Source organism: Lemur catta, chromosome 1, assembly GCF_020740605.2.
Source record: "Lemur catta isolate mLemCat1 chromosome 1, mLemCat1.pri, whole genome shotgun sequence".
NCBI lineage: Eukaryota > Metazoa > Chordata > Mammalia > Primates > Lemuridae > Lemur > Lemur catta.
Genome location: NC_059128.1, coordinates 119,652,160 through 119,723,569, shown reverse-complemented (window position 1 = coordinate 119,723,569; position 71,410 = coordinate 119,652,160). Strand labels below are relative to the sequence as shown.

General features: G+C 47.6%; 2 protein-coding genes and 1 pseudogene across 5 annotated transcripts; 1 reads left to right on the top strand and 2 right to left on the bottom strand.

Annotated features, from left to right (window-relative positions):
* Positions 1 to 4,048: 4,048 nt before the first annotated feature.
* Positions 4,049 to 5,002, bottom strand: LOC123639053 (olfactory receptor 10H2-like). The gene has a single exon (XM_045552748.1). The coding sequence runs from the start codon at positions 4,997 to 4,999 to the stop codon at positions 4,049 to 4,051; it is 951 nt and encodes a 316-aa protein (XP_045408704.1). The 5' UTR covers positions 5,000 to 5,002.
* A 17,877-nt stretch (positions 5,003 to 22,879) lies between these two features.
* LOC123639069 lies at positions 22,880 to 41,208 on the top strand (annotated as a pseudogene).
* Positions 39,927 to 71,181, bottom strand: LOC123638873 (paired amphipathic helix protein Sin3b-like). 4 transcript variants are annotated; one of them, XM_045552687.1, is made up of 8 exons: positions 71,060 to 71,181; positions 70,698 to 70,804; positions 69,281 to 69,434; positions 62,554 to 62,754; positions 57,498 to 57,641; positions 50,239 to 50,398; positions 49,391 to 49,443; positions 39,927 to 48,477 (listed from the first exon to the last, which is right to left on the bottom strand). In XM_045552687.1, exons 1-8 carry the CDS (start codon positions 71,159 to 71,161, stop codon positions 48,421 to 48,423), a joined length of 978 nt encoding a protein of 325 aa, XP_045408643.1. In that variant the 5' UTR covers positions 71,162 to 71,181; the 3' UTR covers positions 39,927 to 48,420. The 4 variants fall into 4 exon arrangements, with proteins under 4 accessions (XP_045408643.1, XP_045408638.1, XP_045408658.1 ...); XM_045552682.1 differs by having other exon boundaries at positions 39,927 to 46,441; XM_045552702.1 differs by lacking the exons at positions 49,391 to 49,443; positions 50,239 to 50,398 and having other exon boundaries at positions 39,927 to 46,441.
* Between the last annotated feature and the right edge of the window lie 229 nt (positions 71,182 to 71,410).

The following is a 71,410-nucleotide window of genomic DNA, read 5'->3' as shown; positions in this document are numbered from 1 at the left end:
GTTGTTTTAAATGTATGTGACTAATACTAAATAGTAAAGGAGTAAACGTGAAGTTTATTTCAATGTCAGAATGCATTGATGTCGGTCAACCAAACTAGAGCAAGTTAATATTTTTCCTCTGGTGACCATAGAGAACCACAATGATGTTTCTTAGATAGAACCCAGAAGTCACTGTCACTGCAACTGTTTCAAAATCACACAGTCTGATTCTTACCTGTTTCTCAGCCTATTCCAAGTTGTCTCTGGAACTTGGATTAGCTATGGAGCACTAGCTGTACCCTAGGACTTGTGCTGCTCACTTTGACATTTCCTCATTTATGACAACTCCAGGGCATGGGGGGTGCAGGAAGAGTTTACCATATAGGTCCCCTTCCTGTTTATAGAGCAGGCAAAGGATGCCCTCAGATATTTCCAGTTAACTACCTTGGAACTGCTAATATAACTCAGGAACCTGGGGTCATGAATTTTTTAGGGCAAACAATTTGTTTTTAAAAATGACACTCTTTTCTGTTTTAATATGTCTACTAAAAAGAAAACCAAACTCAGAAACAACACAGCCAATTTGGCCAAACTCACAAGGAGTCTCCCCAGTTCTCTCAACTGCGCGTTTCTTTCTAACCTCATGAGAACAGCATATCATTGGTGCTGGCCTCATATCACTAGTCCTGGCCTCATATCATTGGTGCTAGTTAGAATTTGTCTCTTGTTTCCAATCCAGGTCTTCCTCCCTTTCTGGAACAGACTAGCCTGCCCTCCTCATAATCCCTGAGAAATGGGCACTTCTGATCCCCAGCTTCAACTTGAAAAATAGGTTCAGTTCTAGCTTTTCCACTTCATGTGCAAGGCCGTTAGCTAACTGACTTATTCTCTTTGTAGTTCAGTTTCCTCATCTTCAAAAATGGAACTAAAAATCCTATCTTCCCTGCGAGTAAAAGAACTCATGTGTATGTTAAGCACTTAAAACCTATCTTTTAGTCATCAAGAAAATGCAAATCTAAGCTACAACAAGGTACCACCAGGATGTCTATAATCAAAAAGTCAGATTTTAACAAAGCACTGGCCAGGATGTGGAGAAATGAGAACACTTGTACACTTCTAGTGCGATTATAAAATGGGGCAGTAATTTTGGAAAAGGCTCTGGCAGCTCCTCAAACAATTAAACATAAAGTTACCATATGACGCATGAATTCCACTCCTAGGACCAAAGAAATGAAGACATATGTCCACACAAAATCTTATTTGTTTGTTTATAGCAGCCAGAAGGTGGCGACAACTCAAATGTTCCTCAGCTGATGAATGGATAAACAAAATGTGGCATATCCAAACAATGGAATATTATTCCGTCTATATTAAATGTCCAGAATAGGCAAATCCATAGTGACAAAAAATAGATTAGTGGTTTCCAGGGGCTGAGGGGAAAGGGGAACAATAGCTAAATGGTACCGAGTTTCTTTCGGAGATGATTAAAATGTTTTATTAATAAATTGTGGTGATAACTGCATATATCCTTAAACAGGTAAATTATATGATATGTGAATTATATCTCAATAAAGCTTTCAAAAAAGACCATACCTAGCTCATGACAAATGCTCAAAAAACTGGGAACTATGACAGGTTCAGTATCCTTTATCTGAAGTGCTTGGGAACAGAAGTGTTTCAGATTTTGGACTTCTTAGGATTTTGGAATATATATACACATGATATTAATAAAATGTCTTGGGGATGGGACATTAGTTTAAACATGAAATTTATTTTTCGTAGACAATTTACACACATTCTGCAGGTAATATTATACAATATTTTAAAATAAGTTTGTTCATGAAACAAAGTTTGTGTACATTACACCATTACAAAGCAAAAGTGGTAAAGGACCTCTATAGGGAGAACTATGAAACACTGAAGAAGGAAATTGCAGAACATGTAAATAGGTGGAAAACCATACCATGCTCGTGGATTGGAAAAATCAACATTGTTAAAATGTCTATACTACCCAAAGTGATCTACAGATTCAATGCAATCCCTATTAAATTACCAACATCATTTTTCACAGATTTAGAAAAAATAATTATACACTTTGTATGGAATCAGAGAAGACCCCGTATAGCAAAAGCAATTTTAAGCAATAAAAACAAAATGGGAGATATTAATTTGCCAGACTTCAAACTATACTACAAGGCTGTAGTTCTTAAAACTGCCTGGTATTGGCACAAGTGCAGGGACACAGACCAGTAGAACAGAACAGAAAATCCAAATATAAAACCATCCTCATATAGCCATCTAATCTTTGACAAAGAAGACAAAAACATACTCTGGGGACAAGAATCCTTATTCAATAAATGGTGCTGGGGAAACTGGAGGCCACATGCAGAAGACTAAAACAGGACCCACAGCTTTCACCTCTCACAAAAATCAAATCACAGTGGATAACAGATTTAAACCTTAAATGGGAAACGATTAGAATTCTAGAAGAAAATGTAGGAAAGACTCTTACAGACATTGGCCTAGGCAAAGAATTCATGAAGAAAACCCCTAAGGCAATCGCAGCAACAACAAAAATAAATGAATGGGACCTGATCAAATTGAAAAGCTTCTGCACAGCCAAACAAACAGTCACGAGAATAAACAGACAACCTACAGAATGGGAAAAAAATTTCACATACTACACATCAGATAAACGACTGATAACAAGAATCTATTTAGAACTCAGGAAAATCAGCAAGAAAAAAATCAAACAACCCTATCAAAAAGTGGGCAAACAACATGAATAGAAATTTTTCAAAAGAAGATATAAGAATGGCTAACAAACATATGAAAAAATGTTCAACATCCCTAATCATCAGGGAAATGCAAATCAAAACCACAATGAGATATCACTTAACTCCGGTAAGAATGGCCTTTATCAAAAAATCCCAAAACAACACATGTTGGCGTGGATGCGGAGAGACAGGAACACTCATACACGGCTGGTGGGAATGCAAACTAGTGCAACCCCTGTGGAAAGCATTATGGAGATACCTTAAACAGATTCAAGTAGACCTACCATTTGATCCAGCAATCCCATTATTGGGCATCTACCCAAAGGAACAAAAGTCATTCTATGACAAAGACACCTGTACCCGAATGTTTATAGCAGCACAATTCACAATTGCAAAGATGTGGAAACAACCCAAATGCCCATCAATTCACGAATGGATTAGTAAATTGTGGTATATGTATACCATGAAGTATTACTCAGCTATAAGAAATAACGGTGATACGACATCTCTTTGGTTCTCCTGGAGAGAATTGGAACCCATTATATTAAGTGAAGTATCCCAAGAATGGAAAACCAAGCATCACATGTATTCACCAGAAAATTGGTTTCCCTGATCACCACCTAAATGCACATCGGGGAAGGATACCAATTGGATATCAGACTGAGACGGGGGTGTGGGGAGGGAATGGGTGTATGCCTACATGATGAGTGTTGCGCACCGTCTGGGGAATGGTCATGTTTGAAGGTGCTGACTCGGGGAAGTGAGGAGTGGGGGGAGGGCATAGAGGTATGACTACATGGTGAGTGCCAGGCGCACTGTCTGGGGAATGGACATGCTTGAAGCCCTGACTCGGGGGGATGGGCGGGACATGGGCAATATGTATAACCTGAACTTTTGTACCCCCATAATAAGCTGAAATAAAAAAAGAAAGCGATAGTGTCACTATCTCAGCTACCCATGTAGACAATCTGTGGTATCACATTGGCACTTAAAAAGTTTCAGATTTTTGAGCAGTTTGGATTTCAGATTTTCTAATTAGAGACCCTCAACTGTACCAACATAACTATTAAGAAGGAAGAAAGAAATGGTGGGCAGGGGGAGAGAGAGAAAGAAACAAAGAGGAAGGAAGGAAGGAAGGAAGGAAGGAAGGAAGGAAGGAAGGAAGGAAGGAAGGAAGGAAGGAAGGAAGGAAGGAAGGAAGGAAGGAAAAGGGGAAGAAGGGAAGGAGAGAAGGAAGGAAGAAGGCTGGAGTGTCCCCATCCACTACATCCCCTGCCAGAAAGCCAGCCACATCAGGAGTTCTGCGAGAAGAACTTGCTGAGGAAGGTCTTCTTCATGGTGACCTTCAGCTCCTTGTTCCTGAGGCTGAAGATGATGGGGCTGAGGAAGGGTGTGAGCACCGTGTAGGCGGTGGCCATTAGGGTGTCTCCTTCCACAGACTGGGGACCTGTGGGCTTGAGGTAGATGACAGAGGCAAAGCCATAGTGCACGACCACCACAGTGAGGTGGGACGCACAGGTGGAGAAGGCCTTGTGCCGACCTTCAGCAGATGGGATCTTCAAGATGGTGGCCACGATGAAGGCGTAGGAGAGGAGGATGAGGAGGAAGCAGCCCACCAGAGCTGTGATGCACACCAAGCTCACATCCTTGGCCACCCAGGGTACGTCATCTCCACGGGCCAACTTCAACAGTGGTGGCACGTGGCAGAAGAAATGCTGGATCTCATTGGGTCCACAGAAGGAGAGTTGGAAAATGGCCGTGGTCACCACCATCCCCATGACTGAGCCACCAGCCCAGGACCAGCCCACCAGGCAGGCACAGCCACGGGGGCTCATGAGCACGTGGTAGCGCAGGGGGTGGCAGATGGCCACGTAGCGGTCGTAGCCCATGACGGTGAGCAGGAAGGAGTGGGTGAAGCCGAACGTGAAGGAGGAGAACATCTGGCCGGCACAGGCCGGGAGGGTGATGGAGCGGTGGGCGGACAGCAGGTCGGCCAGCACGCGCGGGATGACGGCCACGGTGTACAGGACCTCGGAGACGGACAGGGCGCACAGGAAGAGGTACATGGGCGTGTGGAGACTGCGCTCGCTCCAGACGGTGGCCATGATGAGCAGGTTGCCCAGCAGCGTGAACAGGTACATCAGCAAGAACAGCAGGAAGAAGACGGGCAGGAGCTGCTGCGGGAAGGTGGAGAAGCCGACGAGGATGAATTCAGACGTGGAGGTGCGGTTTGGCCCCAGCATGGCAGCCACACCTAGCGCGGAGAGAGGGAGGAAGACCTGCTGGTTAGGGGCACAGATTGCCCAGTGAGTCCACCTGGGAGCACACCTGAGCGTCTCCCTCACCTGTGCTATCCAAGACACGTCCATCTGCAAAAAGGCATTAATAACGTATTGAAGTTTAAATATAGTCATACATTTCACGTGCTTCATACAGCCCCCGGGACATAGTAAGAGCTCCATAAACAGTAATACCAATTATAATAAATTATTACTACTCTTTTAAAATCCCACTGGTAGGAACATGGAGTCTCTATTCAGCCACACCTGGGTGAAGTCCTCACTTCAGAGCTATGTGACATTGAGTTGGTCCCTGAATCTTTGTGACCTTAGTTTTCTCATCCCTAAAAGGAAGTTGATAATAGTAATTCCAAACTGACAGGACTGTTGTGAGAATTAAATAAGATTATGCTGACAATGTGCCTACCACAGGGCCTGAAAGAGAGTAAACACTTAAAATGTAAGATTGAGGATGGGCGTGGATGGCCACAGTCAGATTTTTTTAAATTGTGGCAACTTATGGTTGTGTCTCTTTTTTTATTACAAGATAGACTCATTGGATTTTTTCATAATTACTATTGTTTTGGTACTTAATTCTGGCACTTTTAATATTTGAGCTATTATGTATAAATATATTTATAGCTAATATATATGTATTATAGTAATACATATATTATTAATACACAAGTAAATGGGCACACAGTCCTTTTCAGCACACACACAAAAAACAAACATTACTTAAGGCACAGAATTGTCACCAAAAAGCACCTTGTGTTAGGCAATAAAGGAAGTCTAGAAATTGGAATTTAATCAGCAGAGGGTACCTAACAGTTCCTATATATTTGGAACATAAATATCAGGTTGACTCAGGTGACATTGCCATAGCAACGTATTACTGAGTAATCTTTGTGGTAAAAGGAAAATTAATAAATACTAAGAGCAAAATAATAGCAAAAAGTTGAAATAACAACAAAATGAAAAGGATTCTATTCCAGAACATGAAAAGGATATTAGACAAAAACTTGCAAAAGTCCAGTATGGTCTGTAGTTTGCTTAAAAGTATTGTACCAACTTTAATTTCCTGATAATTGTACTGGGGTTATGTAAGATGCTGACAAAAAGGAGAGAACAAGAATTTTCTGTATTTGTTCGCAGTTTTTTTGTAAGTTTAAAGTTAGTTAAAAATAAAAAGTTAAATACAACAAGGCATTATACAATTCGAAGTAGCAGCGAAATCTATCAAGTATCTAGGCTTTAGTTTAATCAAGAGCACACAAGAGCTCCTTGGAATACTTCACTTAGTACTCACCATCACATTGGTTTTAACTGATCAACACCTAAGTGCACATATAGGAATAACATTCATCAGGTGATGGGGGTGGAGAAGGGGGTGGGTGTGTACATACATAATGAGTGCGATGTGCACCATCTGGGGGATGGACACACTTGAAGCTCTGACTTGGGTTGGGGAGGGCAAGGGCAATATACGTAACCTAAACATTTGTACCCTCATAATATGCTGAAATAAAAAAATGTAAAAAAAAAAAAAAAGACCTCCTTGGAGATCAATTAAATCTCTCATTATCAGAAAACATGGCAGATGATTTAAATAAATGGTTGCAATGGAATGACGATATTAGAAAAATGTTAGTTCTCCCCCAAATATAATATATACATTCAATGGAGACCTCTCAGAAAACAATTCAGTTGGATTTTTTTGGAGAAGGATGATATACTTGTTATAAAACTTCTGTGAAAGAATAAATGTCCGTGAATAACTAAGTCGACCTGAAAATGAAGAATGAAAAGAGGGAAAATTTTCCTTTCCTTAGCTGGGCATGGTGGCGGGTGCCCGTAGTCCCAGTTACTTGGAGGCTGAGGCAGAAGGATTGCTTGAACCTAGATGTTTGGATTTTGTCTGGGCAACAGACAGACCTCATCTGGGAAAAAAATTCCCAAATATAGAGAAAATCTATAAAGCCTTGGAATTAACACGTTGTGGGATCAGACAGACAAACAGACCAGTGGTTCAGAATGAAGACCTCAGAAATGGAGTCACATTTATGGTTATGGTCACCCCACAAGTCAACAGACAAAGGATTAATTGTTTAGGGGGAGCTATTGAGGAAAGTGTCTCTCTATGGAGATAAAACTAAAACTGAACTCCCCATCAACGGCCCATTCAAAGAGAGAAGCAAGATATACTAAGGCTCTAACTGGGGAAGATAAAACATGGTTAATAAAAGAAAGTGTAGTATGATCATTGTGGTCTAAGGACAGGAAATGACTTCTTTAAAAGCGAAACAAAAGCACAAATCATAAAAGAAATGATCGATTCCATTGCACCAAAATCCCAGATCACATCAATAAAGAGCATCATGGATGAAGTTAACAGATGACAGACAGCAAGAAGAGATTCATAATATTAGAAATGGACACGAGATACTATCTAGGATCTACAAGGACTGTCCACAGACCGGTAAGGAAAGAAGACAGGAATCACAGTAGGAAGTGAGAAAAGGGTAGATATGGGTGATTTGCAGAACAGGAAACCCAACAGGCTAATGGCAAATTAAGACACATTGAAATTCATTAGGAATTAGAGGAATGCAATTTAAATTGATAAAGTGGTATCACCTTACCCCTGTTAGAGTAGCAAAATGTAGAGAGCCGGATGCTGCCATGTGTTGGCCCAGATGTGAGGATGGAGGGCTGCGGACATTCTAGCAGGTACCTGGAGGTTCACAGCCACATGAAGGGAAGGAACACTTACCCTAAGTCCCAGAAATGCCACTCCTGGGTCTCCACCTTAATAAACTTCTCACGCGGGGTGGTAAGGACATTCATTGCAGCATTGTCCAGGATGGCAGAGAGTCAGGGGCAGCCTGGGTGACCTCCACTAACTAGGGTAGTGGAGAGGTAAAATGGAGTAGACGTACCCCAGAAGGTGGCAGACAACATTTAGGAGAAACGAACATGATATGGACATAGCAACATGGATGACTCTCAAAAACACAGGGCTGGGTGGAAAACCAGAAGAAAATATGAGACCTCCAGCACAGAACAATGTCCCCCAGTGAAAGCATGTATATGCAACTGTACACATTTTATAAGAATTCGTGCAAGCACAAGGATACACTTTGAACATATTAGGATGGCTGCCCGTGGTGGGTAGGGGAACAGAAATGAGGCATAATGATAAATGGGCATAAATAGAACAGGACCGCCCCTGTTGTGCAGCTCAGTGACGATAAAATGTCATCAACTGAGGAGCGCAATGAACTCAAATGTCTGCAGTTTATGTCCAACAAAGATTTTCATATCTATATATTTGTGCATATATATGTATCTTTGACTAACTCAAGCTACTGTTTTGATAACAGGTTTTCAAATGTTCCGAGACAGGGTTCATGCCAATATTACCTCTCCTCCCAGCACTCACTACCTGGAGAATTGTTGCTAAGTGTTCTCTTCTGAGCCACATCAGTCCAATGCTTGGAGGGCTGAGAATACCACCTGGAGAATGGACAGTTTGGCTCAAGATGAGAAGGGTATGTCCTCACAGGAAAGTAGTGTTTGTGGGTTAGAGGGGACCCAGATGGCTGAGCCAATAACTGGAGCACCAGACTTAACTCTCCCCTCTTCTTCAGCCCTCCTGTCCTTCAGCCGCCACCCTGGACCTCACTCCCTGCCCCTCCATCGCATGGACACAGACCCAGCTCTGGCCTCTTGCCCTCTCTCCTGGACCACTGTGCCTGCTCATCTCCCCTCCTCTCTTCCACCCCCCTCCAACTGCCAGAGCCAATTCTCTAAGACAGGAGTCCCCAATCTATGGTGAGTTGTATAATTATTTCATTATATATTACAATGTAATAATAATGGAAATAAAGTGCACAATAAGTGGAATGTGCTTGAATCATCCCCAAATCATCCATCCCCCCTCCTCCCTGGTCCATGGAAAAATTGTCTTCCATGAAAACGATCCCTGGTGCCAAAAAGGCTGGGGACCACTGCCATACACAGCTTGTGGACTCTTGCAGACCCGCCGCTCAAATCCCAGGTTCTTATTGTGTGCTGGGAGAACCAGACGCTTGCCCTTGTGGATCCTGTTGGGTTGTGATGCGAAGTGCTCAGCACAAAGTTTTCAAGCCTCCCAGCTGGCAGTGTTGGGAACATCTCTGTCACTGTTGCTTGCTATTGTTGCTATTTGCCGTCTACTGAGCTGGTTGTCACTCAGCCTTCCCCACCAGGTGCCCCATATAGGCACTGTGACAGCCCAGGGTTTCAACCCCACTCCAGACTACTCCTCCCTCTGACACTATGAACACCTCCACCCCATGTCCAGCTCCGCTCCCTCAGGCTGCCCACCTCTTCTCCTCCAGGGATCTGCTCCTAAGTACACAAGTAGAGATTTCACAAACTGCTCTACCAGCTCCCTGTCTCCCTCTGCCACTTGCTCTGTCCAACCCTTTCCCAGAACAACGCCCTCGGCAGGATTCTCCAAGGGGGCTCTCCAAGTCCCCTGCATGAGGAGCATACTCAGGCTGGCTCCCGCGTGCTGCCCAGTGCCCTCCTTCCTCCAGGCGGACACTCTTCAACTCATCCCGCCCTCTGTGCTTATGCAGCTGTCATAGACCTGAGACTGTGCACACAAGTGTAAACACAGACAGAACTGAGCAATGACACACAATCATACTGGTTCTGAAATGCACAGCAGGGACACCCAGGGAACAGCCAGAAACAGAGACATCATCGCTGATTCTGCACACACCTCCAGAGCACAGGTGCCGGTGGTCATCTGGGATTGGGATAGACGAGGGACACACAGTGGCGACGTGTGCAATGACACCGCTTTGGGTTGAATAGTGTCCACCCAGAATTCATGTCCACCTCAAACCTCAGAATGTGACCTTGTGTGGAAACAGGGCTTTGCAGACGTGATTCAGTTAAGGGTCTCAAAGTGAGACCACTCTGAACAAGAGTGAGTCCTAAACCCTGTGAACGGTGTCCCTGTGAGAAGAGGAGAAAACACACACAGAGCAAAGGTCATGTGAAGGTGGGAGCAGAGATCGGAGTGATGCAGCACAAGCCACTCAATCCCTGGAGACACCAGAAGCTAAAAGAAGCAAAGAAGGATGCTCCCCTGGAGTCCTCCAAAGCAGTGTGGCCCTGTAGGCACCTCGATTTCAGACTTCAAGCCTCCAGAACTGTGATAGAATACATTTCTCTTGTTTCAAAGCCAATGGGTTTGTGGTATTCTGCAATGGCAGCTATGTGAAGCGAATGCAGGCACACGCAACTCCACGTACACGCACACACAGCGCAGGCGGAAGCAGGCAAAGGGGTGCACAAGCACATGCATGTGCACGGCGCACACCATGCAGCCCTCCTGGCAACCTGCTGCAGAAACCACTCCTGGCCCTGGAAGGGACCCCGGTGACCATAACTGCTGTGGAAAGGGGGCAACTATGGGGACTAGATGGACTCCGTAGGGGGCCAGGAGGCAGGACAGCCCTACCCAGCCTGGAGCGGGATTGCTGGGGCTGCAGACTCCCTCCCTACTCCACATCATCCCATGCTCCGCACTCGCTCCCCTGCCAGGGCCGCCCTCTGCTCCAGTTTTCCCTGGTCCTCACGCCTTCTCCCTTGCAGCCCCTGGGGCTCTTGCCACTTCATCCTGGAAAATGGCTCTGGAAACAGTGGGCTCCACTTACCCTCCTTGGAGAGTTTTGATGATGCCCTGCAGCCAGGCCTGGGGTGGCCCAGCACCCAGTAAGCCTGGGCCATGGTGGGTGGGGCAGATTTATCTCTGCAGGCATCTTCCCCAGAGGCAGGTTCCCAGAGACCTCTCCAGGGGCCTGCCTGGGGATGCGGGATGTGTTATGCATTGCCCTTGAAGTCCAAGAAGGGCGGCTGTGATCCTGGAAATGCCTGCTCTCCCTCCATACCTCCTTCCTTCCTTCCTTCCTTCCTTCCTTCCTTCCTTCCTTCCTTCCTTCCTTCCTTCCTTCCTTCCTTCCTCCCTCCCTCCCTCCTTCTCTCCCTCCCTTCTCTCTCCTTCCCTCCCTTTTTCCTTCTTTCCTCCCTCTCTCCCTCCCTCCCTTCTTCTGCCTGGGAGCCCCTTCCACCACTCACTCTCACCTATCTCAGTCCTCTTCTTCTTTGAGGTCTCAGTTTAAACATTACCTACTCCCAGATCTCATCAGTAATTCCTCACCCCTGCATTGGGTAATCAGGCTGGGCTGGGCTGCCCCCGAGTCTAAGCATTTTGGGAAAATGGGAGTGGACTCAGGGATGATGTTTTCCAGGATAGTTTCTTCTCTCAGCAGATATCAGGAAAGGAACCTCGAGAGGTGTAGAGGTCTGGTCCTCAGAAGAAACATCCTCTGTTGTTGCCTCTGGAAACACAAAATCCAGAGAGGGCAGGGAACAAGGCCAAGGACACAGAGCAGGCTCCTGTCTCAAACCCAGGGATAGAGCTGAGGGAGCTGAGATCTCTGGCTCTGCCTCTTCCTCCCCATAAAATTGGCAGGATACGTTATGACACAGTCATGAGCACCTTCAGAATCATCCAGTTCCCCGTGGTTCCAGAAACAGTCCGACAGAGACTTCAGATACTGGAATTATCAGGCAAGGACTATGAAACAACATTGCTTTCCAGGCTTAAAGAACGAAATGTAGTTTTAGAAATATCTTCAGAGAATGAGGGATTGTCAAGGGTGATAGAGCTGACTTTTAAAAGAAACAAAACGTATTTTTTAGAACCAAAAATGTAATCCAAATAGTGCGGAAGTTTAATGTAGGTCAGACACGATTGAAGAGAGAATTAGTGAATTGGAGCAAGAGTCAGAAGAAATAATAAAAAAACCAGAAGCACAGAAAGGCAATAAAGAATGGAGACTACAGAAGCCAGGGAAGGAAATGCAGGGATTAGAATGACAATGTATAAATTTTGTTTAATCAGAATCTCAGAAATCAGAGACATATGATATGGTATATGCATTATTTGAAGAAATCATGACCAAGATTTTTCTAAAACCGATAAAAAACATCTATCCGTAGATTCCAGAACCCCAATGAACCCCAAGCAAAATAAATAAGAGGAATCCATACCTTGACATGTTATAGTAAAACTTCAAAAAAGCTAGAGAAAAGAGAACAAAATTCAAAGCAGCCACAAGTGGAGGAGTAAAGAGAGAGATTATATCCAAAGGGAAGGCAAGTGGGCTGACAGCTGATTTCTCAACACCAAAAGTCAAGGTCAGAAGACTACAGATGTTATTTCCCATGGGCCTCAAGAAAGTAACTCTAACCTAACTTTTTATATCCAACTAACACATCCTTCAAAAATGAAGGCAAAATAAAGACATTTTTCTGATAAACAAAAGTAGAGAATTTTTACCACCCAAAGAGCTGAACTGAAAGAATTACTAAAATGTATTCTTCAGACACTTTTGGTGGTCAAAATGCCAAAGCAAATGACCAATAGAGGCAGGATAAGAGACATAGTAGTCAGGCAGAATAACCTCCAGGGCTGTTCCTGGGGCCTCTGTTTCCATCATTGTGGGGAGGAAGGTAGACACAAATACTCCTTGAACTTTCTTGTGGATTCATCTCTGTGCTCAGAAGATGTTCATTATATTGTATCCAGTATCTCAAGGTGTTTCTAGGTATCCAATAGCAGGAGTATGTTCATATAGTTTGGTCTTCCATATTCCAGACTTTGAAAATCTCCATGAGTCTTGCTGTATATTACCTAATTTCTATCTGGAAAAAGTTGCATCAACTTGCAGTGTGTGAGACTCTCAATTTCAATGCCATCACGCCAGGAATGGAAGTGATCATTTTTATTTATAAATAACTTCACAGGTTTTTTTTAAAGTCCTTCATTGTGTTAATTTGCATGTCTTTGGTTGCCAGAATAAGTAGTTTTCAAAGATTGGATGACCATATTATATGGATGAGAAAGCAAAATCTCAATAAAAACAGTGAATAGGCCAAAACATAGTGAAATAATAGCTAAAGGATATTGATAGAAAGAAACAGTCTAACTCAATTGTACTTAAGAACAAACATAAAATGAAAACATTTGCAGAAAAATAAAGATTGAGGAAGTTACCACCAATGGAAGTTCTAAAAGATGAACTTCGAGAAGGAAAATGTTCCCGAACGATATTCTGAAATTCAAGCAAAACATTTAAAAATGGTAAAATTGCAGGCAAATTCAGGCAATGATCGTAGATAAAGAAACAAATAATGGTTTCTACTTGTATGTATAAAACACAGAATGGAAATATTGGGTAGCAATATAGAAGGAGAAGTGGTGAACACCAAAGCTAAAGCACTGTAAAGTTTACATATATATTTTTAGGACGGGAGTCAAAATATTGTTTATTCACAGATATCACAATTGTCGTCGTGGAAAATCTGAAAGAATCAACACACAACTAATTGAAATCATGAACAAATTTGGCATAGTCAGAGGTGCAAGGCCGTTATACAAAAATCAGTCCAATTGTTTGTTGGTTATACTAGCAATGAACAATTTGAAAATGAAAATGTAAAGTTGGTAACATTGATAATGGCATCATAAAAAACAAAACAGCATGGAATAAATTTAATGAAACCGGTGCATAACTTGACACTGAAAACTGTAAAACATTGTTCAGAAAACATGGTAAACTCTAAACAAATGGAAAGATAATCATGTTCATTGATTGTCACATTCCATATTGTTCAAATGTCCTTTATCCCCAAACCAATCTTTAGATTCAACACAATTCCAAATTACAGAATGATTTATTTATAGAAATCAATGAGCCAATTCTAAAACAACTGTAACATTTAGATACAGATGGAAACAGCCTAGAAAAGCCAAAGCTATTTTTATAAAGGAGAACAAAGTTGGAGAACGTATATTGTCTGACCTCAAGACTCCTACAAGGGTGATATCAGCAAGATGGTGGCATAGGGTTCCACCGTCAGCTCAGATTGCCCCGCGACAGCAATAATCTCGCAGCCAGCCACGGACCCAAGTGCCTCTGTGGGAGCCTTGGGATCAGGTAGGAGGTTGTAAAACTCAAAGGTGCCCAAGACCTAGAAGGGCTGTTTTGAGATGGCAGACCCACACCCATGGGGCAGATGTGCTGACCTCGGTCCCGGCTCAAGATCTGGAAAAGGCCCTATTTCATGAAACACTTAGCTATAGCCCCAACTGGCCTTGATCCTTCTTCCAAAATCATCCACCAAGGGGTCTAGGAGGAATCACAGGTGACTAGTGCCTCAGCAGACAGGCTCACTGACATTGACCTCAGCAGTGGACCTGAAAATTACCCAGTGACTTAGCTCTATCTCCAGTCAGCTGTGGTCCCAAATTAGTCCTGATCACACAGGGACCCAGAAGGCCACTCAGCCATCTGTGTCACCTACGGGTTTGCAGGCCTCCGTCCCACAGCAGATTCTGAAGGGGCCCTGAACCCCAGCTTCAGCCTCTGCTGACTGTGGTCTCGGCGCAATCCCGTCTGCACAGAGAATTGCCGGAAGTCTCAAGCACTAGTGCCACTGAGTTGAGCTTCCCAGCCTTAGTCTCACAGCAAATCCTAAAACATCCCTAAAGTTTGGATCCTGCCCCTCCCACCTGTAGTCCTGGAGCAGTTCTTCCTGGCTAGAGTTTTACCAGGAGATAAGCCCCGCCGGCAGGATTGCCAACCTCTGACCCACAGGAGATCCTCAAATGCCCCTGAATCTCAGTTCTGGCCTCTCTCGGCTACAAATTGAGAGACATTTTTCCCACCCAGGAACCCTCGGGAGGCATGTCTGGCAGCGCCACTGCAGGCTGACTCACTGACCTCAGTCTGATCATGGATCTCAAAACATTGGCTCCGGTCAGCCCCTCTCAAGTGTGGTCTGAGAGCAGGCATGCCCACCCTGGCACCTGCCTGGAGACAACACCTGTCTGTAGCTCCAGAGAGAGGCCTGAAGATCTTGGTGTCAGCTGTAGACCCTAAACCACATCCCTGACTCCATTCCAGCCACACTCAGCTCTGGAACATGGCAGTGTGGCCTGCACCAGGACCCCCCCTAACCCAGTGATTCAACAGCCCTCCCAACGGCCTGCAGGAAGCCACACCCATAGTGCACCTGGCAATAGATAACTATCTAAAGACACTGAAGCATATCCTCATCCTGGCACCAGCTCCACAGACAAAGTTCCTGGAAACAGTCTGGTCCACCCAGGCCCTAGGTAAGATCCACTAGAGCCCCTCATACCAGGCCTGCCAACTGTGATCTCCAATACAGACCCAGTGGCACTACATGTAGCTCTTTGAGGTAGCTCCATATTACCTTCCATACAGGTTGCACTAGTTTGCAGTCCCACCAGCAGTGTATGAGTGTTCCTATCTCTCTGCATCCACGCCAACATTTATTGTTTTGGGATTTTTTTATAAAGGTCATTCTCATTGGAGTTAAGTGATAGCTCATTGTGGTTTTGAGTTGCATTTCCGTGATGATTAGAGATGTTGAGCATTTTTTCATGTTTCTTGGCCATGAGTGTTGGTCTTTATACGTGAGTACCAGCAAGAAGCACAGGTGAGGGTTCTGTGAGTGTCATTACAAGAAAGGTCCCATCACTGTGAAAAGAACATCTTGTTCCTCATCTGGGGGAGCCAAAAGCTGAAGCAAAAAACAGCAATTCCTCACATCCATTGGAGGCAAGAGAGTACATGTCCTAAAAGGATCCACTGAAACTGCATAGAAATGGTGTCAAAAACACTTGGAGGAGAGAGATGTGGCCACCTTTGGAGGGTGGGATGATAAATGGTACAGAGCCAGGAGTTGTCCTGTGGGTGATCACACTGGAGGCCAACAGGTGAAACAATTCCTGTCGTCAACCTTGCCGTCATTGGACACTGCAGACCACAGCAGATCACAGATGACACCTGAACAATACGAATACACAAAGTCAAACAGGCTCACATGGATTCATACCAAGGTGGTTGTTGGTCCATGTGTATGCCAGAGCCCTGAACTCAACATGGGGCCACATGGAATGACCCCAAATCGGTGCATCAGCGCCACCAGGCTGCCACATCCCCAAATGAAGGAAATGCTGTGCCCACGGGGAACGGGTGCAAACCTCAGAGCTATTTGGGGCTTCTGGTCAAGCTCTTGTTTGGACTCAGGTGTAAAAAGTTCCCTAAAAGGGAGACACAGGCTGTAGAATTGGCCCTGGCAGATGCCAGGCACCAGAGGAGACACCAAAATTTTTGCAGTGGGTGCTTTCTACCTTTGCTGAGCAGTAAAAGTGAGTGTGAATGGGGGAATCAGTGGACACCTCCCCAAAGCCCCTAAAGCACCCGCTCTGGGCCCTGATAGCATCCCCAGGTGTCTGGAGGACCACACAGGTAGTGAGGGGACAGCAGAGGGAACGGAAGAGGCTCTGCCTCCATCAGCACCAGGGACAGCGACCACCCCAGGATTCCTTGGCCTCTATGCCTACAGGGGCGCCAGCCAGCTCAGATGCATCCCATGCGCTCCTGGTGCTCAGAGTCCAAGTCCTCAGTGTCATGCAGGGTCCCACAGAGTAGAGACCTGCAGGGATTACTTTTTAAAAAGGGGAAATATCACCAGTGAAATATGTAAACATGTAAATACTTATATGAATATTAATAGCTATAGTCTAAGCTGAAATATTATTCATGCTAGGGAATACTGACACAAATATAACAACTAATTCACTTTCCACCCACTTGTGAGAAAATGTCTCAGACTATACATGAGGTTCTGCATCTCACAGTCTCCATTGGTATCATATCTCGCCCCTCTTGACATGCGAACATACAGCAAGGAAGGTGCATTTTAAACAAACTCCTGCCTCATCAGTGTTACCACTGGTTACGTTTGAGGTCACCACCATGGAGCATCTACCTTCTCATGTTTTTTAAAGGAATAGACCATGAATGTGTGTGCGTGGTGAGCTCTCCATCCTGGGGTGCATACAAGCAGAGACTGTCAGGGATGCAGTAGCTTGGTGGTCCATGGCTCATCTCTTCATTGGGTAGGAGGTAGAATCCATGCACTGACCAGACGCCAGCTGCCAAAACAGCAGAAGTCCTCCCCAGGAATCCAGCTGTGAGCAGTGCTCAACACCTGGCAGCTGTTCAAGGGTTCCCGTTGCTACTTCTCCACGGAAAACTCTTCTGGATTCAGGCCAAAGCTCCCCATGCCCAGGAGGGTGCTCCCCGAGTCATTATCGATGGCCAAAGGGACCAGATGGTGAGAACAGGCTGGACCTGTAGGGCCCTTCTTCAAGACAGTGCAAGGTCGACACCTCTGACCCCTGCAGGGTCCAGTCCGAGCCCCATATCCAGCTTACACAGCAACAGTAGCAACATCAATAACAACGAGTAGCATTTACTAGGCCCTTGCTCTACCTTATGCATTTTACATACTTTGTCTGTTTTAATCATCACCACAGTCCTGAGCGGTGAGTTCTGCTGAAATGGCCGTTTACAGACACAAATGAGCTCAGCCCAGTGGTGGAGGGTGCCAAGGTGAGGCCGGGTGGTCTGGGGCACAGCCTGGCTCCACCAGCTTTGTGACTGTCGGTAGTCATATAAATATCTTCCAGACTCTATTCCTCATTCGTAAAATGGAAAAAACAATGGTGAGTATAATTAAAGGGCTTAAAACAGGCTCAGTGACTTGTGTTGGCAAAGGGTGGCAGCTGCCATTCCTGCTGCAGGCTGCCTGCCCAGCCCAGGCACACAGTAGGTCTTGCAGTGAGCTGAGCCCCTCTGGCCACTCGGGGCTCTTTTTTTAATTTCAGCTTATTATGGGGGTACAAAAGTTCAGGTTATATATATTGCCCATGCCCCGCCCATCCCCCCGAGTCAGAGCTTCAAGCATGTCCATTTCTTCTGTATCTCCAGGACTGCCTGGTTTGTCATACTCCGGATTTGCCCCCAGACCCTGAAGTGCACAAAACTGCCAGCAGGTGAGGTCTCCCAGCTGCAGCAGGAGGAGATTCAGGAGGGGGCACACCCCACCACCCGAGTAGGGGGCTCAGGGACCAGCTGCCCGAATCCTCTGGCTGATTGAGCTGGACAGGGACAGAGGGAGGTTGGAGTCTCCCTAACATGCTGCCAGCCTCAGGACTGTCTTTTCCTGCCCTCCTGCTCGGCAATTCTGCTAGGAGCCCCCCCTTCAGGCCCTCCCTCACCTGAGACCACCCATGGAGCAATTCTGATCAGAATTCAGGGAGAGCCAAGGGTGGGGATTGCACTAGGTCTGTTGGGTGGAGCATCCTCGGTGTGGGAGGAGGAGGCAGGTGGTGGTACAAGGGGCTCAAGACATTTCCCCTCTGGGGCTCCGCATTGACTGATGTTCCACTATTATAGATGTCCCTGGATTCATATGGCATTGTACCCAATGAATGGGAGCAGAGTAGCTTGGCAGAGGGAAAGGTTGTAGGCTTGAGGGTCTGACAGATCTCAGTTCCTATGACCTCTGCAACTTGGGCTAGAGACTCGCCCTCTCTGAGCCTCAGTTTGCTCTTCTGTTAAATGGGCATGTTCCCCCCTCTGGAAGCCATTGGTTGGGTCTCTCCATCAATGTCCAGAGCTCTGCCAGAGAGTTGCGGGGAGCGGGGTGGAAATGCACTGTGCATTGTGATGCAGGTGAGCATCTGACACAAAGAAGGCACACTCTGTAGAGTGCCTGGCACACAGTGGGCTTACTTTATGTAGAGCAGCCAGCACACATAGTAGGCATGTTTTATGTAAAGCACCTGACACAGCAGAGAGGATTTATGTAGAGTCTTTGGCACACAGTGGGTGCACTTTATGTGGGTCACACAAGACACAGAGTAGACATGCTCTGTGTACAGCATCTGGCACACAGTAGGCATGCTTTACATAGAACATCCGGCACAGAGTAGGTACATGTTATATAAAGCACTGTGCTCAGAGTAAATTTGCTTTCTGTAGAGTACCCGGCATACAGTGGATGCACTTTATGTAGAGCACACAGTGGGTGCCCTTTATGTAGAGCACATAGTGGGTACATTTTATGTAGAGCACACAGTAGGACTTTACAGTCTCTTGCACAGAGCACAGCCCTGGTCCACAGTGGCTCAAGGGCCACTTGCCAGCATTCCCTTCACTTTCTCTTTTTGGGGCTCCCAACTCTGTAGACCCATCCTTTGTCTCCCAACTAGGACCTCATCTGATATCCCATTTCCCAGATGGGAAGACTGAGCCCCGGATGGCTGCCACTGTCCAAACTCAGAGCAAGGGCAGGGCAGCACGAGGACTCCACTTATGGTCTCCTGGCTCTACCCTCCCTGCCTGGACCCCGTGTACTGACGGCCCCACTCAGCCTCACCCCCAGTGCTTTCCCTCTGTCCTTGGACACTGAGCCCAGCCTCTAGGTTTGCCCTTGCTGGTGGGCTCTTTTTTTTTTTTAAAGACAGGGTTTCTCCCTGTAGTGCAGGCTAGAGTGCAGTGGCATCAGTCTAGCTCACTGCAACTTCAAACTCCTGGGTTCAAACAATCCTCCTGCCACAGTGTCCCAAGTAGCTGGGACTACAGGGGTCAGCTACAGTGCTCAGCTAATGTTTTCTATTTTTAGTAGAGGAGAATCTCACTCTTGCTCAGGCTGGTCTCCAACTCCTGACCTCAAATGATCCTCCTGCCTCGGCTTCCCAAAGTGCTACAATTACAGGCATGAGCCACCATGACCGGCCAGCAGCTGAGCTCTTAATCCCTTCTCTCAGGAGCAGCTTGTCCACACAACCTCCCCGTCCCCCTGCTGGGTGGTGTTTGCCCCTTGGCCCTGATAATGGCGGCTGCAGCAGGGCTGGGCTGGTCCACGCCAGGGTAGGCGTCCAAACCATGGCGCGGGGAAGCAGCTGTGTGCAGAGGAAGATGGACTCTGACAGCTCAGCGAGAACTAAGTTTCTGCTGGGGCAGGCAGGAAGGCTTCCTGTAGGAGGAGTTGCTGGAGCTGAGTGTGGATTGATGAGGAGGAATTTTTTAAGTAGAGGAAGGGTGATGCCGTGGGCACCATTAGTATTGCAGGCTCCCTGCCAGGCCTGGTGCCAGCCTTGCATGTGCCCAAGCCCAGGACAATGAGGAGAGCTGGCCGCTGGTGGAGGACCTGGGCTGTTTGCATGAGTGCCACCCCTGTGGGGCAGCTCCTTCTACCCCACCCGGTGCCTCGTCTGCCCTAGGTTCACTGCTCTTCTGCTGCAGGCCCCAGGAATCTCCAAGGAGACCCCACTGCAGCCCGGTGCCCTTCCCTCGCTCTCTGCCCTCCCTTCCTCGGGCAGGCGAGCCTGAGCAGGGAAACCGGCAGCATCCCACAGGGACTATGGCTCTGACGCTAAAATGCTGAGAGACCCTGGGCAGGTCCCTGGGTCTCTCTGGCTTCTGACATCTCTTCCAGTTGAGAGTGATGGAAACTCAACGCTTCTTTGCTGGTGTCTGCAAAGGAAAATCTATTGACCATAAAGTCCGGAGAGGGTGGCTTTCAGGCATGGCTGGATCCAGGTCTGAAACAGTGTCTTCAGCAATCTGTCTCCCTCTGGGTTTTCCTTTTACTGTATCACTTTTCCTTGCAAAGCAGCCCTTTCCTCATGGTGTCCATGAAGGGTTCCAGAGGCTTCGGAAAGCTCATCTTTTCCCCAGACATTCCATAAGTAGTTTGTGATTCACTGTAATTGTCCTGGCCTGGGTCACAGGACCAGTTCCTCACCTGGTCACTGTGGCTCTGATTGCCCAGTCTTGGCAGGTGTGGGGCTTCCAGAGCTACTGTTTCTGGGCACAAAGGAGTCTGATGATTAAGAACTGAGGCCCTGGATTCAGACAGACCCAGGCTCAGGTCTCAGGCGTGCCCCTGACTACGTCGGAGGTCGTGGGTGAGGGACTTCATCATTCAGAGTGTTAGTTTCTTTATCTGGAGAATGGGATGAAAGACAGCCCGGGTGAATGTGGCATTTAGGATCTCTCTTAGTTCATTCTGTTGCTGTAACTGAAGAGCTGAGACTAGGTAATTTATTTAAAAAAGAAATTTATACTTACAGTTCTGGAGGCTGGGAAGTTCAAGGTTGAGCTGTTCTATCTGCTCAGCTTCTAGGGAGGGCCTTGTGCTCTGTCATAGCATCGCAGAAGGCATCGCAGGGCAAGAGGATTGAGTGTGCTAGCTCAGGTCTGCCTTCCTCTTGTTATAAAGCCACGAATCCCACTCCCGTGACAACCCATTAATCCATTAATGGATTAGTCTGTTCAAGAGGGCAGACCCCTCATGGTCCAATTGCCTCTTAACAGCCCCATCTCTCAGTCCCGCCACTTGGGGATCAACCTTCAACATGAGTTTCCGAGGGGCAGACCTTGAAACCACAACAGGATCCAAACGGGGAACGACTTTTTCTGTGCTGTGACTGAGGCACCTGGTTGCTGTGTTTGAGGATGGCAGGCGGATGCCCAGGGGAGGCTCAGAGCAGAGGCTGATGGGACGTGGGACGGACTCCCCAGGGCTCGGGTCGGAGTCTCTACCTGGCAGGTCCTTCTCTCTGGCAGCCCGGAAGACTGTGAATTGGGTTCTGTTTGTTCTTCTCCAGACTCTGGGCTTGGAGGATGGTCTCCTGTAGACACAGGGCCTGGCTGGCACCTGTGGGGATGTGGGCTGCTGGTGGGTGAGGCCGTAGTACGTGGTCGTCCGCATCTTCCACCCCCCTGCATCAAGCCCGTGCTCTTTGCTCAGACAGACCTTGCACTGGCCACAGCTCGCCCACTGCTGGGGTCTCTGTGCTGCCTCCAGCTGGCCCTGGGACCCGACTGCAGACAGCAGGGGCTGTGGCGGAGATGCCACTGCCTCTGTCTCCCCTGGACTGACCTGTCTGACCTCTGACCTCTGGTCCTGTCTGCCATAGTCTGGGCATGTCTGTGTGACGTCTGCTGTATGGACACCTCTTGTCACCTCTTGTATATTTACACCTGGGGCCAGGTGGCACCTGGCACATGTTACACCTGCTTACACCTGGTTTACACCTGAAATCCTGGAGATCACCCTGTCTGGGGCTCAGCTGTAGCCAAGGTCACTTGGACCATGTTGGGGCCTATCTGGTTCTTGTCTGAAATGTTATTTGAGACTGTCCTTTTCTCCTGTTTGTCACATCAGGGCCATATTTGGGGCTTGTCTGAGGGCTGGGACCCACGGTCCCTGTGTGGACTGAGACAGGCCTTAAGTACATTCAGATCATCACACCTGGGGCACAGTCTGGGTCACACCTGGTCCACATCTGGGATATTACAAAGATTCTATTAATATTTAAATCCTATCTGGGGTCCAACCGTGGGGCATGCTGAGCTCATGTCAGACCATTTCAGGTCAAACTCAGACCATGTTGTGTCATTTAGGGTTTGTCATGTGTGCTGTGGCTGTGTCGGGACCTGTTAACATATCGGGGTCAGGTCACATGTCTGAGATCCCTGTCAGGAGGCGTCAGAGAGTTCTAGGGCAGACAGGGTGTCCTAGGTTCTTATGAAGGTGTTTTGTAGGGTGTTGAGCTATGTTCAGGTGCTGCAGACATGTTGAATCATGTAGGAGCCATGTCAAGGCATGGTGGGGTGCGCTGCGCCGTGTTAGGGTGTGTGTTGCTCTAGTGTCTGCTGCAGCCTGGTCTGGGGATCCCTCCCTTCCCCCGTCCCCTCTGCTCTGTCCGCCCTTGGCCCCCTTCCTGCTATGCTGGGCTTGGAGGGGGAAGTGCAAACCCCTCCACTCCCACCCCAAGCCCCTCCCCTCCCCCTCCCTGTCCCTGATTGTCCTCATTCTTGTCAGCCGCCGTTGTACGGAAGGACGATATCTTCTTCAGCTTCCTGAAGCCATGGCTGGGTGAGTAACTGCAGGTGAATGGGGCTGGGGACAGCCTTGTGGGGCCAGGAGAAGGTGCTGCCTTTGTTCACTGCCCTTGGCTGCCCTACTAGGGGATGGGCTTCTGCTAAGTGCTGGTGACAAGTGGAGCCGCCACCGTCGCTTGCTGACACCAGCCTTCCATTTCAACATCCTGAAGCCCTATGTGAAGATTTTCAATGACAGTGTGAGCATAATGCACGTAAGTCCCTCGACACTGGGGTCTTAGCTGGAGCCTTGGGGTAGAGGGACCACAGACAGGTCTGATCTGGAGTTTTGGCTCTGCTGGGAGGCCTAGGGTCATTGCTCTTCCTCTCTGAGCCTTGGCTTCCTCATCTGTAAAATGGGAATAATAATTTCTACTTAAAAGGAGGTCAAGATGATGTAATGCAGTCCTGTCCCTGGCACATAGTAGGTATTCAGACAGTGTCGGTTTCTATGTTTCTCTCATAAAAATCCTGTAAGCTAAAGAGAGAAATGAGGAAGATTACATAGCAGCTACTGCTGCACACAAACCACTTCCAAACTCATTGGTTTAATCAACATGCTTATGATTGCTAACAAGTCTACAGGATAGTGGGCTAGTTCTTGTGGATGTGGAAGGGGTCACTCGGGGTGTGTGATCAGCTGCGGGTCAGGTGGCAGCTTTGCTGATCCTGGCTCAGTCTCTCACCTGTGTGGGGCTCGGCCAGCATGAGGCTGATCTAGGATGGCCTCAGCTGGGACAGCTGGACTTTCCTCCACGCAAGTCTCTCCCTCCAGAAGGGATCCCAGGGCTGTTCACATGGCAGGGACAGGGCTCCAAGGACTGAGAGGAGGCTGCAATGCCTCTTGGAGTTTATGCTTATTAGAGTTATTATGTCATCATTTTCCACATCGTATTGGCCAAAAGAAAAGTCAAAAATCCAGCACAGAATCAAAGGGTGGTGGGTAAAATAGGCTTCATCTCTTAAGGGAAGTTGCTGAAAAATCACACTGCAAAGGGTGTAGGCAGAGGGAGAAGTGGAGAATTGGGGTTACGGATTTTTGTATGTATTTTGTATTTTTATTTCAGATTACTACGGGGGTACAAACATTTTGGTTAGAAAAATTGCTTTAGTACCATTTGAGTCAAAGTTGTAAGTGTGTCGCTCACCCAGATAGTGTGCATTGTACCCGCTGGGTGTGGATTTACCGATCACCCACTGCCCCCTTCCACCCGCTGGATTTCTGATGAATATTATTTCCATACGTGCACGTAAGTGTGGATCGATTAGTTCCAATTTAATGGTGAGTACATGTGGTGTTTCCTTGTCCATTCTTGTGATAATTCACTTAGAAGAATGGTTTCCAGGTGGGATACGGATTTTTTGAACTGCCTAGGATTTTTTTTTCCTTGCTTGCAAGGTTATAAGTTAGCGTGTTACTGTTCCATGGATTTTGCCACAAGACATGAGACTCCAGGGTCAGAGACAAAGGGAAGTTGACTACTCACGGCACAACAGCACGTGCTTCCTCTTGGTTTGCCTCCTTTTTCCAAGCCACCCAAATCCCTTGTGGGGGACACAGGTGGGATTCTATCGATGCCTGTTCCTGGAGTCTACTGCATTACAGGGGAGGGGCACTAGGTTTAGGGAACCTGATTTTATAGCAAATAGAAGTAAGCCTAATATGTGTCCACGGGGAATCATTACCTTATCCCTCAAGGTTCTTGTCTGCAATCACAAGGTTGAGAAATGACCCAGGTTAAGAACATCAGGGCCTTGCATTCTTGGTGTGCCCAGCAAGGATGCTCAGGGCCCATGGAAGACTGCTTCTATCAACATAGGGATATTTTTGCAGTCAATTTATAATAATAAAGATGACGAAAACCAATATTTTTGAGCACTCACTATGTGGCAGAAATGATTCCTTGTGCTGATTTGCCAATTCCATGATATAAATTGTCCGATTTAATTTTAATGCTCCTGTGAGTTAGAGTTTCTTTTCACCCCATTACAGATGAGGAAACTGATGGCCAGAAAGATTGGAGGGGTTGCCCAAGTCTACCCATGTAGTAAGTCCTGGGGTGGTGGAGCAGGGATTCTAACCTGGTTTACCTGGCACCAAATCAGGTCAACTTAAATTTTCCTGAAGATTTGACAGGTGGGACCTAAGGGACACCAATGAGTTGCCCAAGGGCACACAGAGCACAGGATGCAGAGCTGAAACGTGAACTTGGGTCTCTTGTTCCCAGCCATGGGGTCTTCATCTGCTAATAGTAAAAGCTTCTGCTTTCACCCAAGCCAGGTCCTCCCTGGAGATGGGTACCTGGGGCAGAGGACCAAGAGGCTGGTTCTGAATGTGTCCATCCTGATGTGTGGGGTTGGGGAGGGGCTCCAAAGAGCCAAGGCCCAGCTCCCCCAGCTCTGTGACCTTCTCTGCAGGCCAAGTGGCAGCGCCTGGCCTCAGAGGGCAGTGCCCATCTGGACATGTTTGAGCACATCAGCCTCATGACCTTGGACTGTCTGCAGAAATGCATCTTCAGCTTCGACAGCAATTGTCAGGGGTGAGTCCTTTCCCAGGGTGTGGGATCTTGAGCCGTGGACCCAAGGGGGTAAGGAGGGGAGGGAGAACTGAGGAGAACAACCACAATAGCTGTTCTGGAACAGGTACGTCATCGTTGTGCTTTGAAGCACAGGAAGCGTAGGTAGAAATGTTCGAATGAAGGCAGGGAGGCTGGGATGAGTAGAGTATGTGCAGCAGACAGTAGAGGTGACTTTGTATGCAGGAGGCTGGGGTGGGGGCTGGGCCAAGTACCAGGTAGAATCTGATAACATCGGAGCTGTGTGCACAGTTTTGGAAAGGAGAAGGTGTGGGCCTGGATACTGGGCAGGAGACAGAGGGGAAGAGGGGCGTGATGTCCAAGCTATGCTCTGGCTGCCTAGTGGCACCTGGGCAGGTGACAGAGGTGGATGCAGGCAGGCAAAGAACAGAGTTTGGAGAGTCAAGTCTCATGGCCGATGCCATCTGTGTATCTGTGGGTCCATCTGTTTCTGGAGACTCCATTTTCTGATGGGAGGTAGATCCTGGCTGCTGGTGAGAAATGCTCCTGGGTTTCAGGTGTGTTAAGTTGTTTCCTCCCCATTCCCTCATCCTGCAGGAAGCCCAGTGAATATGTTCCCACCATCCTGTAGCTCAGTGCCCTCATAGAAAAAAGGAGCCAGAACATCCTCTTGCACGAGGACTTCCTGTATTATCTCACCTGTGATGGGCAGCGCTTCCACAAGGCCTGCCGCCTGGTGCATGACTTCAAAGATGCCATCATCCAGGAGCGACGCCGCACCCTTCCCAATCAGGGTGTTGATGACTTCCTCAAGGCCAAAGCCAAGACCAAGACTTTGGACTTCATCGATGTTCTCCTACTGAGCAAGGTGGGCTTCCTGGGATCTGAACTCCAGAGATAGAATGGGGAGCTTCATGTCAAATGTCAAATCCAAGAACTTGGACTTGATCCAGCGGGCACTGGGGAGCATGGAAATTATTTGAGTCAAGAAGGGATCCATTTCCTAATTCCTCCTAGGGCAATGAAAAGTTTTCACCTGTAAGTGCACCAGAATTTGCACCACAGTAGAGAGACCCACACATTATGAACCTTGGAGCTCATAGAGAACAGCTGGCACATCTGTGCCTTCATCCTTCCAGAGATGGAGAGAGACCTTTGTTCTGGAGTATAAACTACTCCCCAGTGAGAAGGCAATGAGTATGGGTTTATAAGCCAAATGCCTTCAAGGGAGATAGCATTCTCTATGTTTACCACCCTTGAATGTGAGCAAATATCTTTGGAGCAACACTTAATTTCTAAGCTCCAACGCAAATTGTCCTTTAAACATCCTGAAACCCAGGTTGCCGGCAACTTTTCCCCCAAAAGTCCTCATTATACAGAAACATGAAAATATTCATGGATCACTGATTCCTTCCACCAGGGATAAAAGAGGAGGCCAGGCAGTGACGGAGGAAGCCCATCAGGTTAGGGCTCTGGCAATGGTGTCCAGGGAGTTCTAGGAGTGCAGGGTGGGTTTGGGTTCCTGGAAGGAGGATGCATCTTCAGAGATTGTCTCAGGTTAGACCCAGGAGCCTCAGAGCTAGTGTGATTTGGGTGGTTTTGTTTTCTCTCCAGGATGAAGATGGAAAGCAGTTGTCAGATGAGGACATAAGAGCGGAGGCTGATACCTTCATGTTTGGGGGTGAGGGTCCCAGTGTGAGGACAGGGGTCTCTCCATCCCAGGGATGCAGTGGGTGGACCCTGATCACTCCATCCCTCCCATACTCTGGTGCTGAAGCAGCTCAGAGACCCAGGTCAACCTTCTTGCCACTCAGGCCATGACACCACGGCCAGTGGTCTCTCCTGGGTCCTGCACAACCTTGCAAGGCACCCAGAATACCAGGAGCGCTGCCGGCAGGAGGTGCGAGAGCTGCTGAGGGATCGCGTGCCTACAGAGATTGAATGGTGAGTGCAGGTCCTCATGGCCTGTTCCTGAGCCCCTCTCATTGGCTCTGCTGCCAGGTGGGGAGGAGAGAAGTTGTATTTATTGATTCTACCAGTATTTCTTATTGGTAATAGGAGCAGATCCAGAGACAGGACTTGGGACCCAGTTGGCTATCAGGGGAAAGACTGCAGGTTTTGGGGAGAGAAAGACTGGGGTTGCTGAGAGAATTAGTAACGATGTGTGAGGGCTTATGATGCCACTTAGCACGTTTTCCTTAATGAACTTCGTCTCCACTCCCATTCTTTTCTCCATGAAACACCATTCCTTTAAACAGCTTCACTCACTGAGTGTTTGCTCCTCTGTGCCCTAATTCCTACCCGACTGTCCAGGCCAGGGATTCCCAAAGGAGACCCAGAGGTAAAAGTCATCCATCTCCTGTCCAGAACACCTGTGTCACTCGTCCACTCAGCCTCCATGTAGCAAACACTCCCGTGCTGCCTTCCCACCCCCAGTTCTGTGCCCAGCACTTTTTTGTGCTCTGGAAACCTGGGAAGGACCCAGCCCAGGGATCTGCCTTTGAGGTTCTCCCAGTCTGCTGGGGGAACAGTCCCACGTGAGGACATTCCCAGCCCACAAGAGCGTGAATAGAGTTGAGAGTAAGAGAAGCAGGACTGGGGGTTAAAAAAGTGTCTCAGCTGAGTCCCTGAATGATGGTCAGTAGATATTTGGGTGCAATTGGGAAACAGTGCTCAAGGTCAAGGAGATGGGCTGGGCAAAGGTGTGGGGAGAGACAAGACAAAGACAGAGGGAGAGAGGAGTTTTAGTGGTCAACTTTACCCCAAGGGTAATGGGGAGCCAGGGGTGGTGTTTGAGCAGGGGAGGGAGAGGTCAGATCTGGGTACCAGAAAGCTCTTTCTAGGGCTAGTGTGGACAGGATATTGGAGGGGACACGCTGTGGAATGAGGGTTCAGAGGGGAAGTTCTGAGGTCTGAACCAGGCCAAGGATGGGGGGATGCAATGGAAGCACTGGACTAGACAGGTGTTTGGAGGTGGTGTCCTCCCCTCCAAGCCTTTGCTCAGCACAGCATTTTCTGTGAGGCAAAGAAACATTTTCGTGCATTTAAAGCCAGGATTTCATGAAAAATTATGCACTTGGTAAAAAATGTGTCCAGAAGAGTTTAGGATAAAAATAAACCTACTTCTTAAGCCGCACCCTAGTAGTGACTATGGCCAGTGGTTTCCTGTGTGTCCTTCCAGAAAACGGCTAACCCGATGCCCACATTTATGTGAACACACACTCTCTTCTTCTGTACAAATGGGAGTATTTAAGACTGACACAGGTCTGCACATTAACAATATACTGTGAGGTTGTTTCTTTTTCTCAAAATATGAGCTTTGGAAAATTAGGTGATTTTTAAATTGTTTTTTTGATTTTATTTGATACATTTTAATTTTATATATTTATGTACTATAATGTGATATTATGATATATGTGTACAATGTGGAAGAATAGAATTCAGCTAATGAACATATCTGTCCGCTCATATACTTTTCATTTTTGTGGTGGTAACATTTGAAATGTACTCTCTTAGCAATTTTGAAAAATACAACGCATTATTGTTAAGTGTCCTCACCATGCTATGCCATAGATTTTTTCTTTTTCTTTTTTTATTTATACATAATAATTGTACAAATTCATGGAGTACATGTTATATTTTGATAAAAGCATACAACATATAATAATAAAATCAGGGTAATTGGGACATGATTCATCTGAAACATTTATCATTGCTTTATGTTGGAAGCATTTGAAAACTTCTAGCTATTCTGAAATACAATAAATTGTTGTTAACTATAGTTGCTCTATTGCACTACTGAACACTAGAACTTTTTCCTTCTATTTAACAGAATTACCCCTTCACCAACACCTCTTCATTACCCCTTCCCACCACCCTTACCACTCTCTAGTATCCACCTCCTTGAGATCACCTCACTACCTCCTTGAGATCAATTTTTTTAGGTCCCATGTATGAGTGTGGAAATGCAGTATTTGTCTTTCTGTGCCTGGTTTATTTCACTTAAAATAATGTCCTCCAGATCTATCCATGTTTCTGCAAATGACAAAATTTCCTTCTTTTTCATGGCTAAATAATATTCTATTGTGTACATACACCACATCTTTTTTATCCATTTGTCCCTTGATAAACACTTAAGATGATTCCACATTTTAGCCATTGTGAATAATGCTGCAATAAACACTGAAGTGCAAATATCTTCTGGTTACATTTTACAACTTTACCTCACCTAAGCGAGGTTTAGAGGCATGCCCTTCTCCTCTACAATGCTCACCATGTTTGTGACCATTAGTTGTGAGTTTGCCCCCCCAACCCCATAATCCCTGGAGAATATTACTATGCCGTAGATTTTAAAAGCGTATTCCTCCCATCTTACTGAAACTTGTACCCTATCATCAACATCTTCCTGTTCCTTTTCTCTCTCCCTCCTCTGGTAACAACCATTGTCTTCTCTGTTTCTATGATATCTATGTTATCTATTTTAGGTCAGACAGGTAAGTGAGATCACATGGTATTTGTCTCCTCATGACTGGTTTATTTCACTTGGCATAATGTCCTCCAGGTTGACCCATGGCATCACAAATGATAGAATTTCTTTCTTTTTGAAGGCTGGGTGGTATTCCATTTTGTATATATTCACCCACATGAAAAATGAACTTTGAATTACAAAACCAAATGAGAACAAGCTCTTCCAGTACTAAATGAGACATTACAGAAAACACTAGGGTTATCATTCACATTCCTCCCACCCCCCTGAATCCCCTCCATTTCTCCCAAGGGGTGTCTAGAGATACCAATTGGTCACCTATCTGTTTATCTATCCATCTACCTACCTATTAGTCATGTCTTTATATATCCATATGGTTTCTACCTTTTGGTGTATATGTATATGTGTGTGTGTGTGTGTGTGTGTGTGTGTGTGTGTGTGTGTGCAACTTGGTTTTATCCACTCAACAGTGTGGATAAAACCCCACAGTACATTGTTAATGTGCAGACCTGTGTCAGTCTTAGATACTCCCATTTGTACGGAAGAAGAGAGTGTGTTCACATAAATGTGGGCATTGGGTTCGCCATTTTCAGGACGGACACACAGGAATATAGCTATTTCCTGCTGAAACTGCATAACATTCCATATTTTATTCAGTGCACCCCCACGTTGAAGACACTTAAGTAAACATTCGCAGTTATAATAGATGTTGCCAATTTTCTTCCCAGTCTCCGTACTGAGTTACCTCCCATCCTGTAGTGTGATAGGACTACTGATCCTCATCTCTTCCTTTAGTGTAGCTGTATAGTAGTGAATTGTGCGGGTGTACCATAATTTATCTAAACATCTTCCCAATGGTGTATACTTGCATTGTTTCCAACCTTTTGCTGAATTAAACATGGTGCAGTCGGCATGTGTACAGTCACCATTGTTTCAAGTGGGAGCATCTCTGAAGAACAGATTCCAAGATGTGCAATTGGTGAATCAAAGACCATTGAAATGCACAATTTTATTTATTGCAAATCCATTCCTATTACCTGAGTTTGATAGTATCAGCTTTCCCGTAACCTCAACAATACTATTATTGTATTATTGAATTTTAAATCTTTGTCAATATTTATATTTCTTCTTTTAATAGACATTTCTTTAAATAACAGTGAGATTGAAGATGCCTTGCACGTGTTGATAAGTCATTTGTTTTCACTTTATGGAAGTGATCATGTTATATGTTTTGTTCTTTTTCTTTGGGTTCATTATTTTTCATATTTACTTATAGGCATGTGTATCAAAATTAATCTTTTTTCTGTCTTGTGTGGCAAAAACTTGCCTTTTGATTTGAGGAGGAGGTTAATTTTGGTTAATTTTTATGACGGCAAATTTGTCTATATTATATTTTACAGCCAGCCTACCCATCCATTTCCTAAGGGGTTGTGGGACTTCTTTTACGAGATGCGAAGTTTTCAATTATTTACACGGCTGTCTCTATCTGTTCCATGGGTCTATTCTGCTGTTTTTGCAGCAGTGCCACACTATTTTTTATTACAGTGACTTTATAATAGGTCTTAGTATCTGGTAGAATAACTTCCCCCTCTTTAATATTTTATTTTCAGATTGACCTACCCCTTCATGATCCTTTATGCTTCCAGAAAAATTTTAGAGTAAGCTTATCAAGTTCTAAAAAGTCAGATAGACTTTAATCTGACTTGAATATATTTCATTGGTTGAGTTCAATATATGATTGATTTGTGGGAAACATAACTTCATAATATTGACACATCCTCTCTCATAGTATGAAATGGATATTCACCTATTCAAATAATCTTTAGTCTTTTAACAGAGTTTAGAATATTTGCTTAGAGATCTTATGCATGTTTGTTAAACCAACCCTTAGACACTTTTGTTGCTATAGTGAAGTGTATCTTTTAATTGGATTGAAGGAAATTTATCAGTTTATCTGGAATATAGAGATTTCAGGTTTCTTAAGTTTAATCCAGGTGTTTTATATTAATATTATTAACATCTTTTCTTGTGTTATCTTTTCCAGCTGGTTATTTCTACATAGAGAAACTCATGATATGGCATATAAATTTTGCACCTAATAAGAATAGTAAATGCTAATATCAAGAGGAAAAATATGAATCATTTAGTAAAAGCACTTGGAACAATTGGGAAGCTATCTGGAAATGTCCAGATGAGTCACATATTTGATATTTTTTAAAAAAGAAGAATCTTAAAAGCTCTAGTTGAAACCATGGGTAAATTCTGTTATAGCTCCAGAGTAGAAATAACCTATTTTGATACAAATCCCAGGAGAGATACAAGAAGAGAATGAGATAATGTTCAATGACAAAAGATACACAGTAGTGTGCATAGTACAATAGTATGAAAACTACAGTATAGTTATATAGCATGCTACTGTATAATTTCTTAAAGATGCTTAGGGGATAGCTTTAGAAAGATACATTAAAAATGGTAACCTAGGCAACCAGTGGGGTGGCATTGGGCCAAAGGGGTGGGTGACGTAGAGTTTTCAAATTTTGAACTAGTTAAGTGTATTGGGTCCTGCCATTTTATTATTTTTTATTTTTGTGTTTTGATTACATAAGATTCAATGCCTTATTTTTGAGATCAGGGATCAGGTAAAAATGTCTTCACTCACCATTTCTATGTAATAGTGATGATAATAACTTCAAAGTATTAGAATAAGCTGATCAGCTGTTTCTTTTTTTTTCCAAATTATTTTTTTTATTTCAGCATATTATGGGGGTACAAAAGTTTAGGTTACATATATTGCCCCTGCCCCCACCCCCGGAAACACAGTTTCAAGCATGCTCATCCCCCAGACAGTGCACATTGCACTCACTATGTGTGTATACACCCATCCCCTCCTCCCAACATCTGTCTGACACCCGATTAATGTTATTCCTAAATGTGCTCTTAGGTGATGGTCAGTGAAACCAATTTGATGATGAGTACATGTGGTGCTTATTTTTCCATTCCTGGGATACTTCACTTAGTAGAATGGGTTCCAGCTGTATCCAGGAAAATACAAGAGGTGCTAGATCACCATTGTTTCTTATAGCTGAGTAGTACTCCATGGTACACATATGCCACATTTTATTAATCCACTCATGTATTGATGGGCACTTGGGTTGTTTCCACATCTTTGCAATTATGAAATGTGCTGCTATAAACATTCAGGTGCAGATGTCTTTTTTATAGAATGTCTTTTGTTCTTTTGGGTAGATGCCCAATAATGGGATTGCTGGATCAAATGGTAGGAGTACTTGTATCTGTTTAAGGTATCCCCATATTGCTTTCCGCAGAGGTTGCACTAGTTTGCATTCCCACCAGCAGTGTATGAGTGTTCCTGTCTCTCCGCATCCACTCCAACATTTATTGTTTTGGGACTTTTTGATAAAGGCCATTCTCACTGCAGAAAAGTGATATCTCATGTGGTTTTGATTTGCATTTCCCTGATGATTAGGGATGTTGAGCATTTTTTCATATGTTTGTTAGCCATTCTTATCTTATTTTGAAAAATTTCTATTCATGTAGTTTGCCCACTTTTTGATAGGATTGTTTGATTCTTTCTTACTGATTTTCCTGAGTTCCAAATAGATTCCTGTTATCAGTCCTTTATCGGATGTGTAGTATGCGAAAATTTTTTCCCATTCTGTAGGTTATCTGTTTATTCTCGTGACTGTTTCTTTGGCTGTGCAGAAGCTTTTTAATTTAATCAAGTCCCATTTATTTATTTTTGTTGTTGCTGTGATTGCCTTTGGGGTCTTCTTCATAAATTCGTTGCCTAGGGCAAAGTCTAGAAGAGTATTTCCATCATTTTCCTCCAGAATTCTTACAGTTTCACACCTTAGGTTTAAGTCTGTTACCCTCTGTGATTTGATTTTTGTGAGGGGTGAAAGGTGTGGGTCCTGTTTCAGTCTTCTACATGTGGCTATCCAGTTTTCCCAGCACCGTTTATTGAATAAGGATTCTTTTCCCCAGTGTATGTTTTTGTCTGTTTTGTCAAAGATTAGATGGCTATATGAGGATGGTTTTATATCTGGATTCTCAGTTATGCTCCATTGCTCTGTGTCCCTGTTCTTGTGCCAATACCAAGCTGTTTTAATAACCACAGCCTTGTAGTATAGTTTGAAGTCTGTTAAATTAATACCTCCCATTTTGTTCTTATTGCCTAAAATTGCTTTTGCTAATCAGGGTCTTCTCTGGTTTCATACAAAGTGTAAAATTATTTTTTCCATATTGTGAAAAATGATGTTGGTAATTTAATAGGGGCTGCATTGAATCTATAGATCACTTTGGGTAGTATAGACATTTTAACAATGTTGATTCTTCCAATCCATGAGCATGGTATGGTTTTCCACTGGTTTACGTGCTCTGCTATCTCCTTCCTCAGTGTTTCATAGTTGTCCCTGTAGAAGTCTTTTACCTCCTTAGTTAAATATATTCCTAGGTACTTTATTTTCTTTGTTGCTATTGCGAAGGGTATTGAGTCTTTGATTTGGTTCTCAGTTTGACTATTATTGGCATATATGAATACCTCTGATTTGTGTGTATTGATTTTGTATCCTGAGACTCTACTGAATTCAATTATCAGTTCCAGGAGTCTCTTGGTTGAATCCATGGGGTTTTCTAGTTATAATATCATATCATCAGCAAAGAGTGAGAGTTTGATCTCTTCTGTCCCCATTTGCACGCACTTGATTCTGCTCTGTTGCCTGATGGCTCTCTCAAGGACTTCCAGCACTATGTTCAATAGCAGTAGGGACAGTGGGCAGCTATGTCTGGTTCCAGTTCTAAGTGGGAAGGCTTTCAATTTTTCCCCATTCAGTATGATGTTGGCTGTGGGTTTGTCATATATGGCTTGTATCATTTTTAGGTAAGTCCCGTCTAAGCCTATTTTGTTAAGCGTTCTTATCATAAAAGGGTGTTGAATTTTTTCAAGTGCTTTTCCTGTGTCTATTGAGAGGATCATATGGTCTTTGTTTTCACTTCTATTTATGTGGTGAATTACATTTATAGATTTGCGTATGTTGTACCATTGCTGCGTCTCTGCAATGAAGCCCACTTGGTCATAATGGATTATTTTCTTGATAAGCACCTGGATTTGGTTGGCTAGGATTTTATTAAGAATTTTTGCATCTATATTCATAAGGGATATTGGTCTGTAGTTTTCTTTGTTTGTTGCATCCTTTCTTGGTTTTGGTATCAGAGTTATGTTTGCTTCATAAAATGTGTTAGGGAGGGCTCTGTTCTTCTTGATGTTGTGGAATAACTTTTGTACGATACACACCAGTTCTACTTTATATGCATGGTAAAATTTGGGTGTGAAACCATCTAGTCCAGGACTTTTCTTTTTAGGAAGATTTTTTATTGCTGTTTAGATTTCAGTTGTTGATATTGGTCTGTTCATGAATTCTATTTCTTCCTGGTTGAGCCTAGGGAGGCTGTGTGTTTCTAAAAATTTGTCTGTTTCCTCCACATTTTCCAGTTTGTGTGCATAAAGGTTTTTGTAGAATTCATAGATGATGATATCTTGTATCTCTGTGGCATCAGCTGTAATTTCTCCTTTCATGTTCCTGATGGAGCTTATTAGAAATCTTTCTTTTCTGCTCTTAGTTAGTCTAGCCAAAGGCATGTCAATTTTGTTTATCTTTTCAAAGAACCTACTTTTTGTTTTATTAATCTTCCTTATAGTTTTCTTATTGTCAATTTCATTTAGTTCTGATTTGATCTTATTAATTTCACTTCTTCTGCTGGGTTTGGGGTCAGTCTGTCCTTCTTTCTCCAGCTCTTTGAGTTGATTCATTAGGAAGTCTATTTTGGATCTTTCTGTCTTTTGGATATAGGCATTTATGGAAATAAACTTTCCTCTCAGGACTGCTTTAGTTGTGTCCCATAGATTTTCAAAATTTGTGTCTCCTTTGTCATTTCATTCAAAGAATCGTTTGATTTCCATCTTGATTTCTTCATTTATGAAATAATCATTCAGAAGAAGGTTGTTTAGCTTCCATGTCTTTGAGTAGAAATGATATTTTCTGTTATGGTTGATTTCTACTTTTATTCCACTGTGATCTGAAAAGATACATGGTACAATTCCTTTTTTTTTTTAATTTTTTAAGACATGCTTTGTGTCCTAGCATATGGTCAATCTTAGAGAATGTCCCATGAGCTGATGAGAAGAACGTATATTCAGTGAATTTTGGATAGAATGTCCTGTAAATGTCAGTCAGGCCCCTTTGTTCTAGCATTCTGTTTAAGTCCATTATTTCTTTGTTTATTTTCTGTTTGGAGGATCTGTCCTGTGCTGTCAGCAGGGTGTTGAAGTCTCCGGCTATTATGGTGTTTCTGCTTATCATTTAGTTTAGATCAAGTAGGGTTTGCTTTATGAATCTGGGTGCACCTACGTTGGGTGCATACATATTAAGTATAGTTATGTCTTCTTGTTGAACTTTAGCCTTCACCATTATATAGTGACCATTTTTGTCTTTCATTACTTTTGTTGATTTAAAAACTAAGTTATCTGAAATCAAAACCAACACGCCAGCCTTCTTTTGGCTTCCATTTGCTTGAAATATCGATTTCCACCCATTTATTTTCAGTCTAAATGCATCCTTGCAGGTTAGATGTCTTTCCTGGAGATAGCAGATACTTGGCTTGTATTTTTTATCCATTGGGCCAGCCTATGTCTCTTGAGTGGGGAGTTCAAGCCATTCACATTTATTGAGACAACTGATAGGTGGGGCAGATTTCTGTTCATCCTGTTGGGTAGAACTTCATTGCTATGTTTCTCTCTTGAGCCATTGTGGTATCTGGCCTTTGATCTTTAGCTTTTGAGTGCTTTTACATTCGTGAGTGTTTCTTGTGCTGGTCCGTGTGCAACTCTGTTTTGAGTACTTCTTGGAGGGCTGGTCTTGTCTTGGTGAATTCCCAGTCTTTGTTTATCTAAGAGTGTCTTAATTTCTCCTTTGTATACAAAACTTACCTTTTCTGGGTACAAGATTCTAGGCTGAATATTATTCTGTTTCAGAAGAGTGAGGATGGGGCCCCAGTCTCTTCTTGCTTATGAGGTTTCAGTTGAGAAACCTGGCATTATTCCGATGGGCTTTCCTTTGTGTGTTACTTGTTTCTTTCACCTTACAGCCTGAAGAAGGGCCTCTTTAGTGGATCAGTCTGATGACTGCATGACGTGGTGTCTTCCTATTTGCAATGAATCTCCCAGGGGTCCTTTGGGCTTCTTGTACCTGTATATCTAGATTTTTAGCAAGGCCTGGGAAATTTTCCTCAATTATATCTTCAAATAGCTTATCCAACCCTTGCATATTATTATCTTCTTCACCCTCAGGAGTGCCGATCACTCTCACGTTAGGCTTCTTCACATAACCCCACATTTCTTGCAGACTTTGGTCTTTTCTCTTATTTCTTTGCTCTATCTCTGTGACTGACTTCTTTAATTGGAAGGTGTTATCTTCACTCTCTGAGATTCTTTCTTCTGTTTGATCTACCCTGCGCTTGAGGCTTTCCACCGTGTTTTGTAGTTCCCTGAATAAATTCTTGATTTCCAGGAGTTCCGTTTGATTTTTCTTTAATAATTCAATTTCTTTAGTGAACTTTTCTTCCAAGTCCTGGATTTATTTTGTGGTTTCTTTGTGTTGGTTATCCACTTTTTTCTTGCATATCATTGAGCTTTCTGACAATCCATGTTTGAAATTCTTCTTCTGTCATTTTAGTGTTCTGAATTTGGTTAATGTCCATTGCTAGAGAGCTGGTGTTCCTCTTTGGGGTGTGTTTTCCATTTGATTCTTCATACTTCCAGAGTTCTTTTGCTGAGTCCTTCCCATCTGGATCAGTCATTGCTTCCCACCTTTCTGGTTTGTTTGGAAAGTAACATGCCCTGTGTAGGCTCTGGTCCAGCAGATGCTGTAGGGGCAAGGCAGTTCACAGCTGCTGCCTAACAGCCTGGATGTGTGCACTTCTATGCTTGCTTGCTCTGTCACTAGGGGAAGCCGCTAATGTCTTGTTCAGGGTTCTTCTACCACAGTTGGGAGGCTGATCCTGGTTTGAGGAGTCATTTGGGGAGCCTGTTTTGGTCCCTTGCCAGGGTTGCTGTTCTCTGGCCACAGATCACACTGTTGGCAGCCAACCAGAGGCAGAAATCCAGCCAGAGGATTTTGATCCCACCAGATGACCAAAACTAGTCTGATGAGTAACGTCACTGGGCTGTCAACTTGATCTGTGCCAAGGCCCCACGGATTCATGCTAGTTGCAGAGAAAGAGTGGCTTTTCTTGTCTCTCCCTACCTCCAGAGGTGGCGCCTACCACTTTCGGTACAAAAGATGCTGGCTAGGGGGAGGGGGTGGTGCCACAATCCACCCAGTGCCTGCAAGTCCCATGGGCGAGTGCCCCCCCACCACAGCTCCTGTAAGTCCTGCGGGGCTTCAGCCTCCCATGACTGGGGAAACACTCAGAGTTCACACATCAAAACTGGTCTGGCTAGTGGACCATAGGTCGTGTAAGGGCGGAGCTTGTCACAGGAGTCCCCAGGCTGGGGGAAGGGAGACGCCCGACACCATATCACTCTGCAGCAGCTGGGTTGTGAACCCTGAAAATGGCGACCACCTGCCCTTAGAGTGCTAGCACTGGGGGCAACTATTCAGGGGTTGGCAGGTGCCAGGTCGGGGGGCTGAGTCACCAGGATGCCCCCTTGTCTCTTTTATGTTGCCCTCTCACAATCTCATGCCTGTCCAGCAGGAGCTCTCTCTCTTTCTGACCCACCCTGAGTGGGCCTATTAGCCTGAGGCAGTTTCCAGGTTAGAGTCCCCTATTTAGCGTTCACCTCCATTGATCTGGACCCACTGAGTGGTAGAGGCAATTTACCTGTCTCCTAACTGCCTCCAGTGGTAGCCCAAACCAGTCCCTCCCCCACCCAGTGCAGTCCTGGCACAGAGCTCGGGGAGTTCAAGATGCTTCCTGCTATTGTCTCCTCTCCACAGAGCTACACATCTCCCATGGTGATTTTGCACCGACTTCAGGCAGATCCCTGTCTGAGTGGGTGTGGAGATCAGTGGGGAAGCAAGGCATTCTCCGGTGGGACTGATCCCACCTCACTGGCTGGCGAGGTGGGCGCAGCTGTCCCACATTCTACTCTCTATTATTTGTCTCACACTCTCCAAATTTGGCGATCTTATCTCCCACTCACCTTTTCTTTTTCCTGCTTTTTCTCTCCCACACTGATTTTCCATCAATTCACAACGCTATTCTTGTGGAGGAGCAATACACTCATGTGTAGCAGAGAGAGATCTATGCCTCCTGCTCTGGGAGCAGGAATCCAGGAGGTTACCTCCACTCTGCCATTTTTTTCCAGGTCCTACCATTTTAAATAGGCACTGGAAAACAAGTGGGCAAAGAATTCTTCCACTTACTGGATCTTCAAAGTTTATGAAAGGTATCCAGTGGAATCTCTGTTTTTTCTAAGAATAAAATCACTATCTGCCAAAATGATACATTTACTCCAACATTTCAAATTGTGTTACTCTCCTTTTTTCTTGTCTAATTGCATTTGCCAGTATCTCTAGTGCAATAAGAAATAAGAGTAAAACATTGATTCTGTGTATTTTGTTTCTTATTCATTTGTATTTTGAATTTGCTTTCTTGCCATAAAAAAGTTTTTATGCACATTTGTTAACATTTTGCAGTTGGTTTTTAGATGCTGTGTTTTCCTCAGAACAATCTTTTAAAAATAACTAGCTAAATTTCCTCAGGTACTTTTCTCATTCTCTGCTTTTCTGATTTTTTTTTTTTTTTTTTTTTTTTTTTTTGCTTTTCTAATTCTCAAATATTTGATTCCTATGGAACTTACTTTGTTATAGGGAGAAAAGATATTAGGAAACACAGTGGCTGGAGGATTCTATTTGTTTTTGCTCCCTAGCTAGACATTAATGATTATTGGGGGGGGGGGTTCCACAGGGATGCCCTGGCCCGGCTGCCCTTCCTGACCATGTGCATTAAGGAGAGTCTGCACCTGCATCCTCCAGTCCCAACGGTCTCCCGATGCTGCACCCAGGATGTTGTGCTCCCAGATGGCCGGGTCATCCCCAAAGGTGCCCACAGTAACAGGGGGAGGAGGCTCCTGGGCAGGAACAGGGGCCTATCAGGCAGTGGGACCCTGTCCTGACTGCTCCCTCATCTCCCACAGGTGTCATCTGCCTTATCAATACTTTAGGGACCCATCACAACCCAGCTGTGTGGCCAGACCCTGAGGTGCTGACTCCCCCAACACCACCATTTTTACCCATTCCAGGGATCCTGGTGGGGCAGGGCTTTGACAGGGAAATCCGAGATCACTTCTTTCCCTGACTATCAGACACCCTCATCTGTCTCTCCAAGGCTGGCTGTCCTGGGAGACCCACCCAACAACCCTGTCTCCCTCTCGCCCCCGGGTGTATGACCCCTCCCGCTTCAACCCAGAAAACACCAAGGAGTGGTCACCTCTGCCTTTAGTTCCTTTCTCTGCAGGGCCCAGGTAAGGGTAGGGTGTTTCCCAGGCAGGGATGGGGTGCGGGATGCGTGCAGGGTCTGGGCATGACAGTGGCAAAAGTTGGGGGGAAGGGGAGCTACAGATAGTCACAGTTTCAGCTTTCCTTCCTCCTCGCTCCCGAGGTTAAGGGCTAAGGTCCTTAGAATGGGATCCCTGCTAGGGGACTCTTCCCTGGCTGCTGTTGTGAGTCCAGGGCTGCAGTCTGGGGCAGGCCCTGGGGTTATGCAAGCCCACATTGTGCGTGTGTGTGTGTGTGTGTGTGTGTGTGTGTGTGTGTGTGTGTGTGTGTGTGTGTGTGTGTGTGTGTAGGGGAGGAGGGTCAGAGGTGGGTGGGGTCCTGGGCATACTTAGCTCCTCACTCTGCCCCTCAAGGTGATGTGGGTGGAGGTGGGGGACCCAGGCCAGGTTCCAGGCGCGATGGGGCCTGGATGGGGGTCCTGGGTGAATTCAGAGTCCCCACCTCTGCTCCCAGGAACTGCATCGGGCAGACCTTCGCCATGACCGAGATGAAGGTGGTCCTGGTGCTCACGCTGCTGCGCTTCCGCGTCCTGCCTGACCGGAAGGTGGAGATGATCCTGCAAGCCGAGGGTGGCCTCTGGCTGCGGCTGGAGCCACTGGAGGCAAGCCAGCAGTGACCCCTCTACCCCTTCCATCTGCCTTTGCAGATTCCTGGAAATAAACCTGTGCTGTCACTTCTGCCTGAGCCTAGCCAACAGCCAGCAGGGATGCTTGGGGACTGTAGGGACCCAGGGGGTGGGCCTGGGTGGGTGGAGCCAGGCTGGGGTCTCTCAGCTGGACACCCTGACCGCCTCTCTGGCTTAGCACAGTGCTCCTGTGCCAATCGCTGGTTCTCTCAGAGTCCAAGTATGGACTTTACTCTGCAGGCGATAGGGAGCCATGGGAGGTGTTTGAGCAGTAGAGGGACCAGGTTAAGGACAAATTTAAGGGGCAAGATTGAGGCTCTTAGATAAAAAGATGAATTCATAGAGGCAGATCCCTTTATCTAGTGAGTGACCCCCAGACAGAGCCCCCTGACCGGCCCAGAACACACCGTGGGAGGCCTTCAGCTTCCACCCTGGCAGCCTCTCTGAGATTGTTAGTTCCCTTCCTGCTCTTGTCAATGTCCCACCCCTGTGTCTGCCCCTCCCAGGTGGTCCCGTCCACGACCCCTTCCCTACCTTCAAGGAGCCCCTCCCTTGCCTCTTCTGGGCCCCTGATGCTGCCCGCGCAGCCTGGAGAACACACACTGACTGAGCCCACCCAGGAGCTCCCACAGGACTGTCAGGGGAGGCTCCTCTCCACCCTCTGGTTCCTCCTTCGTTCCCATCATAGGCCTCCCGGGCCCATCTTGGGGTGGGGTGGGGGCAGTGCCATCCCCTTTGAGTGTTGAGATTCAAAGCCAGACCACTGGACACAAATACCAACCCCACAAGCGTGGGATCTGGAGCCTGACTGCTTGGGCTCAAGTCTGGACTGTGCTATGTGACTGAGGCAAGTTAATGTCCCTCTCTGTGCCTCCATTTCCTCAACCATATAATGGGGACAACACTACCTACCTCAGGATTGTCCTGAGGGCTAAATACAAAGGACTCAGAGCTGTGTCTAGTGCACAGTTAATGCTCAGTAAATGTGGCCTTATCACTGCCTCTCTCAGAAAGTCTGTTGAAGCATGCTGCCTTTCAAGGTAGTTGTTACTGCCATAACTTTTAAGAGCGTGCCTTGGAACTCGGACACAGGTACTGTGAGATTTGTGCTCAATCAGGCCTTTCCCCTCCAGGGCTGTGCATACAGGAAGCAGTTATTTCTGAGAGTGATGGAGCCCCTGAAGGTGCCAGGAGGTGGAGAATGAGAGTAACCTCAGTTAATGTCTCAAAATATTGCCCCGCTACAGACATTGATCTCTTCATAGCCTAAGGGGCTCTGCACCACTGAGCCCTGCTGAGTCCTCCGATCTCTCCAGCTGCACTCAGCCACCCTGGACTGGCCCCTTTTCTCCTAATAGATTATCTTTCCTTGTCCGGGGGCCAGTGCGTTGCCTTTGCACCTTTGGCAAAGATCCGTTGCCTGTACTTACATGAGTCTATTTTCTGTGCTTCCTATTCTGTTGCACTGTCTTTCACCAACACCATGACATCTGGACGACTGTAGCTTTACACTGTCTTGAAGTTGGACAGTGTCAGTCCTCCAACTTCGTTCTACTCTTTCAAGATGGTATTGGCTAATGTGGGTCTTTTGTCTCTCCATATGAATTTTAGAATTAGTTTGTTGGTATCCACAAAATGACTTTCTTGAGATTTCTGTTGGGGCTGTATTGAATCTATAGATGAGGTTGGGAAGAACTCACGTTCTGACAATATTGAGTTTTCCTCCTTTACGAGAAACGCTCAAGGAGCACTGCGGAGCCTTGGTTGGCTGCTCGCACTGCCGTGCCCAGTGACCGGGATCTGGTGCAGAGCGCCCCTCATCATGGGAAACCGGGCGCCAAGGGAAGAGGTGGCCTCCCCGTCACCCGTCACGCAAAGCAGGTTCTTGGGGAACCTGGTGCTAACCCATTCCTAGACGACCCACTTTTGGGTCAGCACTTCGTTCCCAGCACAGCAGCTCCCCTGGCGGGATCTATGGAAACTCAGCCCTTGACACAAGGGTTTGTCCTGCTGCCTCCGTGTGTGTCTCTGCACCCACCCATCCATCCTTCTCTCTGCCCCCCGGGGCTCGAGAGTACATGCCCTAGGAGGACACGCTGACACTGCAGCACAATAGTGTGAAACACACTTGGAGGGAACAGGCATGGCTATCTTATTATGGGCTATTTGTTACGTGTGATAGTGGGATGGTGGTTGTATCTTTCAAAGAAAGTGTCACGTGTCAGAGGTCCATACTGAAGTCATTATGGGTTAAGTAATACAGTGCTTGGGATTTTCCTATCAATACTATAGCCAATTCATGGCAGGGTTATAGATGAAACAGAATTGGTTTAATGTTTACAACTATTGAAGCTGAGACATCAAAAATCATGTTTTTCTTCTACTTTTGTGTCTATTGGAAATTTCCACATAAAATGGAATCAATGCAACTTATCTATTATTATGTTAGATGCATACATACCAATGTAAGCGAATTTTAAAAATATTATCAAGTGCATAAAGCAAAAAATATGAACTCTGTAGTGCAATTCCATTTGAGCACATTAAAAATATATGTACATAAAACTATCATGTATGATCCAGTAAGGATGGACACATGTCATTTGTCAAAATCCACAGAATGTACGGTGCAAAAAGTGAACCCTAATGTAAACCGTGGAACTTGGTTAATAATAATGTATCAATACTGGTTCACCAATTTTAACACATGCACCACACTAATGCAAGATGTAAATAATAAGAAAACTCTTATTTACAGGGATGAGGGGGTCTGTGGGAAATCTCTATGCTTTCTGGTCAATATTTCTACAAATGTAAAATTTCTCTAATAAACAAGTCCATTCGTTTAAAAATTTTAAAATAATTTTAAAACATATGTGCACATAGAAAGCAATGTGTAGCTTATAAGAACATATACAAAAAGTACACATACGTTCAGTATGTTAGAATGTCTGTCCAAAAAAAATGAAGGGAAATGGATTGAAAGAAAGGTGATCAATAAACAAAATAAGAAAGGATCTTTTGCAACCCATGGTCATCAAACACCACGAACTGGAGATATCATGGACTCAAACCTCTGCACCTGAAATCTACCAGAAAATGAGACAAAAATATTTTTACAAATAGCTTCAGCCACTTTGCTAACAAGAGTTACTGAAATCCTTGTCTCCAGGACAGGACCACCCACAGTTTCTCTGCGTAGTGTTATCAGGGCATTGTCTCCCAAGTATTCCCCCAGCAGGGGTCAGCCTGGAGCTTGGAGGACAGGGAATCACCTGGACAATGAGGAACTTCACAGGAATGAGGACGAAGGAACCCACATGGGAAGACTGCACTTAAGACCTGGGGGAAAAAGTCTCTGACCACCCACTCGCCCTCCCCAGAAGTCACGCACCAGCATCAGCTCCCTTCTGTCCCTCACCCTCCCAGCACTTGGCGTCCTCTCTCCCTGCTACACAGCTCTCCCTTTTCTCCCCTCCCCTCCACCCTCCTGGCTCCATCCCCTCCCTCAGGGACCCCTCCCCACACTCCTTCTCTGCACCCACTCCCCTCTGGCTTCCAGAGAGAATGTTCTGAAACATACACAAGCCATAGAGTCATCAGACCCAGGGCTCCAACCCCAGCTCCCACTGTGTGACTTTGGAGAAAGAACTTTCCAGCTCTGGGCGTCTTCTGCCCAACTGCAAGAATGGCGGTAACCAGAGAACCGCCTTCGGAGAGTCCACGAGGATTCAGGTAAAGGGCTCAGGGTTCACCTAACAAATGGAATTGTCATTGATTCTGATACGGTTTTCGGTCTTCTGAGCTGGTTGGTTTTCATCCTTCGGTACCAGATGTCACTAACTGACCCCATTCTAAACTCAGGGGCTCTGACCCCAGCAGGGCCCTGAGGACCTCTGGTAATGTCACAACAGTTTCCCCAGGGGCTGATCCAACTGTCACCCTCTCCCCAAGCCCCTGCCTCACCCCTGCGGTCTGCCTTCCCACCTCCTGCTGGGTAGAGCACCCAGGGCTCTCGGGGCTGGGCTTCCCCATCTCCTCTGACAGGTGACAGAGCTCTGCCACTCTGGTCTCACTGAGGATGGCCCACACACAGGCGCTGAGCAAACATCTCACAGCACGGGGACGTGCCCAGCTCCGCCCTGCCTTCCCCACATCTTCCCACCCAGGCTAGCAGGGACACAACAGCGAAGGCAAAATACACCCAGCACAGGGTTTCCCGACCTCAGCACTGGTGACATTTGGGGCTGGGACATTATGGTGGGGGCTGCCCTGTGCATTGTCTGACATTTAGCAGCATCCTTGGCTTCAAGCCACTAGATGCCAGAAGAACCCCACCCCAAGTTGTGACAACCAAAGTGTCTCCAGACATGACCAAATGTCCCCTGAGGGCCAGAATCATGTCCGGTTGGAAACCGATGACCTATAAGCTGCAGTGGGCACCTGGGCTGGCTGAACAACCAGGAACCAGACAGGCAAACAGAGAAGACCGCAGCCAGCCACCTGAGGCTGAGGACTCCCTCTCTTCCCCTCTTCTCCCCAGCCCTGCACCCCATCTCCAGGCTGGACAGCTGTACCCACAGCTCTCTGATTCTGCCTCGTACCCTCTCACTCCCGGTCCCTCTCCACCGGCCAGAAGGAGAAGGCAGGAAAGCACCCCTGTCTGATGCTCTCGGGGGCGCCTGCAGGCAGGTGTAGGTAGGGGCCAGACCAAGGGCCTCTTGGTTCAGATGCTGTGCGCTTTATACCTGCTGTGGCCTTCCCGGCAGGACATTCCCATGGGCCTCTCCAGGAAGCCAACCTGGAAGGGCTGTCCTCTGGGTCTGGAGAGGCCGGGAGGGGACCCAGGGGGCCTTCAGGGACCTGCAGCCCAACTCCCTCCTCCAGCACACAGCAAGGGCTCCCTGTCGCCTCTTCCTGCCCAAAGAGCCCCGGCCCCTGCGGAGGTTGAGGAGCTCCCAGTCTTGGGGGATACAGACCTGGATTCAGAAGCCTCCAGCCCCTTGCAATTGCGGCAGGGTCAAAGGGAGGACAGGAGAGGGGGGAGCCCAGAGTGGGACTCCAGGACTCAGCCCTGAGACAAGAGCAGCTGGAAGGCTTCCCAGAATAAGGGTAGCTTGGAGCTGGGTGTGTTGGAAAGTGGTTTCTCTCAAGCAATGTAAGTGTTCGGTGTCTTCTGCTCAAACTGGACAGCCCTGCCTCTCTTCTTGGTTAACTTCTACCCCATCTCTCTTGTCCTGGTGATCCAAGCCAGAGAGTTTGACATCAGTGGCGCGCCTCCCTGTGATATAATAAAAAATAAACATTGGCTCTGTCAGTGGAAAAGAATCCAAACTCTGTAATTTAAAGAGGCTTATTCTAAGCCAAGTATGTGCAACCGTGACCCAGACAGCCACACCGAAGAAGCCTTGAGCAAGTGATCCTGCTGTGGTTGGGTTACAGTTTGGTTTTGTACATTTTAGGGAGAAAGGGATATCATGTAAAATCATAAATCAGTACATGGAAGCTGTACACTGGTTTGGCCTGAAAAGGCAAGACATCTGGAAGCAGAGGCTTACAGGTTATGGGCGGGGGGGCGTTAAGGATTCTTTGATTTGCAATTGTTTAAAGAAATGAAGCTTTGTCTAAAGGCTTGGAGTGTTTTAAGTTAAGAAAGTCCATTAATCAAAGACAAGCCACTGGACATGTACTGAGACGCAAGTCACCTGCGAAGTAATTTGATGATGGCAGATGTGGTTTAACCTTTGTCTTAAATGGCCTTAGGCCTGTTAATGACTTAGCATCCTGTTGTTACAAAGAGTAACTCCAGAAGGGATGGGCATAACTAGGCACGTGTGACCTCCCTTCCCCTCATGGCTACAACTCAGCTTTACAGTTTCTCTGGAGTCCCCTTGGCCAAGAGGGGGTCCATTCAGTCATCTGGGGGGGCTTAAGATTTTATTTTAGTTCACAGTTCTGTAATAAAATAAATTAAAAAAATATCAAGACCAACCAAACTCGTTATGCCAAAGGGAAAGTTAAGTCTGGACATTGAGTCATGAGTCATGTGACACTGCTGTCCCTTTCCCAAATACATGACTGCTGCTTCCCAACTTGGTATTCAGGTATTTTACATTAGTCAGATCCCCCCAAACAAACGAACAAACAAAACCCCACAAGGCCCCACGTGTCTCTGGATGACTGCCCTCACAAACTGTTCATAAGTCAATTCTTCACTTAGCCCCTAAACCTTTCAAGACATGTGTCCTCCCATAAACAAAGAGATGTCAACTGTAAGCTTAGCTCTGGAGCTAAGTCTGACCCCTTGTTCAGGGAACTAAAATGTGTTCAATTTCACACTGGCAATGTTGATGACAAGCTTCTTCTCCCAGGTGCAGAGCAAAGATAGGATGAGATCAATCGTCAGGAAGGAAGGAAGGTGTTTTCAGGAGTCCGAGTAGAGGCGGGACCCAGATATATAAAAGAGAACTCAAACTTGGCTTTGTGATTGGTGTCACTGTTGTTATTTTTTTTAACACAGGGTCTCACTATGTTGTCCAAGCTAGAGTTTAGTGGCTATTCACAAGTGAGATCAGAGCACACTACAGCCCAAAACTCTTGCCTCAGCCTCCCAAGTAGCTGGGACTACAGGTGCACCACTGTGCCTGAGCTAGTTGGCTTTTAACTGGAAGGTATGTGCCCATGCAAATGAACCAAAATTTCAGATTCTAAGGTCTGTAGGGTACAAGGTGCAGAAAACAAAACCCAGAGCCTGCCAGACTAGAAAAATGTAAAACGAGATCCTTCTCCCTATAAGGCAAGAACACTCGATGTAAGGAGACACCAGACAAGCATATCCCCCTAGAAGGAAAAGTGACTATCAAACTTTTGTACAAGCAGAGGGATGAAAAAATTACCAAAGAGAATTTAGAACTACAAATATAGGTTTCTGGACTAAATTAATGCTTTCTTGCCAGTCCAAAAATCTTAAGCTAAGTACTTAAGTTAATCACAAACCCCTTATGATATTCTAGAAGACTGGCTAAAGCAAAGAAAAATCTCTCTGGAGATTTGAGGCCCAATATCCAAATCAGGCTTCAAAGAAATCCTATAAATCTTTGGTTCCCAGCCCCTGCGCTGCAGACGGGTACCGGTGAGTGGCCTGTTAGGAACCAGACCACACAGCAGGAGGCGAGCAGCGGGTGAGTAAGTGAAGCTCCATCTGTATTCATCTGCATCTCCATCTGTATGAACAGGATGGGTTTTCTAAACAGGACAAAGTCACTTCCCATGGGTACAGGGATAGCAGTTAAGGTCCAGGGCCAGGGATCCTTCCATCTTGAAAAGAACAACAGGAGGAAATGTGATCTGAAGACTTTTAGGGGCTGTGAAAATGAATAATTCAAAATCTAAGCTGGTGGAACTATAAATTATTTTGAGTCTCAAAGCATCCTCATTATGGGGTCAGAGTCACCTGACAGATTCCTATGTAACTTCTGTTTCTCTGGTTAGGGATTAGCCTTCTTGCTTACCTACACTGCTTTGTAAAATGTTGTAAATGACTAAGGGGAGCCAGGGAAGACCAATCCCCTCTGCACTGCTGATCTTCATTATGAAACCCACTATATTAATGTAATATGGTGCCATAAGGCAAGAAGTGTGGTAGAAGCCTGATTTCTACAGAAGTACAGGCATAGCTGCAAGATGACAGCCATTGTTTCATAGCTTGACTTCTTGTAGTTGCTTACTCCTTAGGAGTCACGCATCCCTGGCTGTCATGAGACTAGTAACTTCCCTATTCACATGTAAACATACCATCTCTATGGTAAAACCTAAGACTGGTCTTTGAGATATTTTCCACTCTGCCTTCAAGTGGACCAACCGACACCAAGTAGACCAGCCGCCATACTTAGGAAGTGACTCAGCAGGTCCTGGGATCCTCTACCTAGGAACTGACTCAGCACAAGAAAACACTTTCTGTTTCCCAACTCTCTGAGTTCATCCCCAACCAATCAGCAACCCAGTTGCCTAGGCTTTTGTCCCCCAGCTACCTTTAAAAACCCTGAATCCAAAATCCTGGGGGAGACAGATGTGAGAAATTTCTCATGTCTCTTTGCTCATCACCCTACATACGATATTAAAGTATTTCTCCACTGCAACCCCTGCCGTCTCAGTGCACTGGCGTCCTTCTATGCAGTGGGCAATAGAACCCTGTTGAGCAGGAACAATTAAAGATTAATTTCCCTTGTACCTTTTTGCCAGGGACTTCAAGGCTGTCACATCTTGGGAAGGAAATGAAACCTTCTGAAAGAAAATAAAACAAGCCGTGTGGAAAAGAAAACAAACCAACTAATTAAATTGTTGCAACTCATAAACCAGCCTTGCGGAGAAAATGTTATCCTGTTATAACAGACTTCTTTGTTTTCTGCTTATACAAGCAACAACTTTTAACTTTTGAGCACTTAGTCCATTTCTCTGAAGTCTGTGTTTTCCCCAGTGGTCATTCACAACTTCTGACTTGAATAAACTCTTTAAAACTGGATTCTATTATGCCTTCATTTGGAAGTTAAAAAACTGCATTCTGATCCTCTCCACCATTTTGGGTTGATAAGACACACATTCACTACACACCTGCAAGCCCCTTAACTCCTGCTTCCACGTCCTGGGTGGAGCACACGCCCTGCCTCCAACCCTTCCCTCTGAACCCTCCTAACTCCCTCACTCCGGTCACTCTGGGCCCCCTCAACATACCCAGAATGGCCCCACAAACTGTCTAGCCTGTCCCCACAACATGGCCTGAGCCTAATCCCTTCCAGGGCGTCCCCAGGCTCAGCCCGAACCGTCTTGGCCACACTCTGAACTTCTGCCCTTCTGCCCGTTCTGAACTGCTGCCCGTGCCTCTCCACGCCCCCTTCCCCTCCCCCCACCGACGCCCCTCCCCTACACCTTGGCTAGCTGCACCGGGACCTCCTAACCTCCACGTCCTCCTGAAAGAGCCACCACCATTGCTAGGTGCATCAGGTCCCTCAACCCCAGGCCCCATCAGCACCAGTGACCCTCTTCCCTCAACCCCGGCTCCACGTAAAGCTCTGGACTCACCGCGGGAATAGTCCAGGATCCCCGCCAGGTCTGGGCCACAGAGCCAGTTCTGCTGCGGGGCCCACACTGCCCTCGGTTCTGGGCTCCCCTCCTGCTCTGAGGCAAAGGGATGGTGACGCTGGACACTGAGTCTGGAATTCCCTTCCACGTGTGTGATCACCTCCAGGAGGAAGAGGCAGAGACAGTCCATTGTGTAAAGAAGCCCACAGTGACCCTTCCAGCAATCCGGAGCAAGTTTAGCTGAATTGCAAATATCCACTGAGCAGGGCGCAGAGACCCAGATGGGCTTGAGAGGCTGTAATTAGAACCTGTCAATCAGTCTCCAGGGGTTCTGGTTTCCCTTGGCTTTGCCTGTCACTCAGGCATCGGGGGCAGGGCCTAAAAAGTCAATTACTTTCCTACACAATCACACAAATATACTCAACTATCTTTGATAAAGAACCGAAGGCAATTAAGTCATGAAAACATAAGTCTTTTCAGGATATAGTGCTGAAAATAACATACAACCACATTTAAAAATTAATCCAGACATAGACCTTAAATCTTTTGCAAAAATTAACTCAAAACAGATGATAGATGTAATTGTAAAATGCAAAAAGATAAAACTTCTAGAAGATAACATGGGAGAAATTCTAGGTGACCTTGGGTTTGCTGATGAAATTTTAGATATTAATAATTATAACTTTGACTTCATTAGAATAAAAAACCTTTGCTCTGGAAAAACAGTGATAAGAGAATGAAAAGACAAGTCACAGAGTTGGGAGAAATTCTTTGCCAAATACTTATCTGATAAACTGTCACCCAAAATACTAAAAGAACTATTAAAACTCAACAAGAAGAGACAACCCAATTAGAAATGGGCAAATGACAAGAACACACACATCACCAAAGATTCTGAGAAGGCAAAGGAAAAGATGCTCAACAGCATATGGCGTTAGCGAGGTACAAAGAAAACTGAATGAGGTGTCGCTACACACTTAAAGGACTGGCTAAATTTCAAAACACAGAAAACACCAGATGATGATGAAGGTGTAGAACAACAGAAATCCTCACTCCATGCTGGCAGAAGTGGAAAATTACGCACCTACTCTGCAAGACGGGCAGTGTTTCACAAAACAAAACAGGAGCTGCTTGATATACTTTTAGGTAGAGAGAGGGTCCTCTCTATCTTAACATTCATCATTTTTTTTCCCTTCATAGAGCCTCAACTTGGTATCATCAATGGCAATGTTTGCTTTAAAAAGTTTAAGGACCCTGGGCTTAAGTCATGTTTCACCAATCTCCCTTGCTCTGCCACAGGGGTGCCATACATATTGCCCCCATAACCATAAGGATCAGGGTCTTTGCAGCTAAAAAGCAGGTGGCAGTGGTAGCCAAGGACTTAAAAGTTCAGGTGAACCCTTTGGCATTAGGCGTGTGGGCTTAGCCCACCATTTGATGGCTGCTCTCTTCTTTCTTTGTTTTCTTTTTTTAAAATGCCTGCTCTTTCAGGAGCAACCACCCTATGTACCTGCATCTTGCACTTCCTATTGTCTTTCCTCTGAGCAGCCTTTAGATTGCGCCCAAGGCCCAACAGAAGCCACATGGTCACTCTAAAGCAGATAGGAGAAAGGGAGGCAAAACGGTTGACCCAGAGACATTGGTCTCCAGACGGTCTCAGAAAGAGAAAGATTCAGGTAAAAAAACAAAGCCACGTGTAATTCTGAGAAAAGAGTGCCAGAACCTACTGGAGATGCCACGGGAAGAAACTGTGGAGCAGAACACGAAGGATGTGCTAGAGATCGACCCCAGGGGATCTGGAGCCCCTCGGAAAGGGTAGGTGGGTGTGCTTGCGTCTCCTCCCTCGCGCTCCAGGCAGTCTGCAGGCTCCTGCGCTGCTGGGGCCCTCTCTGCCCCTGCAAGCCCAGGGACCTGGGAGCTTCCTGAGAACAGAGCCCTGCGCTGCCAGCGCCCTCAGGGTCAGCCCCTCACCGCAGACCTGAGCCAAAGCGGCAGGCGCCATACTGCTTTTCCACCCCCTGAGCGCCTCTGTCCCACCCAGGGACCTTCAGCCCGTCAGTTGTCTCGTCTCTGGACCCCACACAAACATTCCCCGACACTTGCCCAGACTGCAGCAGCCACAGGAGGCCAGCAGGTCCCGGGGGAACTGTGCAATCCCAGAGCTTGGGCATTCAGGGCAGGCTGCCTTCAGCTGGCACAGCAGGGGCAGCTCCTGTGCTGGGCGGCACGAGTGCCCAAGGGACAATTAAGCTAGGGCTCCCGGGAATGGCTGCGTCTCCTCTGTTGGCTCACCCAACACAGCCAGGCTTCCACGGAGAGTGGAACTCATGCCTCTGCCTTTCCCCTTAACGTCCTAGAGCAGACTGAAGGGTGCTCAGACTGGGAGCTCCCTGCCTGCCGGGCTGCTCCAGCAGAGCGGGGCACGCCCTGGCACAGAGGGGTGTTAAGCCGGCTCGACTACTCTGTGGGCAACGCTGGGCCAGCACAGCTCTCCCTGTCATGGTTGGGGCTTGAACTTGGGGGATCAGAGGACAGGCCAGTAGGCCTGATCCCACACCCCCAGGACCAGGTCGCATTGCTCAGGGGCACGGAGGAGAGATTTATGAACTGATCTTGAGAGGGTAGGGAGCCCACGTGGGCACAACTAAAAGGCCCAGGTGCACTCCCCCTGTAGGTGACCCACGCTTTCAGTCTGGGACGGGGTCCTGGACAGGGAAGCCTGCAGCTGCATTGCCAGTGAGCTCAGCTGGGTTGGGTTACTGCTTGTGGCCAGATGCCCAAAGGAGATCCATGGGGCAAGGGAAGTGGCAGAACAGTGGAACCTACTCCCGCCTGCTGGACTGTGAATTCCAGACTGTCTCTCCCCCGTAAGCAGACCTTTTTGGTGTGGTGGGGCTGCCTCAGCCCCTCCCTGGTGGCTTTTTCCCAGTGGCCCAGGAGCTGACCCTCAACCCCTGCTGAGACAGTGCTTGTGCCCACCTTTGTGGAGCCTGAACGCAGGCTCTCCTGACCCAGCCCAGTCTGAGCCCCCCACCCCACCTTGGTTGTGGTAGAACACAAGAAGGGGTCCCCTGGGAGCTCCAGGGCCTTGCCCATTGCCTGGGACACCTGAGTGCTTCTAACTGACTAGGGCTGGACACAGGCTCCCAAAACACCACCGAAGCTGGTTCTCTCCTGTGAGAGCTGGCTCTTACCCACAAGTGCCACCTACTTACTTGGAGACTAAACTGGGCATCTCAATATAATTCATACTGTTAAGAAGTCCAGGCCGGGCGCGGTGGCTCAAGCCTGTAATCCTAGCACTTGGGAGGCCGAGGCGGGCGGATTGTGTGAGCTCAGGAGTTCGAGACCAGCCTGAGCAAGAACGAGACCCCGTCTCTACTAAAAAATAGAAAGAAACTATATGGACAGCTAAAAATATATATATAGAAAAAAAAAAATTAGCCGGGCATGGTGGCACATGCCTGTAGTCCCAGCAACTCGGGAGGCTGAGGCAGTAGGATCGCTTAAGCCCAGGAGTTTGAGGTTGCTGTGAGCTAGGCTGACGCCACGGCACTCACTCTAGCCCGGGCAACAGAGTGACACTCTGTCTCAAAAAAAAAAAAAAAAAAAAAAAGAAGTCCATGGGGCTGGGGAAAGAGAAAAGATTTCGAAGACTTCTATTTCTCCTTCTCAACAAGAGGCAGGGGATCTGCCCACACACGCAGTACACCACCACTACCGCCTACGAATAATTAGCAGCTGAGAAAACCCCCACACTAAGGCTAAATCTCTAACCAAGGTATCCATTCAGAACCCAGGACCCGCTGAAAGTACCCACAGGCAAAGCCAACGGTCCTTCCCCAACATATGCTACAGCTACACCCTTAAGAGGGAAGTGGGAAAAAAGTCCCATTTAAACAAAAGAAAATTTAAAAACAAGAAAGGACAGCTGCTCTAGATGAGAAGGAATCAGCACAAGAACTCTGGAAGTATGAAAATTCAGGGTGAGAGACAAGGACAAAGAGGAAGAAGAAAAAGGAAACAGAACACTGGCAAGCTAGGAACGGAAGGAAGCTTCCTCAGCCTAATAAAGCATTCATGAAAAACTCACAGCTCACATCATATGCAGAAGTGAACTGAAAGCTTTTCCTCTAAGATCAGGAACAGGCAAAGATGCCTGCTTTCCCCACTCCTATCCAACACAGTTCTGGAAGGCCTTGCCAGAGTAATCAGGCAAGAAAAAGACGGAAAAGACATCCACGTTGGAAAGAGAAGAGGGAAAACTATCTTTATTTGCAGATGACATGATCTGATATACAGGAAATCCTGAAGAGTCTACAGAAACTATTAAAGCTAACAAACAAGTTCAGCAAAGTTGCAGGACACAAGATCAACACACAAAAAAATCAGTGTTTCCATACACTAGCAATGAGCAATCCAAAAACAAAATGTAAGAAAATGTTTCCATTTACAATAGCATCAATAAGAGTAACATACTTGGGAATAAATTTAACCGCGGAGGTGCAAAACTTGTACACTGAAAACTATAAAATATTGCCAAAGGAAATTAAATGGAAATTAAATAAATGGAAAGACTGTATTTGTAGACTGAAAGACTTACTGTTTTTAAATGGCAACATTCCCCAAGGTGATCTAAGGATTTAATGCATCCCCATCGAAATCCCAATGGCCGTTTTTGTAGAAATGTAAAAGCTGATTTTCAAATGCATATGGAATTGCATGGGGTGCTGAACACCAAAACAATCTTGAAAAAGAACACAGCTGGAAGACACACTTCCTGATTTCGAACTTGCTATAAAGTTACAGTAATCAAAACAGTGTGGTACTGGCGTAAGAACAGACACAGACCAAAGGCTTAGAAGTGAGAGTTCTAAAATAAAACCATACAACTATAGTCAGTGCATTTTCAACAACGGTGCCAAGATCATTCAAAAGGGGAAAAAATAGTTTTTCAACAAATACTGCCAGGACAGCTGGATCCCCATTTGCAGAAGAATGAATTTAGACCCCTACCTCACACCAAATACAAAAATTAACCCAAAATGGGTCAATGACCCAAATATAAGAACTACAGCTATAAAACTATTAGAAGAAAACACACAAGGGTAAACCTTCATGACCGTGACTTAGCAATAATTTCTTAGATTTCACATTAAAAACATGAGCAACATAAAAAAATAGATAAATTGGACTTCTTCAAAATTAAAAACTTGGCCAGGCGCGGTGGCTCACGCCTGTAATCCTAGCTCTGGGAGGCCGAGGCGGGTGGATCGCTCGAGGTCAGGAGTTCGAGACCAGCCTGAGCAAGAGTGAGACCCTGTCTCTACTAAAAATAGAAAGAAATTATCTGGCCATCTAAAAATATATATACAAAAAAAAAAAAATTAGCCGGGCATGGTGGTTCATGCCTGTAGTCCCAGCTACTCGGGAGGCTGAGGCAGTAGGATCGCTTAAGCCCAGGAGTCTGAGGTTGCTGTGAGCTAGGCTGATGCCACGGCACTCACTCTAGCCCGGGCAAGAAAGTGAGACTCTGTCTCAAAAAAAAAAAAAACAAAAACAAAATTAAAAACTTTTGTGCATCAAAGGATACTAACAAGAAAGTAAGACAACCTACAGAACGGAAGAGAATATTTGCAAATGATATCTGATAAGGGTCTCATCTCAGAATACACAAAGAACTCCTATAACTCAACAACAAGAAAAACAAATTAAAAAATTAGCAAAGGATTTAACAGACACTTCTCCAAAGAAGATACATTGCCAGAAAGGATGTTCAACAGGGAAGTGCAAATCAAACCCACGGTGCGATCTAACGACACACTGATTATGACGGCTGTAAAACACACACACACACACACACACACACACACACACACACACACACACACACACACACACACACACACACACACACACACACACACACACACACACACACAGAGAGAGAAAACTAGAAAGTAAGCACTGGCCAGAATGCAGACCCCAGCACATTGCTGGTGGGAATGTAAAATGGTGCAGCCACTGTGGAAAACAGTTTAGAGGTTCTTCAAAAAGTTCAGCACAGAATTAGTGTATGACCCGCAATGCCTCTGCTGGGTATAAACCAAGAGAAGTGAGAACAGGGGTTCAAACAAATCCTTGTACACGAATGTTCACAGCACCATTCCCCACAGCCAAAATGCAGAAACGCACAAACGTCCATCAACAGATAAAGGGACTGGATAAATAAAACATGCTGTACCCACCCACGGGAGCATCTGATCATAAAAAGGAACGAACCTTGAAAACAAGCTCAGTGAGAGAAGCCAGACACAAAGGCCACACAGCGTGTGACTCCACTGATGTGAAATGTCCAGAACAGGCAAATCCACAGACAGGAGGCAGATTAGTGACTGCCAGGGGCTGGGGGAGAGGGAATGAGGAGTGACTGTTAATGGGGATGGGGTGTCCTTTTGGGGTGATGGAATGTTCTAGAACTAGATAGTGACGAAGCTTGTACAACATTATGAACGCACTAAATGCCACTGGATTGTTTGCTTTAAAATGGTGAATTTTTTGTTACATAAAGTTCACCTCAATTTTCTAAAAAGTCATATGTTCAGAGGGAAAAAAAAACAAAACAGCAGCCGAGGCGAGGCTCAGGCCACAGCTGAGGGAGAAGGGCTGACGTGCAGTCCAAGCCCTGAACCTCCCCACGCAGGGCCCCTCCTCACCACCGCTGCTTCTACCCCCACAGCCACTGCCCAGCCTCAGGCCGCGCCCCACACCCGCCCAGGCTCTTGAGATCCAACCTGGAGCCCCAAGGCCAAGCCCTGCTCAACAGAGCCAGAGATGGAGGCTCTGACCCCTCCTGCACCTTCCCGCAGGGTCACAGGTGAGGTGGTGGCTCCTTTGCCCTGGGTGACAGCTCCAAGGGCAGGCCCAGGGGGCAGAACATTCAGGGTCCCAGCAATTGGGGTCCCAGCAACCGGGTCCCATCGTCTCCGTGGGAAGACAGGCTCCGCCTTCCAAACCAGCCCTCAAGACTCAGGTACTGTCTGCACGGAGAAGCGCTTCTGAGCATCAGTTACCGGCTTGCTGTGCAGGTTCAGCCTATGTTGAGGGGCCCCTAGATGCCTGCCGCACCCTTTGTAGCTTCCGGGGGACCCTGGGCGTGTCTTGGGGGGTGGACGGGCCTGCCTGGCCCTGGGCTGAGCTGGCTGGGGCCGTTCCTCCTCGCTGAGGCCCCCCGCTGGGCTGGGGCTCTCTGTACTCACCAGGGACCGCTTGGCTTCAGGAAGGAACTGTCCAAACTCCGAGAGCAGGTCCTCCTGGCCCCGGAAGAGGTTGGCCACCTCGGTGAACACCTCCTCTTCAGACATGCCTCGGAACGGCCGGCCCTTCGTGTTCAGCTGCTCCTTCTGCCAGATTTTGGAAAAGGGGAAACAGGTCGTTAGGCAAGGAAGGAGGCACCCCGGGCTGGGACATTCAGGCACCCCACCGTGGAGACAGAGGGACGACCCTAGGAGCAGAACCTGTTGGCGGTGCCCACGACATCCTGTGTGCCTGCTTCGCTTGCGGATCCCACTGCCCGGCACATCCTCAGCCCCGGGCTGGGGACAAGGCCTGTGCCAGGAGTGTGGTGGGGACACAATGAAGGGCACCGAGAAGTATCCACGAGCAAAGGGAGCGGGACGGGGTCGGGGTTGCTGGCTGGAATCAGGGGCAGGCTGAGGAAGTGCAAGGTCACGGGCAACCCCAGGCCCTCCCAAGGGCAAGGGGGAACGCAGGACCTAGCCCTGGGCCCTGAAGGGGAGATAAGGGGTAAAGAACAAAGGGAAGGGACTTCCAGGCCCAGGGACCTGCTGGCCCGGGGTCAAAGACCGAAGGCAAACAATCTGATCAGGAGCTTAAAGCAACAAGAGGACCAAAGGGGACCCAGGTTGGAGGGCAGGAACTGGCCAGCACAACTGAAGGTGGCTGTTAAAAGTACGTCCCTGTCAACTTTCTATGCAAGAATGTATGTCATGGTGCAAGAGGCAGCGGTGCCGGGGCCCTGCAGAGTGCATGACCCAGCTTTCAATATTCCCACCCCACGGGTGCAGCGAGGGATGAGTCACTTGCTGGCGGCTCCTCCCCACCGGGTGGCTGCAGCCTTCGGGAAGGGAAGCGAGCTTTAAATCCTGGCCCTGTAGCCCCCGTACAGGAGGGGGAAATCCCAACAACCATCCTTCCAAAAAGTCACTGGTATACTTGAAAGCCAAATAAAAAAATGAGCAAAGGCCCCTTCGTTCAGAGAGTAAGCAGAAATGACCTGTGTACAGATGAAACAATGGCCAAATTGACGGACGTTTAAAGAAACACAATTCAAAACAGGGCTACAGCCACCTTTTGCTCACCAGCCTGACACAGATGGAAAGGGCTGGGGATTTTCCATGAGGATGCGGGAACAGCAGCTCTCAAACACGGAGGCAGAAAGGAAAATCGGTGCGGCCTTTTAGAGACAAGTTTGGCGACCTCTGCTACCGTAGCAGACCTCAACGCAGGAACGCGCTTTCTGGGAATTCATCCTGCAGAGACAGTCAGTCCTCCCACAACACTTGTTGAACACAAAAATCTGTCTGAACACAATACTCGTGCTGGGGACCAGTATGAGCACGATGGGAATTTTGTGTTTGCTTAGGCACTATTTTGCCAGGAGAAACACCAGAGAACGCAGAGAACTGCACCTGGCTGACCCGAGCCACGTGGGAGCACACAAAACCACACCTGCACCCCCTCCCACATCTACTCGCTCCCTCAGGGCCCCGTTGTGCTCGGAGCCACCCTTGTCCCGGTCTGGGGGTACAATGCCCCATCTGATTTCAGACAACCTCCCGCCAGCCCTTCTCAGTAACTCACAGGCTGCCACCTCCCCACACCCACAGCCACAGTGAACCTCCGGGCTTTTCCAAGATCAGTACTGTATTTGCTGTAGTATTCATGTCACTCTTAGCCATTTAACATGCATACGACAGCGCCACCGTTTTGAGCAGGTACCTGTATTTTTCAGGTATCGCTGGGGAAGTTTCTGGGTGCTGTGCTCTCACACTGTCTTCCCACGAGCCCTGTGGTTCAACTGAGATTTTGCAGAAGGTCATTTTGGGGGATGCAGCTGCGTTAGGGCAGGACTGTGTTCATCTGATCACACGCAGGACATATGCACAAGGTTGTATAACGGGTGGCAGCTGCCCAGGGCTGACTTGAGGCAGGCCGTGTGCTCGAATCGGCTGCCTCAGTTAACTTCATTAAACCCGGGGTCACTTGGCACCACCAGCTTTATGGCCATTTTATGGACAAGAACCCCAAGGCTCAGGGAGGTGAAGAAAAGGGCCCCAACGGAGCAGGTGGCAGAGGGAAGGTCTGAGGGGAGGCCCCATGGAGACAGAAAAATAGTTACGTGCGATCAAATGGACCCTAGAGCCTCTTGGTTTGGCTGTAATGGTATCTCAGAAAACTCTGAACCAATGTTCTAACATCAGGATAATTCAACAATTCAGATTTCTCACTTCTCTTCAAGAGATGGACAACCTGAAGTTGGAGTGGCCGAGGGGCTTGTTTAAAATGCAGATGCCAGGTGGCCCTGATGAATGGCAACCCCATGTGTGGAGGCCCAGCCATCTGCACGTTCAACCAACTACCAGCGGTTTGGGTTGGGGACACTGCGCTGTCCCGTCCCCCGGTGCTCTCTCTGAAATAGTGCATGACATGAACACAAAATTTGTATCATGCTCAGATTGTTGTCCAGTACGTGTAGCGTGTTCAAACAGATTTGCGTGTGCAAAACTAGCATTACAGCAGCACACTGTCCGTGTTGTGTGACCCTGGATAAATAAGTCTAACTCCCCTGGGCTTCCCCTTCCCCAGAACGGAGCCACTGCACAGCTCTGCCGATCCTCCTGGCCCTAAATGTGAGGACCCCGTGAAGCCTGGGAGGGATCCGCACACTCCACAGTCACAAGCGTCATCCCTCCACCCAGATCCAATGCTCACAGGTACCACCTGCCACCACTCGTCTGCATGAAGCAAGAGTTTTGAGGCTGTACCAGCACCCCAAAGACGCCAGACACTGAGGCCAACAGGGCCTGCATGTGACACCCACACTGCAGACGGCAAATAGTCCCCCAAAACAGCCTGAGTGTACAGGGAGCAAATGCCATCAGTCTGGTCTTAAGTGTTCTCTAAGCATTTACGCTAAAAAGAATCCTACTTCTTTACTTGACATATTAAAGCTGTACAGATTTCCTTTTTTTTTTTTTTCTTTTTCTTTTTTTGAGATAAGGTCTTACTCTGTTGCCCAGGCTGGAGTGTGGTGGTGTCTTCATAGCTCACTGCAACCTCAGACTCCTGGGCTCAAGTGATCCTCCCACCTCAGCTTCCCAAAGTGCTGGGATTACAGGCGTGAGCCACTGCGCCTGGCCAAATTTCATTTTTAAAAGTGGGTTCTGCTGCTTAAAAATTAAAAGTGTAGGCCAGGTACAGTGGCTCACGCCTGTAATCCTAGCACTCTGGGAGGCCGAGGCGGGTGGATCGCTCGAGGTCAGGAGTTCGAGACCAGCCTCAGCAAGAGTGAGACCCCATCTCTACTAAAAATAGAAAGAAATTATCTGGCCAACTAAAAATATATATAGAAAAAATTAGCCGGGCATGGTGGCGCATGCCTGTAGTCCCAGCTACTCAGGAAGCTGAGGCAGGAGGATCGCTTGAGCCCAGGAGTTTGAGGTTGCTGTGAGCTATGATGATGCCACGGCACTCTAGCCAGGGCCACAGAGTGAGACTCTGCCTCAAAAAAAAAAAAAAAAAATTAAAAGTGTAGGCCAGGTACAGTGGCTCACGCCTATAATCCTAGCACTTTGGGAGGCTGAAGCGGGAAGATTCCTTGAAGCCAGGAATTTGAGACCAGTTTGAGCAAGAGCAAGACCCCATCTGTATAAAAAAACAGAAAAATTAACCAGGTGTGGTGGTGCGTGCCTGTAGTCCCAACTACTTGGGAGGCTGAGGGAGGAGGGTCATTTGAGCCCAGGAGTTTGAGGTTGCAGTGAGCTTTGCTGATACCACTGCACTCCAGCCTGAGCAATGGAGTGAGACCTTATCTCAAAAAAAAAAAAGAAAAGAGAAAAAAGCAGCATGGGAAACGCCACGTGTAGGTGAGGAGGACATCTGAGCCTCGTACAAGACACAGACGTTCCTCCCCACCAGCCTGCCTGCGTTTCCCAACTCCCCTGCAGGCTGCCCTGACACCAGCTGTCTGCCCTGGCCCCTGGACCTTTGCACAGGCTGTTCCTGACACTGAGGGAGTTCACCTTTCCTCCGTGCTTATCCACCTGATGGTCTGACAATTTGTCAAGATTCAACCCGACAGTCCCCTCCCTGACCCCTGACCCACTTCTCTCCCACCTGAGGCTCCTCCTGCCACTGGACTGAACAACTAAGCACCAGCAACCATTTGTCTCCGTCACCTCGGCCCTGGCACCAGGTCCAGTTGCGATGAGCAAAACTAAAGGGCAGTCGTATCATCTAAACAGTAACAAAGTCGTCTTACAAAAAGACAACTGTATTCTTAGGTTCTTTTTAAACTCCCCTAATGCACGTTTCCTAGCAGTTCCTGGGTGCGGAGGTGCACAAAGGGACAAGCTAGAATTAGAACTGAGCAGAACTCCAGCAGGGCTTGTGTTCACAGCAACGTCATCCAGGGCAGCCAAGGGGCAGACGCAGCCCAGTGTCCACCGACAGACGGGTGGATGAACACAACGTGGTGCATCCGTAAAGCGGAATCGTGTTCAGCCTTACAAAGGAAGGACATGCTGCCACACGCTGCCACACAGCTGAACCTTGAGGACATCCTGCTACGTGAAACACGCCAGTCGCAAAAGGACAAATACTGTGTGATTCCATGTATAACAGGTCCCCAGAGATGTTAAATTCAGAGAGACAGAAAGCAGAATGGGGGTGTGGGTCTGGGAGGAGGCAGGAGGGGAGTGAGCGTGCAACGGGGACAGAGTTTCAGCCTGACGAGATGACGAGCTCTGGAGAAGGGATGGCTGTGACGGTACACTCACAACAACGTTCATGTGCTTATTTAATGCCACCAAACTGTACACTCAGACATGGGTAAACGGGTAAATTTTGTGTATATTTCACTAGAGTAAAAAAAAAATCAACGCCAAAAAACAAAGCAAAAACCAAACCACCACAAATCAGAATTTTACAGGATTTCATGAATTCAGACAAGAAAATCTGACACTGGATGATGCCACAGAAACCCACAAAGAAGTGTGACCTGAGTCCTCTTACCTGGTACGTGTGCAGTATCTCCAGGAAGGACCTGTAGATTTCCGGGTGGTCCAGGAAGCGGGTCTTGATCTTATTCACGTAGCTGATGGCGTTGTTGAATTCCACGGAATCCGACTCCAAGGGCACCTGGGGTTTGTCTTCCTTATATGGCATCTGTTGCTTGAAGTCCTCTGCACAGTCACTGTGGTTGTGTGAATTTTCCTGACAACAATGTGACAATGAGCTGATGCTGGGAACAGATTGTGAAAAACACCAGGCCCAGCCGCTGTCTGTACAAGAGCAGACAAAATCCAGCGTGGAGCCAGCTTTTACTAGATGCAGAGAAAGGTTTCTCTGGGGGCCTGGAGGGAGGGGGGCAGCCCAGCACATGCCAACAGAGCCTTCCTTGGCATCCCAGCGTCTGCGAGTTCCCGAGTCAGTCTCATTGACTCACCTCCACCCGATCCTTCCCAATTTACCCCAAGAATACAGGAGTTTAAAGAGCTCTTTACATTTTGAAAAATGAGCATTCAGGAGAAATTTACAAAAAGTGGATGTTTAATCCTTTGCAGAGCCAAGTGTCAGGCTGTGTGTAAAAGGAGTCTCCCCATACCTTCTGTGATCCCGTTTCAGCAAGACTGTTTCCAGGTGGGAAACACCTGCTGTCAGCAGCGATGGGGAGGTCAGGATGTACAAAATGGGGCCCACCGTTCAGGCAGCTGGGGGTTTCAGGGATTCCCAGGACATGGGACTTTTGGTGCCAAGGCCAGGCCAATCAGAACAAGGTGCAACAGTCAACTGAGAGAAAAGACTGTCCACCAAGCATGTCCTCTATTTATGCACTGTTCTGCCGATACAAGTAAAACTAGAAAACAAGCATGTCTCTCTCCTATGCACACAGAATCCTAATTCGTGGTGGGACAGGACCACCCCCCAAAGGAGGTGACGTTCTGTTTATTGCTAAACCAGAATTATGCTCCACGTCCCCAGCTCACAGGGGCACACTCTTGAGCAGGTCAGGGTCCCTCCAGCTCGGCTCCAGGTCTTGGCTTATGCAACACCTTCTCAGTGAGGCTTCTAGAACCATCTTGCACCAAAGTAAAATGACCCTGTCTCCCAGCATTCCTGCACTTTTCTCCATGGCATCTGTCACCGCCCCACGTGTAACATAACTTACTTGTTTTATTGTCTGTCCACCCTGACTAGGTGGCGAACTCCACGAGGGCAGGGATTTCATCTCACCCAGTGCTGTGTCCCCAGTGCCCAGAACGGTGCAGGCAGGTTTCCCTGTAGGGGGTGCTCAGGTGAATGGATGAGAGAACAAATGGATTTCTCTCCCGTTTCTGTTGCCCAACATCGCACCTAGCCCCAGTCACTGACCCGAAGAATCTGCCGGGACAGGCAAGGCCGGATGCGCTGCTGCCCACAGCTGCAGACCTATTGCTGTAACAGACATCGCTGCTGGGCCACACCGAGGCTGTGCTGCAGTCAGTGTGTCGGGCACCGTCATCCGGGTGGGTGTCATGAGTCAGCTCAGGCTGCCATAACAAAGTCCCCCAAACTGGGTGGCTCACACAACAGAAATTAATTTTTCTCACAGTTCTGGAGGCTGAGAGTCCAAGATCAAGGTGCTGGCAGGTTTGGGGTCTTCTGAGGCCTCTCTCCTTGGCTTGCAGATGGCCGCCTTCTCGCCGTGTCCTCCCACGGTCGTCTCTCTGTGCATGAGCGTCTCTGGTGTGTGTCCCAACCTCCTCTTCTGGTAAGGACGCCACGCGGATGGGATTAGGGCCCACCCTGATGGCCTCATTTCACCTTGATGACCTCTTTAAAGACCCTGTCCAAACACAGTCACATTCCCGGGGTACTGGGGGTTAGGGCTTCAACATAGGTACTTTGGCAGGGGACGTATTAATAATTCTGCCCAGAACAGTAGCTACAGAGACAAATCCAGAAAGCCTGAGCCCAGGCAAGCAGAGACACACAAGATGCAGAGCAGCCGCAACGCTAAACACCATTTCTCCTCCACGGGGGGATTTGTTCTAGGAGACCCTGAGGACACTCCTGCCAGTTCCATCTGCTCAAGCTCAAGTGGCCTGCGTTTGTGTTCCTTCGTGGTGCACAGGTTTGGCGGTGGAAGGAGCTGGCTGAGAGGGTGGGAGGGAAGGCTGTGGGCCCACTGGGAGCCCCCCTCCACTCTCAGGACGTGTTTTCAGGCCCCCAAAGGTCCCCTAAGATGCCCTGAAGTGAGCCCCTGCGACAAGATGGAGAACCACCCTCTAGAGCAGGCTTGCCAAAAAAGGACGGAGAGTGACGGTGCAATCGCTGTGGAAATTCTGGCAGTTGCCTCAACAAATTTAACACAGAACTACCATTGGATCCAACAGATCTGCGCCGAGGTGTACAACCAACAGGATGAAAACAGGTGCTCAGACAAATCCTTCTACATGAATCTTCACAGCAGCACTGCTCACAGTAGCCAACAAGGTAGAAAGAACCCAATCATCCACCAGTAGATGGAAAGAAACAGAATGTGGTCCATCCACACAGTGGAATATCACTCAGCCACAAAGAGGAATGCAGCTCTGACACCTGCTACAACGTGGATCAACCCCAAAAACACGGTGCTGAGTCAGAGAGGCCAGACACAAAAGGCCACGCAGTGTGGTTCCCACTGATACAAAACGTCCAGAACAGACAAATCCACACAGACAGGAAGCAGACGGGTGGTTGCCAGGGACTGGGGTGAAGGGAGAATTAGGAGGTACCAGACTTGATCTTGGAGTGATGGAAATGTTCTAGAATTAGGGGTGATGTTTGCACAGTGTTATGCATATACTAAAAACCACTCAAATTATGATGTTGAATTTTCTGTTATGTGACTATTATCACAATTTTAAAAAAAACTTTTAAATGTAATCTTTTGAAAAATGTAAAAATCACCAACCATACAAAGCCAAGGTGGCTTTAGCCCACGGGCCACAATTTGCCCACCCTGCTCTAAACATTCTGGAACAAGCCCAGTCTTGCCTTTCTCTGCCCACACGCCCTCCCTCCCATGCTGCTGCGTGGCCACGTCCCGGCGGAGTGAGACACGCCTCCCACGCCATGACGAGCCACCCCGGGTGGCCGACGCCTCCACCAGAGTGTCCACACACAGCCCCCACCTGGATATTTAAAAGAGGCCTCCAGTGGCACCTGTCACACAAGGAGCAGCCCCCAACTGCCTCCCAGGCCTCACTCACCTCAGCAGGGGCCACCACCTGCACCCAGGGAATCAGGCATCCTGGAATCACCCCAGACTCTCAACTTCTCACTGACTCCCTCGCCCGCTGCCCCTCATCACTGCCCAGATCACCCAGCACCCCTCCCTGGTCTCCCAGGGGTTTCCCGGTACCCAGAGCATTCCCAGCACAGCAGCAGAGTGGCCTTCCAGAACCCTCCACCGGCCCCCATGTCCCTGGCTCTCTCTCCCTACTTTCTCTCCTTCATTTCCCAGCCCCACTGGCCTTCTGGCTGTTCCCTGTGCACACCCACCTGCTCCCACCCCAGGCCTCCACACCCCACCAGAAGTAGCCCCCTAAGCACTCCAGACCCAGGCCGGGTCTAGGGACCTCTGCACACCCTCCCCTGGCCTGCCCCGTCCTCTCTCTGCCCCGACGCTGCTCTGTGGGCCACGGCACTGAAGCCCCTCGCACAGTCGGCATCCGCACATCTGGCTCCCATTTGAGTCCCCACCTCTGCCGTGCAGGCACCCCAAGAGCTGGTGCTCTGAATAAACCCAGGGCCTACCTTGGAAGAAGGGGTCACCCACCGCCTGTTCCATGAGCAAATAAGACACAAACACAAGAACTGACTTGTCGGGAACTGGCTGGGCCTCCCCCAGAGAGTAGCAAGGTGTGGGGGGTCTCCCTTTGCATGTACGGCGGCTGCTTATGTTACCAGCTGCACCTTAAAGGCTTCTCTCTGTCTCTGTGCAAGCCAGCTCTTGTCTCCCGGGAGACAGGGTCTGCCCTGAGAGGACCTGGGAGCCGAGAGTCGCTACTTTCCCACTGACATCCAATTTCTGGGTCTGGCTGTGCTGCTGCCTCAGCAATGTTCTGGAAGGTAGATACGGTCAAGAACAAGACAAGACTTCATCTTAAGGACTCAATGATTTTACTTCTCTTCCTACTTATTTTGCTATTTTGAAATATATTAATATAACCCAGGGTGGTGTGAGAATGACATGGGGTTGGGAGTGGAGGCTCTCTGCAGAGGTGACATTATGACTGAGGCCCAAACTACCAGACCCAGAATGATGGTGACCCAGGAGGATGAGGTCCCAGCAGGAGGATGGTGTTTCTTCCAAGCTCCCCAGGTCCATGCTGGCCACACATGCCATGATGTGTCTGTCTTCCCCTTTATAACTGCATTCTCAAGTGAGGGGATTCCACCCCCCAGGGACACCTGGCAATACTGGGAGATATTAAAATATTAAAATACTGTCACATCTGGGAGAGGGGTGCGCTACTGGCATCTGGTGGCTAGAGCCAGGGACGCTGCTGGACACCCTACAGTGCACAGGACGGCCCCCACCAGAAAGACTGTCCCAGCCCCCAAATGGCAACAGTGCTGAGGTTGAGACCCTCCTCACCAAAGGATCCACAAGGGCTGCGACTCTCTTATTTACCTTCCTCAGCACCTGACAGCCACTCCTTCTTTGTCTGTAGTTGACGGGCTTCAGGGTGAAATGAAAAATGGAAAAAACAAAAAGGCTCCCCTTTAAAACAGCAAAGCTAGAAAAACCAATAGAAAAAGAGTATTACCAGGGCATTTGTGGGTGAGGAGCCCTGTGAGGTTTTCAGGCTACTGTGGCCTCTAAAAGGACTCCAGGAACCCGAAAGGCCATCTAATGTCCCCTGTGTGCCTGTCCAGCAGCCATACGAACACCAGCCCAAACTGCTGGGAAGCAAGGCTGGAAACCTGGCGGGTCCCTCAGTACCCACTGAAACTGAATGGCCTTGCGGGGCCCGAAGGGAACCAAGCTCCCCAGCTGTGGGAGGAGGCCCCAGAAGTGGCTGCTTCCAGGCCGTAGCAAAACTACGAAGCCCTGTTGAGTAGCTATTAAGTGGAAGTTCTTGTCAAGCCTCTCTCTAAGTCGCTGTCACCTAAGCCACCTATGGGGAGACAAGACTGCCAGCCGTCCACTGTGCTGGGAACAGCAGGGACGCCGCAGCTATTTAAAGGAAGTACCAACTCCGAGTCCAACCACAGTGTGGCTCCTGTCAAGCTCCAGCCCTGACAGCCGAGCTACTCCCACGGTCAGGGACTGCTGAAAGGCAATTTCCACATGCAGAGGCACAATTTACACCTTCTGACTCCGGCGCTTGCTCAGTGAGTGACTGGTAACAACGCCAGCATCTACACAGCACTCACACGGTGCTGAGACCCTACAAAGCGCTCTTGCAGATGCTGTTGCAGCAAACGGGCTCAGTTTCCCCACAGCCATGACTGTTCCAGAGATTAATCTTGCCGAGGCTTTTATGGCCTGGAGGCACAGACCCTACATCTGGACCCTGGGGCTCCATTTGCAAGCGGGAAATGGAACCTCTTCGGGATTCAGCAGCCACACACTTCCAAGTTCCCTTTTAAAACTGAGACGGCTTTAATGAGGCAACATGCTGACAGCAGAGCTCGCCTTACACAGAGAAAAAGCAGCATTAATGCACAAGCCACTCTCAGGGAGGGACCCGTCACTGTCACGTTACCTTTCGCTGTTCTCCTTCCAAATCCTGGCTCCCTAATTGATCTGACACTCTGCAATCTCCCCTGTCAAAGGAGAGACCTACCAAGTGCTTCCAGCCATAGATTTTTATATCCCTACTCAAATTGTCAGGGTGGGACTGGAGGAGGTTGACAGAGCTGGTTCCCTTATACTGATGGTTTGTAACAGGGGCAATTTTGCCCCCAGGAGATACCTAGCAGTATCTGGAGATGTTTTTGGCTGTCACAATTGGATGACGGGCAGTGGGGCAGAGGCCAGGGATGCTGCTAAACATCCCACAATGCACCAGGAAGCCCCCAACAGCAAAGAAGCGTGCCCAAAATGGCACCAGTGCTAAGGAGGAGAAAAAGACAATGATCATCTTATAAAAGTAAAGCTCAAATAATCTGTTTTTGTCTCAGAGGTTCCAGGGAGCACAAGCAAGAGACTGCAGAAACAGACCAGGTAGCAACCTATCATGAGAAAGAAAGAACCAAAGCCACAAGCCTTAGCCAAGCCAAGGGCCCTATCAACAATTAAACGCAGCACAGAAAGTAAACAGTAAAAATGGCCACTCACACATGCATCTCAACCACTTTATTACCTCGCTGGCGGTACTGAGAGCTATCAGATGCAGACTAGCACATGCCCAAGTACGAGGGCAGGCATGCCTGGTCCGCTCCCTGGGGAAGCCTCAAGCCAAGACCTCAGCAACTGTTGATGTGGTTATTTTGACTTATCATAAAATTCTGTGTCAGAAGGATGCCTCCCTGACATCCACTCTTGATTTAAACCTTCCAAACAGGTCAATTGCAGGGGCAGAGGCTGCCTGTGTCGGTGCTTCTATCTATTTTGATTTGTGCTAGAAACGATTAGCATGTCTAGGAAAAGAATAGATCGTAAGTGGCTTTCCAGCAGTGACACGAAGGAGACACATGGCCCGACCTGAGTAGCAGGGTGTGCTGTGTTAAGGCCGAGATCACCTGAACCACCGCAGCAGCATACCTGGCTTGTCAGAGGCGACTGTATGTTTAACTTGCCATTCTTGGGAATGTCTATTCTGTATCCGAGGGGAAGGAAAGCGTTGAATCCAACAATGAGGTCAGGGTGCTCGTGAAAGAGCTGTGAGACACGTCTGATGACTCCAGGAGTATCAATGCTAGAAGAAAAAGGAACACAAGTGGGCAAAAGGGTCTTGGAGAGCAAATTAAAAACAAAATCTATTCCCAACTCCCTTGATACTGCCACACAACAAGCTGTTCAACTGACAGCAAAACAACCTAAATGTGACTCTGGTGATAGCATCTGCAGACTATGATCTATTTCCAGAGCGGCCAGGCCTCAGCTCCCTGCACCCTCCTGAGGAGAACCAGAGAATGTTTACACGGCACAACCCCTAAGCCACTCCAAGCATGTGCACACACACTCAGTTCTGAAAATGTCAGGAGAGCCGAATGCAAGGCCTGGACTCCAAGACGTGGTGGGAGGCCAAAGCCCTCTAAGTGATGTGATAAATTCCCTCATTTCGTATGAATCAGGGATGACCATGACACAGGTTTTGATCTGAGCAACTGATTGCAAAGCATAAATACCAAAAGCCCTTCCAGTGAGGCAAATGCGTAAGAAAGTGAGAGATGGGGTCTCCCTCCTGGCTGCGGTCATGGCCCAGGCCTTAGTCAGCCCTGCACCGGTGGAAGGAAATCGGGCCAGCCCCACCACCATCCCTAAGGGAACAGCATGGCTGGTATGTGATGCGCAAAAATCTAAGAGTCAAAGGCTCTGACTTCTAGTCTCACTTCTGCCACGAAGGTGGGTTTCTTTCTATCTCTAACCCTCCTGATTCTGTGTCTACAAATACAGCTCATGTGTTTTAAATGCTCTCTGTGTGCCAGGTCCCTTACTAAGCGTTTTATGCACCTTACTTCCAAACAGGCCTGAGACCAGGGTGAGCCAAGTAAAGCATCTTGGGGACAGGATTTAGGGGAGAGAGGGAGCCAAAAAACTCAATCATCAAGACAAATAACATTTTAATGCAGTGCTTGGGAAAAAAAATCAAAATGAGTCCCCCCAAATCTTCCACGAAGACAACTTATTTAAAAATCAACATTTTAAATTGAGGCAGGATCTGACTCTGCCTGTGCACTCGCCTCCCCTCTGCCTCCCCTGTCCCTGCCCTCCTTCCAGGACTCCCCACAACAGCTCTCCCCACAACGGCTCAACAGCTCAACAAGGTGGGGACTACCCATTCCCATTTTTTTTGTTTTGTTTTTAGAAGGGGCCGAGGCTCTGAGACGTTCCGACAACCTGCGCAAGGTCACCCGGCTGGGGGAGGAGGAGACAGCGGGATTGGGGCAGCCCACCCTGCTCAGCCCGATTCCGGCCCAGGAGGGCCCCCCGGGGAGGGGAGGAGTCCCGCGGGTACCTCTGGCTTTTGAACTCCTTCATGATCTCCAGGAAGCCGTTGTAGGTGGCAGGATCGCTGCCAAAGCGGATCTTCACCTGGTCCAGGTAGGGGAGGGCGTCCTCCACCTGCGAGGAGGGGCAGGGTCCCAGTGGGCCAGGGGTCGCGGGAGGAGCGGACGGGAGGAGCTGCTGGGGTCCTGGCGGGGAGGGGGACGGGCCGGGCCTGCGGAAGGCCGAGGTGAGGGGTGGGGGGTCCGGGGCAGCGCGGAGGGGAGGCCGAGGCGGGGGCGGGGCCGGGGCCAAGCGGGGCCCGGGTGAGGGGCGCCCGCCCGCTGGGTCCAGAGGACTGGATCCCTGCGGGACGGCGGGGATGCCACTCACGTGCACCGGCAGCTTCTCGTGGCCCGCGGAGCCAGAGCGACCCCAGCGGGCGCCGCTCAATCCCCGGCCCGCGGGGCCGCCGCCGCCGCCAGCGTGCGCCATGTTGGAAGTCAGAGCTGCGACCCGCCCCGCCCCCGCCCGAGGGCCGACCGCGCACGCGCATGGCCCGCCCCTGTGGGTGGGTCCCGGTGACGTCAGAGAATGGGGCGGGGCTCTTAGGACTCCTTGGCTCAATTGGAATCATAACTAGAGATTGATCTAGCAAGGGGGTGGTGGGCAAACCAAAACCTGCCGCCTGCTTGTGTCCGGCCCCTCAAGCTCAGAGTGATTTTTACAAGTTTACATGGTTGG

What these genes read in the sequence shown, in the direction of transcription:
- LOC123638873 (XM_045552682.1), bottom strand. Translation starts at nt 71,161, where the DNA reads ATGGCGCACGCTGGCGGCGGCGGCGGCCCCGCGGGCCGGGGATTGAGC. An exon ending in AGTCGCCTCTGACAAGCCAG is followed by an intron (nt 62,755 to 69,280) that starts GTATGCTGCTGC and finishes CATTGTTGTCAG; the next exon opens with GAAAATTCACACAACCACAG. An exon ending in AGATACTGCACACGTACCAG is followed by an intron (nt 57,642 to 62,553) that starts GTAAGAGGACTC and finishes AAAATCTGGCAG; the next exon opens with AAGGAGCAGCTGAACACGAA.
- LOC123639053 (XM_045552748.1), bottom strand. Translation starts at nt 4,999, where the DNA reads ATGCTGGGGCCAAACCGCACCTCCACGTCTGAATTCATCCTCGTCGGC.